The sequence below is a fragment of the Sorex fumeus genome, unplaced genomic scaffold (assembly GCF_029834395.1).
Source record: "Sorex fumeus unplaced genomic scaffold, SorFum_2.1 ptg000122l, whole genome shotgun sequence".
Taxonomy (NCBI): domain Eukaryota; kingdom Metazoa; phylum Chordata; class Mammalia; order Eulipotyphla; family Soricidae; genus Sorex; species Sorex fumeus.
Window position 1 is genome coordinate 7743542 of NW_026606179.1, and position 71670 is coordinate 7815211.

At 45.1% G+C, this 71670-nt stretch overlaps 2 protein-coding genes and 1 pseudogene across 2 annotated transcripts; 2 read left to right on the top strand and 1 right to left on the bottom strand.

Annotated features, from left to right (window-relative positions):
• Positions 1 to 6017: 6017 nt before the first annotated feature.
• LOC130044458 (zinc finger protein 383-like) lies at positions 6018 to 12538 on the top strand. The gene is made up of 6 exons (XM_056137196.1): positions 6018 to 6382; positions 6561 to 6687; positions 7176 to 7289; positions 10179 to 10418; positions 10683 to 12071; positions 12523 to 12538. The coding sequence occupies exons 1-5, from the start codon at positions 6341 to 6343 to the stop codon at positions 12032 to 12034; spliced, it is 1875 nt and encodes a 624-aa protein (XP_055993171.1). The 5' UTR covers positions 6018 to 6340; the 3' UTR covers positions 12035 to 12071; positions 12523 to 12538.
• Positions 12539 to 24561: 12023 nt separating this feature from the next.
• On the top strand, positions 24562 to 36274 carry LOC130044460 (zinc finger imprinted 2-like). Its single transcript, XM_056137197.1, has 6 exons — positions 24562 to 24943; positions 27476 to 27579; positions 28590 to 28637; positions 29885 to 30011; positions 33072 to 33164; positions 35397 to 36274. Exons 1-6 carry the CDS (start codon positions 24562 to 24564, stop codon positions 36272 to 36274), a joined length of 1632 nt encoding a protein of 543 aa, XP_055993172.1.
• A 4355-nt stretch (positions 36275 to 40629) lies between these two features.
• LOC130044461 (olfactory receptor 10AG1-like) lies at positions 40630 to 49530 on the bottom strand (annotated as a pseudogene).
• Between the last annotated feature and the right edge of the window lie 22140 nt (positions 49531 to 71670).

Sequence of the window (71670 nt, forward strand, 5' to 3'; positions counted from 1 at the left end):
TGGAGGGCAGGGGCACCACCACGGCAAGGAGAAACCTTCAGGCCAGAGGAGGTAAGAAATGAAGCCAGTGGTGGGCTGGGGCAGGGAGACCCTGTTAGTCCTTGGAGATGGTCATCCTCAGGGCCCATAAAAGCAGCTGCTGCCCTGACTGCTGACCGACCCCAGGTCTCCTGCAGGCAGCTTGGCTGCTGGCCTGGTTATCCTGGTGGTCAAGGAACTTACTCTTTCCAGGAAGTTGCCGTGATGGTCGGGAGGTTCCCGTGGCCACACCCGTGTGGCACCCAGCCAGCATCAGCCACCTTTCCTGTCCCTGATAAAGCCTCCCAGGCCTGGCTGCCCAGCATGCTGCCCACCAGGGTCCAGTGTGGGAAGGGCTATTGGCCATGCCAAATTTTTTTTTATAATTAAAAAAATTTTATTAGTGAGACACCATGAGGTGCAGTTGTAGACTTACAAATTTTTGTGCTTGGGTTTCAATTATACAATCATCAAATACCCATCCCTCCACCAGTGCCCATTTCCCACCACCACGAATCCCAGTATCCCTCCTATCCCCCAACCCCCCATCCCACCCTGCCTCTGTGACAGGGCACACCATTTTGTTCTCTCTCTCCTTTTGGATGCCGTGGTGGCAATGCCAAATTTTAAAATAGAGAAACAGCTTCCTGTGGGAGTGTCAACAATCACCATGTCAGCCAATGCAGAAGAAAAATGTCCCAGATCCTGACCCTCCCAGCCTGTTGACCCCATATAGGCCTGGGAGCAAGAAACAAGGCAGCAGCAGAGTGGAGAAAGTGTCTGTTTCTCTCTCTGTGTCTATATGTTAGTGTCTGTGAGTCTATGTGTGTCTGAGAGTTTGTGTGTGTCTGTGTGTTTGTGTGTCTGTGAGCATATCTGAGTGTGTCTGTATGTGTTTGTGTGTCTGTGAATGTGTCTGAGTACATGTGTCTATGAGTATCTGTGTGTGTAAGTCTCTCTGTGTTTTTGTGTTTGTGTGTTTATGTGTCTGAGTGTGTGTTTGAGTGTGTCTGAGTGTGTCTGAGTATGTGAGTGTGTGTCTTTGTGTTTGTGTGTCTGAGTGTGTGTGTGTGAGTGTGTCTGATTATGTGTGTCTGTGTTTCTCTGTGTTTGAGTACATGTGTCTGTGTGTCTGTGTGTGTCTGGGTGTATGTGAGTGTGTCTGAGAGTATGTCTGATTATGTGTGTCTGAGTGTGTTTGTGTCTGTGTGTCTCTGTGTTTGTGTGTCTGAGATTGTGTGTCTGTGAGTGTGTCTGTGTGTTTGTGTGTGTCTGTGAGTATGTCTGGGTGTATGCTTGTGAGTGTGTGTTTGTGTCTGTGTGTCTGAGTATATGTATTTTGAGTGTGTTTGAGTGTGTGTATATGTGTCTAAGTATATGTATATTGAGTGTGTTTGAGTGTGTGTGTGTATGTGTCTGTGTGTCTGTGTGTGTATGTGTGTGTCTGTGCAGGAGGCTTTGGGGAGGGCTCTGGAGCTTGTGGACTCACTGCTCCTCTTCCCTCTGGGCTCTCAGGGATTCCAGGCACTTCGGCTTCCTGTTCTGTCTTAACATCTCCCTTCAGGGCCTGTGTGCAGGCCCCATCTGCTTCAGTCATGGCGCCTCTGAGGGCTGAGCCAAAGCTGTGCCCCAGCCCAGGATTTTCCATCATGCCCCTGAATTGTCTTTATGCATGTGGACCCTGGTGGTTGCAGACACTGCTGTGGACTGCCTCTTCCTGAGAGGCGACAGTTTACTGGTTTTGCTTCTAGTCCACAGCCTGGCACTGTGGCCCTAACTCACCACTGATCAACAGCCCTTCTTCTTCCTGCTCTGACCTGTATCAGTGCTGTGTGTGTGCCTGTATGCCAGATGTGGTGGTGTGTACATGGGCTGGCATGTGCATAGGATGACATATACATGGGACTATGTGTGCACGGGACAGTGTGTACATGAAAGTGTGTATATGGGACTATGTGTCTATGAGATGATGTATATATGGGACTGTGTGTGCATGGAAGGGTTTGTACATGGGACTATATATACATGGGACTGTATGTACATGGGACAGCATGTGTGCATTAACCCTTGCACACATGTACACAAACAGACATGTGTGAGTGACAGCAAGAGGTGCCTGAGTCCGGGTGGCAGTTCCCCCTCCTGTACTCAGGCAGCCTCCATTGGTGGTCTGGGGGCATCAAGCAGAGCCCAGAAAGAGCCCAGTGGGATTCCGACTCGGAGTACACAGTGGTATGGATGCATGTAAGCATTTAACTCCATGACTTAATCATTGCTTAAACACATGTGAGTTAATGTGTTTTTTTTGTTTATAGAAGTTCATTTGGTGTTTCTATAAATTGATTGATGATGAGCTTAAGTAGGTACAGAAGCAGTAGTGAAGGTGCTGAAGAACTAGTACAAGGACTGAGATGCATGTTTTGCCGGTTTGATCCCCAGCACTGCATGGTCCCCTGAGTGCAGCCAGATGTGGCCCTGGCAGTCCCTGGGACAAGCCAAAAGCCCCAGTAGCCCCTCACTGATGTTTGCTGGAGGGAAGCCCCAGCCTCCTGAGCACCACTGGGGACGCCCAAGAAAGAGCCCAACAGAAAGCTCAGAGTGGTGTGAAATCTGTTAAGGGGTTTCACTGCTCAGACATCCACCTGGTGGAAACTGATGGGCCTTGTCTGCAGATTCTTCCTGGCCACTGTGTGTGGATTTGGTGTCAGAGTGAAAAGGCCAGTGTTGGTGCCAGCTGCGTTCGAAATAGGGTGGCAGGTTTCAGCCAAGGAGCTGATTGAGCTGAAATGCAGACAAAGGTGAGAGACAGGAAGATGGAGGGAGAGAAGCCGGGACGAGCAGGAGCAGCAGCCAGCTTTACATGGCCTCTGTATGGAACACTCCTCTGGGGAAAGTGTTGGAACTGAGACACGGCCTGCGGGACTACGCTCCAACCCCACAGGATCTGACTGTCAGACTTGTCCTCAAGGCTTCTTCTTCCGCAGCACTGCCCTCTCCGGACCCCACTCAAACACCCAAGAGGGGCAGGATCCCCGCCGCACCGCTGCCGGCCTGGATGAAGGTAACCCACCGGACCCTCCCTGGACCCGACACCCTGAGCACTGCAATTCGGGGTGGAGGTAGGGGGGTCACATCATCTGCCACATTCCCTGCCCACCACAGACCCTCAGGTGATTAGGTGCCCCTTGCCTCCCCCAGTCCCCTACTTAATATAGTCACCCACATCTTCCATATCCTGAGAGTGATGATTGTCCTGGGCTGCTGCCCTTTTTTCTGCCTCCTCTTTCCCAATTCCTCTTCCAGGCTGTCCCTCTGTTACTCCTTCCACATTACCCCCAGCCCCTCCCCTTCTTCATTTTCTTCAGAACAATCACTCACTAGCTGACAGCATTCCATCTGTTCATGCTTTCTTCTCTACTAGACCAGTCTGCCAGAGCAGGAGCCTTGCCTGTCATTTACTGTGTGATTTCCCCTTGCACCTGACACCCTCTGCAACAGGGAATGAATGAGAGACACCATATACACCCACCTGACGGGAGAGAGAGGAGCTGATGTAGTCCTCAATGCTTCAGTGCTTTGTCCCTGGAACTACATCCCCTTTCTGCCGACACCCTCCCTTTCTCTCTGCCTGCCCCTTTCTTTTTCCCAGCACTTTAGCTGGAGCTGCTCCCAGCTCTTCAACCAGCTATGCCCTTGATTAATCAGAATATGCACTGCCCAGGACCACAGTGAGGGCATGCAACTCAGCCGTGGCCAATGAGCCTTTGTTCTGAGACTTAGGCTTCATGATCACCATGCAGGAAGGAGGTCCTACTGTCCATCTTGTGGGGGGGGGGGTGTGTTGGGCAGAAGGACCTGGGAACCCCACTTTGCACCTTCGAGCCTCCTGAGCGCCACACCCACCAGCTTCTGCTTGGGATCCCTGTTGACAAAAACATCTTGTGATACTAGCAAAAGCCTCAGGGAGGCTCTTTTTATTGGAAAATAACTTAAAAATCACAGGAGCAGTGCAAAGATCACCCAGGTTCAACAATTGTTGACACGTCTGTTTGCATGTTCTCATAGATATGGGATGATATATGATAAAATTAACATGTAAATTATGAAACAGAATATTAGTAATATCTAAGTTAATGTCTTTTGGAGCTGATAATAAATACAGTACGTAAACAACAGTGCATTCTCTCCAACTCCCCTGTTACATTCCTCACTCCTCCAGCCAGTCTGGTCTCCTTGGAAAGGCTATGCTCACCTCTGTCTCTGAAACTCGAGCTCCCACACCTCCTTTTCCTGCCACCCCCTTTCCACTCTGCTGCTGTGTAGGTGCCACTGTTCAGTTGGCACCCCTTCTTCAGCCCATGCTCCCATGCACTTAGTTTTCATCTCTTTAATCTCAAAAAATTCTTCAACCTTTTATTGAGGGCACTGACTTTTTTGTTTTTGTTTTTGAGCCAAACCCGCCAATGCCCAGGGTTTACTCCTGGACCTATATTCAGGAATCTCTTCTGGTGGTCTCAGGGGACCATACGGGGTGCCGGGAATTGAACCCAAGTTGGCTACATGCAAGGTAAGCGCCCTCCCTGCAGTTCTATCGCTCTAGCCTGGCACTGACTTTTTTTTTTTTTTTTGCTTTTTTTGGTTACACCCGGCAATGCTCAGAGGTTATTCTTGGCTCTGTGCTCAGGAATTACTCCTGGAAGTGCTTGGGGGACCGTATGGGATGCCGAGGATCGAACCCAGATTGGCCACATGCAAAGCAAATGCCCTGCCCTACCTGCTGTACTATCATCCCAGCACTGACATTTTTAAAGACTAGAGTCACATCCTGCCTAATTTGGGGGTCCTTTAAGGCTGTTTTTACATGAGTGTTGGCCTAATGCCATCCAGGATGTGGCCAATCAAGATTCTTACCCATGTTCTCCAATGACTTATTGTATGCCTACACTCATTGCCCCACATCATTAAGGAAAAAAAAAACATGTCATGAAACTAACATAAGAGCAGGGGGGATTCTGATTGGCCCATGTGGAGTCTTTGTTCACCACTGAGTCAGTGATTCGCCAGGGATAGCTCATGCTATGAGATCATATGCCAGGAAAGGAGGAAGCAGGCCTGTGACTGGCTGACTTGGGTCACATGACATGGAAATCTGGAAAACTGGTCTCAGATCGCTCTGGCTTGGGTCCATACCACACAAGGATTGATTGAACCGTAGAACAAACACTTTTCTACAGTTCAATCAGATGATGCTGAGGTTCTCAGTCCTGGCATACACCTTACCACCAGCATGTGCTGGTATCTGGAGTGAGATTGTCCTGGGAAAACTAGGGGTGAGCCTGGCATCTAAGGAATAGGGACCAGAGATGCAATCAGCCTCTGCCCTGCCGGGGACAGCACCCCACAACCCCCAATGAAGTCACATTCGGAAGTAGGAGGTTACATTTCCCTGGGGAAACTCGGACTGACTGCTGGGTTCAAATCCTACTGGCTTCCAGCAGTGATAGCAGTGTGGTCTGGGGCCAGTTCCTGAACGCCCCTGAGCTGCAGTGTCCACAACTGCCTATGAAGGGTATGTGATTTGCACATGCGCCTCCTTCTGTAAGTGACTGGCACAGTCACTTTGCAACACAAAGGCTGGAACGCCCCATTCATTCAGAACTTTATGTATACTTCTACTCCTGACTCTCCAAGCCCCACTTCCTCTGCCTGTGCTTCCTTATGTTCAATGGAGAAAAACATGAAGAACTAGCTCTGAGGGATTAAGGAAACCCTCCCCACCATTCATGCCCAGGAACTACCTACTAGCTAGAATACTGGTCTTACTAAGCCTTCTGTGTGCTGACACTTTGCCCTGGAAAGGACATACTCATTTCTGGGGAGAAGCACACACCTTCAGAACTAACTGAGGCAGAAGTGAAAAGAGTAACTAAGTTTCTCAAGCACCATCACCATGAGGGACCCAGCCCTGGGATTACCCTCATATTTGGCACACACTCCCTCCCACTCAGACATTTATGCCCATTTTATTGATGTGAAACTGGAGGAAGGGGACGATTTCTTCCTCCTGCCTGATTGGAATCAAGCCTGGATGGGCTTATTCCTAGGCCCCAACTCTGTCTACCCAGTGGCTGACATTCTCTCCTTTGTATCTTTTCTCTCCCTTAAGCTGTCCCATGTTCTTCGGCTTTCACTTGCACAAGGATGACTCTGGCTCAGCTTGGCCATCTCCTCCTCATCCTTTGAGACTCAGCCGACACTGCCTTCTTCTCTCCAGGCTTTTCTGTGAAAAGGCTCGTGCTCTTGACCATGCTCTGCTTCTCTAATGCTTGTTATGGCCTTCCCACCCAGCCAGCGAAGGAGTCAGGTTTGACTGCTATCCTGTGAGCCAAACACAGCTGCTGCTTCAGAACAAGCCAGGGGTAGGGGGTCTGGATCTTTGTATAAGTCCTTGAGGATCTCCTGTGGCACTGATGGAAGGCAGGTTCCTTTCTTGGTGCTCTGTGCCAGCTCCTGGATGAACAAGAAGCGGGTTGGCTTTACAGGAACCAGTGGTGTTCAAGGATGTGGCAGTGGATTTCACCCCCAAGGAGTGGCAGCTGCTGGAGCCAGCACAGAAGGCCCTGTACAAAGATGTGATGCTGGAGAACTACAGGAACCTGGGCTCCCTGGGTGAGGACAGGCTCCCTAGGGCAGGCAGGCGTCCACACAGCTTCCTGGCACTCCTCAAAGTCTCCAAAGCTTTGAGAGATAATAGAGTCCTGCCCTAGGACTGCACACGAGCACGCTGGTGTTAATGATGTTGGCTTGCTTTGGAAGCTACTTCTGCTGGTCTCAAGATAGTGGCCAGCCCTAAGAAGTGCAAGACTTTCCAATTCTGCAACAGATGCTGTTGAAGGTGTTCACGTAGCCCTGTTCCCCCTAATAGTATACCCTTCCTTCTGGTTGGATCTGGCTTCAATAGCATGATCAATTGGCTGATTCCCCTCTGCAGGGATGGGCCCTTCTCCTTAACAATGGTGGGAGGGAGGTGCTGGACAGAGTGGAGGCTCAGAGGCAGCTCTGGGGGCCTTTGTATCGCACTGTGGTTTTTGCCAGTCTACGTCTGGCACCACAGGATTTCTCCAGCTGGAGAGAACTAACACTTCTTCCTGGGGTAGGGTATCTGTTCTACAAACCAAAGCTGATCACCAGGCTGGAGAAAGGAGATGAGCCCTACAATCAGGAGCACCAGGGTCCCGGAGCCCCACAACAAGGACATGCAGGAGTTGGCAGTGGTGAGTAGGTCCCCCTGTGTCTCCATGGAAAACCCTTCCCAACCCACCCATGGAGGCACTGCACACTCAGTGATGGCTATTTCTTGTAGTCTCGCTCTGCCACTCCTCCCGCCAGATCCTCCCATGCCCCCTTCCTCTTATTACTGACTGTGCTTGCTGCTTCCATGCATCCCATGACCACTTTGTCTGCATGCATCCGTGTCTTTATGGTCAAAAGGAATTTATTTACATAGTGCTCGGTGCAGCCTGGTTTAGGATCATCTCCAGTTCCTGCTTCTGTTGTCCTCCTATGGCCACAGAGCATTTCCCAGTAGCACTGTGGGAAATCCTTAGCAAACAAGAGAACCAGAGAGATTTTTAAAAAAATTTTATTGAATCACTGTGAGATAGTTATAAGCTTTCATTATTTGGGTTACAATCACACAATGATCAGACACCCATCCCTCCACCAGTGCACGTTCCCCACCACCAATATCCCCGGTATACCCCCCCTTTCCCACCCTCCCTCTGCCTCCATGGCAGACATAATTCCCCATAATATCTCTCTACTTTTGGGCATTATGGTTTGCAATACAGACCCGGAGAGGTTATCATGTTTGGTCCTTATCTACTTTCTGCACACCTCCCATCCTGACTGATTCCTCCAGCCATCTTTTTCTTAGTGATCCCTTCTCTATTCCAGCTGCCTTCTCCCCTTTCTTTGCTCATGAGGCAGGCTTCCAGCTATGGAGCAATCTATCTGTCATGTGTATCTACTGTCCTTAGGTGTCAGCTTCATGTTATGTTGTTTTATACTCCATAAATGAGTGCATTCCTTCTATGTCTGTCCCTCTCTTTCTGACTCATTTCACTTAGCATGATACTCTCCATGTCTATCTATTTATAAGCAAAGTTCATGACTTCATCTCTCCTGACAGCTGCATAGTATTCCATTTTATAGATGTACCCAAGTTTCTTTAACCAGTCATCTGTTCTAGGGCACTTGGGTTGTTTACAGATTTTGGCTATTGTGAACAGTGCTGCAATGAACATATAGGTACAGATGTCATTTCTACTGTGCTTTTTTGTATCCTCGAGATATAGTCCCAGAAGTGGTATTTCAGGGTCATATGGAAGGTCAATTTTTAGTTTTTGAAGGACTGTCCATATTGTTTTCCAGAAAGGCTGGACTAGTGGGAATTCCCACCAACAGTGGAAGAGTGTCCCTTTTTTTCCACATCCACACCAGCACTGGTTGCTTTTGTTCTTTTGAATATGTGCCAGTCAGAGAGAATTTTTCAAAATGGTACAGAGGATTCTCAAGAGTGTCGTTTTGTTCTACTGTATATTGTAGCATGGATGAGAAGGGGGGGAAAAGCCCAGAGGCATTACTGACACACAACCAAATGGCTTAGTTTCCTGATAGTTGTTTCACTTAAAAGTCAGTTTCCAGGGTCAGGGAGAGAGCACGGGTTAAGGCTCACTCATGCCTGGCTGCAATATGGTCTCCCAGAGAGGAGTCCGAGGGTGCTCAGGGCAACTTTCATTATGGTGACTGCGAAGTGGGAGCTACCCCGATGCCTGTGAAAAATGGAACCCTTCAGTGCACTCTGGGATAGCTGAACAATGGGCAAAGCGGCTGAATTCTTTATCGCTGCACACAGCAATGCCATAATTGTATAGTGCAGTGAAGAAGCCAGTTGCAAAAGTGCCCTAAGTTCATGTATATGCACTGGGCAGCAGCAAGCCAAGGCCCCCAGCACCATTTGAAGGTGAGCTGTGGTTTCCCTTGGGGACAGATAACAAGAAGGAAATATAACAGTGGTGCAGGACCAGTCGATTCTGAGATGTTGTTTCCTGATCATGATTATTACGGCATTTGTTTTAAAAAAATTGTTTGTTCTACTTATATACAGATAGCATCATATTTTCATGAAAAGGGAACTTAACATGAATTTCTTCTTGATAATGCAGCCCTACCACATGAAGTGCTGGGACTATGAGGAGTGATAGCTAATACATTATTAGTATTGAACATTCCACATCACATCCTCCTTGATAGCTATCAACTCTTGCTTTATTTCTGGCACACATATTTAATGTATCTTTATTTTATTATTATTTTTTAATAAATCATTTTTTTTCCTTTTTGGGTCACACCTGGCGATGCACAGGGGTTACTCCTGGCTCTGCACTCAGGAGTCACTCCTGGCAGTGCTCAGGGGACAATATGGGATGCTGGGAATCAAACCCGGATCGGCGGCGTGCAAGGCAAACGCCCCACCTGCTGTGCTATCTCTCCAGCCCCTTTAATGTATCTTTAAACCTTTACTCTGACACATTATGTTTCTTCAGTTATTTCCCACTGATTCTTTTTAGTTGTTTAATTTTGAGCCATACCTATGATGCTCAGGGCTTACTCCTGACTCTGTACTCAGGGATTAATCCTGGAGGTGCTTGGGGACCTTATGTGGTGCTGGGGATCAAACCCAGGTTGGCCGCATGCAGGCAAATGTCCTACCTGCTCTACTATGTTGCTGCCTCCTCATCAATTCTTTTACTCTCTTTATTTGTATTTCATTTGATTTAGTTTCACACACACACACACACACACACTCTCACATACACACACATTCGCTAGTATTGAGGTAGTTGGCATACATGTTTGTGTGAATTGGAGGTAGATGATGTGATGATTTATGTATGTACGTATTGGAATTGATTGCCACAATAAGACTATCACCTCCCCTTCCCTCACATAATTGCTTGCCCCTTGCTTTGGGAGTTCTAATCATGATGTGTACTTAGGATTTGTTTACATTTGGAAGGTACCTTCTAAAACACATCAGCAAAAACAGGTTTAAGGAAGGTTTTTAAAAAGCTATTTATATTCTGAATTTCTTCCAGGCAAGAAGAAGAGGAGTTCAGGGGTGGCAACTCCCAAGTCAGGCACTTCCAAAAACTCATCTCTGAAGAAGGGGAAGCAAATGACCCAGAGATGTATTAAGATGAAAAAGGCTCCAGACAGTGAGGACAGGCTGCCACAGGGACGCGGGAAATCCTGCCCAAGGCAGGCCAGAGGCTCTGCCAAGAAGAAGGGCCCCGGCAAGAAAAATCAGGAGCTGGGGGCCAGACAAAGGGGCGCAAGTTGGTCAGCCACGGGCTCAGGCAAGAACAGTCTCCTAGAAAAGGGAACTCAGGCATCGAGGGCCAGGCCAGGAAGTATGAATCATCTAGTCACAAACTTAGGCAAAAATATTCTCCTTGAAAAGAAAATTCAGGAGCATGGGGCTGGGCAAGGAGGCACAAGTCATCTAGCCACAAATTTAGGTAAAAAGATTCTCCCTGAAAAGAAAATTCAGGAGCCTGGGACCGGGCAAGGAGGTACGAGTCATCTAGCCACAAATTTAGGTAAAAAGATTCTCCCTGAAAAGAAAATTCAGGAGCCTGGGGCCGGGCAAGGAGGTACGAGTCATCTAGCCACAAATTTAGGGAAAAAGATTCTCCCTGAAAAAAAAATTCAGGAGTGCGGGGCAGGGCGAGGAGTTGCAAGTGGACCTGCCACAGACTTGGGCAAAAAGAATCTCCTTGAAAAGAAAATTCAGAGGCCTGGGCCTGAGGGAGGCAGTTCGAGTCTGCCAGGCACAGAGTCAGGTAAGAAGGGTCTCCTTGAAAAGAAAATTCAGGCATCTGAATCGGGTCACTCAGGCACAACTGAGGCACCACAGGATCCTGTTGGGGAGACAGCTGCAAAGCCTGGCACTTCGGAGAAAACACACAAGTCCAAGACAACAAAGCGCCAGTGCCCGAAGGGCAGCAAGGGCAAGGCCCAGTTCACGTGCAAGGAGTGTGGGAAGAGCTTCAAGCAGACGCTGCACCTGGTGGAGCATGAGCGCATCCACACGGGGGAGAAGCCGCACACGTGCGACCAGTGCGGCAAATCGTTCCGCCACAGCTATTACTTCACCACGCACTACAGGATCCACACGGGCGAGCGGCCCTACAAGTGCAAGGAGTGTGGGAAGGCCTTTAACAGCAGCTCCACACTCCACAGCCACTACCGCACGCACACAGGCGAGAAGCCCTTCCGCTGCCCTGAGTGCGGGAAGACCTTCAAACAGAGCACCAAGCTGACACGCCACCGGCGCGTGCACACAGGCGAGAAGCCCTACCAGTGCGACGAGTGCGACAAGTGCTTCAGCCGCAGCTCGTCCCTGAAGGAGCACAAGAGGATCCACACAGGGGAGAAGCCCTATGTGTGCAACGAGTGCGGGAAGGCCTTCCGCTGCAACTCGCACCTGTTCGAGCACCTCCGGATCCACCAGGAGGAGAACTGCCATCGCTGCAAGAAGTGTGGCAAGCGCTGCCGGAGCGCCTTCCAACTGCGCAAGCACAAGAAGCTGCACAAGCCCGTGGCCCGTGCTGAGTGCACCGAGTGTGGGAGAACCTTCACCAGGAAGTCTACGCTCATCAAGCATCAAAAGAGCCACCGGAAGGAGTATTCGTACCACTGCGAGGACTGCGGGAAGGCCTTTCTGTGCAAGTCCAGTGTCCAGCGGCACCAGCGCATGCATGCCGGGGAGATGCCCTACGTGTGCCCGGAGTGTGGGAAAGCCTTCACTGATGGCTCCACGCTCACCAACCACCGCAAAATCCACTCCGTCAAGAGACGCTACGAGTGCATCATCTGTGGCAGTGTCTTTAGGAGGTTCTGCGCCCTGAAACTCCACCGAAACACAGCACACCACACTGAGAAACAGTGAGCCTGGGGTGCTCACACCTGCACTGCCATGAGCCAAAGTGGGAATGTCTGCTTCCTTCATCTTCTGTCATGTGTGTCTGCTGGACTGTCTACAACTGCCCACGCCTACCACATGGAGAAGTGTCCCAGGAGATTCTTGGTTGCTTGACTTGGTGCTGCTTCTGTTTTCAAAGGCACCAAGATCCCCCCGCATAGATGCTCCCAGTCCACATGTTAGCCGTGGAGCTCTGGGGAATTGAATCTGTAGCTAAGTTCAGGTTTAGTTTTTGTTTTTCAGTTTTGATAGTTACTTCCTGTATGTGGCTATTTAAAAGAAAACAAAAAAAAAAGCCCCCGTTGATCGTCGATTTGCTCGAGCGGGCCCAGTAACGTCTCCATTGGAGACTTTGTTGTTACTGTGTCTGGCATATCGAATACTCTCGGTAGCTTGCCGGGCTCTCTGATACAAATCCATAAAAAATTAAATAAAAAAAAACACTATTTTTCCAGCCATACTAGTCACTTCTCAGTACCTCATGGCTGCAATATTGGACAGCTCCGTTAGAGACTTTTCCACCGCTGAAAAAATATTCTGTTTAGTACTGACTGACAGCTTTTAAGTTGCCAGAATTATCACACCATGTCAGCCCCCAGAAAGTGCAGGTGTAAGGTACCACTGTGAGAAGCCAAATGTAGCATATTCTAAATGGCTTCCAAAGTATGCTGGACACTGAAAGCCTGTGGAATAGGAGCTATCATTCCTGTTTTGTACGTGTAGGCTCATGAGAGTTTTTCATTAAATGATTAGTTATTTCAAAATTTTGCATGTAAAATGAGACTGTTACTATTTTTATATTCTACTCATAATCTCAAGATTCAGCCACTCATAAAGGGTAAGTGTATTTTTTTATACAGCTGCTTTCATGTCTTCCAAACTGCTCTCTGAGTCCAGAAGTGTGGCTCCACCTTTGGTGCAGTTGACAGAGGGCAGTCCAGGTCAAAGGTGGAAAAACTACAGCTAAACCCAGCCTGTTTTTTCAAATAATATTTTTATTAGAATATAGCGCTATCCATTTGTTTGGTTGTGATTGTGCTTTCAGTAGCAAAGTTAAGTAGTTACAGCAGAGACTGGGTGGTACACAGAGCCTTGACTGTTCACTGTGAGACCCTGGACACATCTGATATCCTACTTGTGGGCCTATCCAAAGAAAATGAAGACATTAATACAAAGGTTACAGCCACCCGCAACATTTATTGATAGTTCATTGGATAAAGAAGCTATTCTACATATATACAAACAATGAATAGTATCCAGCTACAGAAAGGTGCAAGTTTGTCATTTACCATTAAATGAAAGATCTCAAAAGGATTATAGGAAGCAAAATAGAATTTTTTATCTTTCTCCAGAGGAAGACAAGTATGGGATGATCTCACCCATGCATGCAGTATAAAGATATAAAATTGATGAATGACAAAACCAAAACCGAACTGGTGGGCACTGCCAATAAAACTAAAATTACCTGAGGAGAAGAGGGTGATGAGCAGGACAGAGAGTGGAGGGACGAGATGGAGGACAGTGAGCTTTGCTTGCTTTAGAAAAGTATTTACTTAGCCATACTCAAAACCGCTAAACTGAAATGAAGAAGGTGGGAGTATGAGAATGGGCAGAAAAAGGAGAAAATAATTCTGGGACTTTTGTGATGATGCGCAATATAAAAGATATTTTGTATTGCAGTTCAGCCTATATATATATATATATATATATATATATATATGGACATACATGCATACTTGAAAGGCACCACTTGTCCTGCTTACTTGCACATGCTTATTCTCTTAGCCTTCAAAAGTACTGGCCGTGACACCCCCCTCCCTGTGATATCACTAAGCAATTGGGGGGTGTGCCCCCTCTTTGCCAGATCTTTGTTCTGTGCCTAGGGACCTGGGCAACCTGGTAGTAACTGATACTACCTCCTTGAGCTGGAGGTAGTATCACTTGCCCTGGAAGCAGCTTGGAGGCTGATACAGACCATTTCCCTGAGTCCTTCCTGAGCTCCAGAATGGTTCCGTCCCCTCCTGTCCAGCCCTGTGAACACTGAGGAAGCACAGACAAAAAGCAAGCATGCAGAGTGCAAGGACAAGAACCACCCAGGACTCTGCTCTCAGGGATACATCTTTGCTTTTGCAGTCCCATCTTAAGAATTATCTTAAGAGAAGGGCTGGAGGAATAGGAAGGTGTGGTAGGCCCTTGTTTGGGAGACATTTGTATTTGGAGATGGAGAGGTGAGGGGGAAGAGAAGGCCTGAGATACCAAATTCTTTTTGGTTGCCAACAACAGAAACCCAACTCACATGAGTTAAAGGCATGTACTGGCTCACATCCTGGGAAGTTTTCTTGCCTGAAATTGTCTTTGCAGTCAAATGCTTTCCGTCAGCTTTGATTTTAGAGGCTGGAGCAGAGAATTGGAGGCAGGCACAGCTATGTTGCACTCCCTCATCTCTGTGCCTTTGCCTCATCGTTCTCTCGGCATGCAGAGCACTCTTCATAATGGGTACACCTATCAGCAGCCCCAGTATTGAGGCCTTGGGCTGAGCTTCCTTGCGGATTCTGAATCATTCCTAATAAAGCATCCCAAATGAGCAGTTATAATCTGGTGAAGGAGTTGGGAGATCTTACTTTCTTTTCCTCCTTTGAGCCATTACAGTGAGAATTGTCATAGTTGGACATTGTTGAAGAGAACATCAACCAGGGAGAATGGACATGAGGGAAGATAGAAGCATTAGTTCTGAGGAAGGCTGACATACTACAGGAGAAGTAGCTGGGGTAGCAGTAGGTTGGCACTTGCAGGATGGAAAGAAGTACAAGACTTCTAAGATAAGTATGGAAATATGGGACCAGTATTGCTAAGAATCATATTAACAATATTAAAAATATGGAACCAGTATAGTTAAGAATTAAATGGAGAGGATCAAGGAGAGGCAGTTATGTTGGATGACTCTCTGGGGTCCAAGCAGAAAAGACTGGGATGGGGCAGATTGGACAATAGGAATTGAGAGTTCATTTGCTTCTGGAGTTGAGTTGGACTAAAGAACTAAAGTTGAACTGACTGTTGGCAAAAACTGAGAGTTCATTAAAGTTGCATGTGGTTAATTGAATTTTTGTGTCTTGGCTGTTTTTTTACTGGAGGGAGAGGGCATTGGGTTATACTCAGTGGTACCTCAGTATTATATCTGGTGGTGGTCAGCAGACCTTATTTGGTACCAGGGATCAAACCAAGTAAGGAGTGGGTGGTCTGTGTGTGCAAAGGGTGACACATTTTAGGTTGTATCTGTGGGAGTTTGTGAGAGTGAAATGAAAGTGTATGAGTGTGTAGGAGTGAGAGTGTATATAAGTGTAAGTGTGTGAGAATGTGAATGAGAGTGTATTAATGGAAGTGTGTGAATAAGAGTGTGTGTGAGACTTTCCTGGTTGGCAAGCCCACTGATGGTGTTGTGTGATGCCTTCGGACACAAGTTATGTGAATCTGCCACAGCCCCACCCCCAGGCATGCCCACTGATGTTGGGGCACGTGAGAGCTCACATGATGTATGGCCACATGTGCTTCAGACCACACCACTCCCATATCCCATTCAGAATCCCCACTGAGAAGCAAGTGCATGTGCACTCTCAGGAGAACAAGAAGGAGCTTCTTCTGGCAAGGCTGGGGCTTGTCTGGGAGGGCTAAGAAGTAACAAGTGTGTGTGAACCCCTGAGTGACGTTCTGAGCGGCATCAGTCTTTGTCGTCTGTGGGGCAGGCAAAGAAACCTATAAAGGTGGTAAGGGAGAGTGGGGCAGTTATGGGGCACATTTAAGGGCACAGCAATTCTCCTTTATTTCGCCCCTCCTTAGTCCCCCAGCACCCCCATGTTTCACTATTATCCCACACAAGCCGTCCCTTTCTCGGCCACTAGGCCAAACCCTTGGCAAACATGCAGCACACTAGGGCGCACATGTCCAATAGGCACCGCTGCCTGAGGGCACAAGTTATGTGAGTGTGCCATAGCCCGAACCCACAGGCACACACACTGATTTTGCAGCATGAAGCCCACTGAGGCATAGGCACACCCTGCCTCGGGGTACAAGATACATAGCTGCTAGGAGCCCCAGCCCCATGAACCAAGAGCTAGGAGAAGGGTCTGCGGGGGTGAGGTACTAGGGCTAGGGGCCAGGTGTCTGGGCCCTGAGCAAGAACCAGCAAAGTCTTGGTGATGTGGGGTGGGGCTACATGCTGGGTTCCATCACAACTGTCAACTGTTAAGTGTCCACAAGCTAGAACTCAACTGCCAACCGAAACACATTTGTTTCAGCGAGATTTTTCAAGGTTTTACTCACATACCAAAATGCACTTATACAAGGAACTCAGCGCTGAGGGCACTCATATAAGAGATTCAGCGCTGGGGGTTCATAAAGCCTAAAAGACTTGGGACCTCAAGCATCTGTGTAGCAGGCATTATATACTCTTTTTTAGGTTACAAAAAGAGAATACATCTTGTCCTTTCACATGGCAGTTACATTCCCATCTAAGAGCAAAGCAGATGTACATAAGCAAAATGGAGCGGTTAAAACATCATGACTTAGCTAAACATCTGTAGGGGTCCGAAGCCCTTTCATGGATGAGAAAGTGCTTGAAAATGACTTAGCTAAACATTTGTAGTGATGAGTCAGTGGCCTTGAGTCTGGCCTTGGGTCTGGCCTGTTTCTTCTCTCTGTATGTCTGTGGGTGGTCAAGGAGGGACTATTTCAAGATGGAGTTACTTTTGTCTCTCATCAACATCATCATCTTATTATCTTTGTCGATTTATCACTAATGTGATTTGCCTTTCAGGGCCATATCACAGGATAAGGGTGCCCAGAAAAATTGGGGGGCGGGTGCTGTTGCAGGTGAGTGGGGCTGTGTGTGTGTGTGTGTGTGTGTGTGCGCGCGCGCGCGCCTGTGTAAATGGACCTGTGTGTGTAGATGTGTGGGGAACCATGTATGTCTGTATATATGTGTGTGTGTGTGTATGGGTATGTGAGAGAGAGCATGGGTATGTGAGAGAGAGTATGGGTATGTGAGAGAGTTGTCAGCCAGCCAGCAGCCTGCGGCGGGGGGTGGGGGGGGATGGGGGGGGAGGTTGCGGGAACCCTAACTCAAGTAGCCCTCTCTTGCCCCCTAGTGGAGAAAGGATGGGGTGCAGCAGCAGCAGAGGGAAGGGTGTGTCTGAAGTCCCAAGGCAGCTCTGGGGAAGCAGCAGGCCCTTCAGGAGGGGTCTGAAGCCCTTTCATGGATGAGAAGGTGCTTGAAAAGCTACTTTTGAGCTTTCAGTGAATCTTCAGCCTAGTCCATCCTGGGGATCCCAGGGAGCAGTTCCAGTGCTCCTAGTTTGTGCCTCTGCAGCTGGGTGTGCACATACGCTGTGGGGGTGTGGGCACCGTGTCCATGTATGTGGTGAGAGCCCAGGAGGCCTGGGGGTACTTAGGTCAGTGTAGGGTGATGGTTGCATGTGCTGCGCTGGGATTCTAAGCACAGTGGATGTTTTTGGCCGGGGTGGGGGGCCTGCTGGGTTGGGGGAATTCCCTGCTGAGTGGCACTGGCGGAATCCTCCTGCCCCCTAGAGGAGAGAGACTGGGGAGGACAGAGAAACTGGGCACTTGACATGAGGGGAGGAGGGGATCTCTCCAGGATTCCCTGAGAACTCTATGGGAGAGTTCTTGGGGTGTGCTAGGGGGGACAAAGGATATTGAGGAAGCTCCAGCAGTTGAAGAGACCATGAGGGGCTAGGGAGCATTATTATGGGAAAATAAATGTTGTAGAAGCTCTGCAGGTAAAAGTGAAGGAGCAGTTCGTATGTCAGCAGATGGGTTTTTGGGGTCCTCAGAGGACGCATATGAAAATTATCAGGTAGGAAGGGCACTAGGAACAGAGACTTTGAGTAGATGGATGGTAGTGCTGGTGGGAGGGGACTGGGAGAAAGCTGGGGTTCATCTGCTAGGGGCAGCCTTCAGGAGTTGAAGCTGGAGGTAGTCCCCTGTGTCACAGTCAAAGGAGACTTGTGTCCAGGTATTGTTCCAGTGGTGTGTGCTGTGTGGGGAGGGATCTTCATATCGGGGAACCTGCCAGTCTCAGCCAGTGCATGTCTTGGAGTTTCCCTGAATGGGTGTGTTCAAATGTTCATGTCATGTCTTTGTGCCCAGTATCCTTGTTTATCCTAAAATGTTTTTTTCCGTGTTGAGGTGTGGGGGTGGGGTGGGGGGCAAGGGGGTGGGGAGTTACGTGCCTGGGTGTTGCTGAGTGTGTGGGTATGTTCCTGAACATTGTGTATTTGTGATTCGATTTGTGGCTCTCAGTGTTTTTAAGGTCAGCAAGGAGAAAAGGACTCTGAGCCTCTGATGGTGATCTCTGAACTGGTCACTCTAGCCCAGGGCTTGCTGTAGGGTTAATTCCCACAAACAGCAAATCTTACCCACTCTTCCAACTCATGGGATGTGACTGACAAAAATTTCAAGTGTTCAGTGTGACTTTGTGAAAGTATATGTTGTAACATGATAACCACCTTTAAGTCTGTTAACATTTTCTTCACCTACACAATTATTATTGTTCAACAAGTATTTGTGATGAGAATACTGAATACTGGGAGGGGCTCACTTAACATTGCCGTGTGGTTGGTGACCCTGCCATCCCAGCAACCCCACTATCCATGCCCATATCCAGGCCCTTGTCACTTTGCACAAAACTCTGTGAACTGCGAATGCGCATGGCCATATACACTATTTCTTACAAATCCATACACAGAAACAGCTCAAAACCTGCACAGACTGGACAGAGACAATACAAGGGTTAAGGATCTTGTATTTGAACAACCTCAGTTCCATCCTTAGTACCACATAGACTGCCCCAAACTCCATCCTCATAAATTACCCCGGAACACAGAGCCATGAGCAGTTCTGAGCACTGCTGTGCGTGGCCCAACCCCCCACTCTCCACAAAAGCCTACAGATACTCATGGCAAGTGAGAGACTGGAGTTCAATTCCCAACGCTACCCACCTTTCAAAACTCCCAAGACCAGCAGCTGTAGTCCCACCTATTACATAGAAGTCAACCACACTCACATCTACACAATGGAGTACTATGTAGCTGTTAGAAAAGATGAAGTCATGAAATTTATATACAAATGGTACAACATGGAAAGTATCATGCTAAGCGAAATGAGTCAGAGAGGGATAGACATAGAAAGATTGCATTCATCTGGGGAATATAAAGTAACAAAATATGAGATTAATACCCAAGAATAGCTGAGATCAGCACCAGGAGGATTACTCCATAGCTTAGAGGCCAGCCGGGCATTCTAGGGGAAAGGGCAGCTCAGATAGAGAAGGGAGCACCAAATAAAGGATGTTTGGAGGATCCTCCCAGGAGGGGAGATGCATGTTGTAAGTAGATTATGGATTGAACTTGTTTGCCACTCAAAGCCTCTTTTGCAGACCACAACACCCCAAAGGAGAGAGAACACAAGGGATTGCCCTGCCACAGAGGCAGGGTGGGATGGGAGGGTTGGGGGTGGGAGGGATACTATCCATGGTGGTGGAAAATGGGCACTGGTGGAGGGATGGGTATTTGATCATTGTATAATCGAAACCCAAGCACAAAAAATTGTAAATCTACAACTGTACCTCATGGTGTTTCACTAATAAAAAAAATTGTTAGGGGAAAAAATTTCTTAACTTTACAATGTCTTAAAACAAACTTGAGGTCTATTCTTCAAAGATATAACTCTAAGTCTGTTAAAATAAAGTTATTCTTTGAGAAGCATGAAAATCTAAAAAGAACGTTGGTATTTGTTACACTGGCATTTGTGACAATCATTTCTAAAAAGACTTCTAAAATTTTACTATTTTACTGCTAACATTTATGCTATTTACCTTTAGTATCTACTCTTTAGATGTTCTTAAAACACAAGAATTGCTTCTCCTACTTTTTATTTCTTCAGTGAAACAAAAGATGCTTTTGTATATTATTAGTTTTTTCATTTTATTTCCCAGGTTTCTTGTTTATTGGAAGCCAATGTCCAATTATTTGAATTAAATATTATAAGCAGCTGTGTTAAAAAAAAATCAACCACACTCACCACACAGACACCACAAATACACAAATACACATACACCCGACATCACACAATCAACACCACACCCCACACTTTCTCACACACCATTTCTCACACATTCATGCACTGTCACACTCTCACAAACCCCACTTTCACGCCCACTCTCACACACAACCCGCTCCCTCCCCCATCACAGGCGAGCAGCTGGTGCCTGCGATATTTTGAGTGAATTAAAAGAGCTTCCAGCGGGGTGACTGAGGCGGCTGCAGAGGCCGCATACTACCACCCTGTGTTCACCCTCAAGCACACGTGTCCGTCCACGTGTCCGTTGACACGTGCCACGAATTTCCGTTGCGGCGCAGGCGCAGACCATCCTGTCCCTACTGCGCATGCGCCTCACCTCACAGCCCGCAGCCAAGATTGCTCAGTCAGCGGCGGACTTCGAGCAGTGAGGTGCGTGTTGGTAAGTGTCTAGTGGCGGTGTGGCGGCCCTGAGGGTGCGATGGCCCCCATATGCCATGGGGGGTCCCAGAAACTGGAGGGGCTGCGCGGATGCTCGCCTGAGGGGAGGGGTAGGCGGTTTGTGGGGTACGGCGATTTGGTTTGTGTCCCCACATTTCCTGCCTGCGCTGTCTCCTCACTCTCTGACGGCCGTGCTATTCCCTCCGAGTGGCATGGATGGGCCTGCAGCGCTCTGTCCCGAGCCAGGGAATCCCCGCCGCCGAGGCCCGCCCTTTCATGGGAGCCATCTTGTCCCAGGGCCGTCAGCCTCTCTCTGGAGTCAGTCACCTCACTCTCTCACCCACCTTCGACCGTCTCCCCTCCACTGCCCCGGAAAGGTCATCCCCCCACTTGATCCCCTATGGTCACCTGTTCTCTCGGCTAGAGGATAGTTACCCCTTCTCTCAGCCCCAGGAAGGGCGACCCTCTGTCTCTCCTGGCCAAACTACCCTCCCCCCCACCTTCGTCCCGGGGTGGGTGCTCTGCCCTCCAAATTCCTGGTCTTGAGGCCCCTGTACCCCCATCCCTGGACGGCGGCTCGACAGAAACCATCCACCTCTGCCCGGTTCTATGTTTCAGGGAATATTTATAACAGGTAGAAGGAGGGGTTTGAAATGTCTGTATTCTTTATTTTCTGAAAAGAAGGAGGTCAGCTTTGGTACTAACAGGAGGAGACCTTGAGAAAAGGAGTGTTAAATCTCAGGATATCTAGGATGATGTTGGGGGATAATGAAGATGAATTATTCTCTGTGCATTTCTTTAATTTTTCTTTATTGTTATTTTTTTGCTTTTTGAATCACATGTTGATGCTTAGGGGTTACTACTGGCTATGCACTCAGGAATTACTCCTGGTGGTGCTCAGGGGACCATATGGGTGCGGGAGATCAAACTGGGTTCGCTGCATGCAAGGCAAATGCCTTACCTACTGTACTATATCACTTGGGGTCCTGTGCATTTCTTTTTAAAATATAATTGTAATAGGTCTTAGATGCCTCTCACTGTCTTGAAATTAAAGGGGGAGAAGGAAGAAAAGGCTGTGTTTGTGTTCGTGTGGGAGAGATGGTTTCTATTTGTCCCTTTTTTTCCCAAAACAAAGTTGTAGTGTAAACCTTAAATATATAAAATGTAAACCATCCTTCGTGCAATAATGTTTTCAAATAAGAAATTGGGAATTGGGGATAGCACAGCGATAGCACAGCGGGTAGGACGTTTGCCTTGCACGCGGCCGACCTGGGTTCGATTTCCAGAATCCCATATGGTCCCCTGAGCACCGCCAGGAGTAATTCCTGAGTGCATGAACCAGGAGTAACCCCTGTGCATTGCCAGGTGTGACCCAAAAAGAAAAAAAAAGAAATTGGGGATTGTAAGTGTTGTGATTCAGTGAGGGGTGGAGGGAGTAAAAAAGAGAAGCTAAGACATGTACTTAAAATGAGACCCAAGCATTCCAGAAAAATGTGATTGGTAATAGCTTTCTTGAGTAGGGAAAAGCTTCTAGAAAAGCAGGTCTAGGATTATCCAGAAAGGGCTTTAAGGTATCCTGGGTGGCCAGTGGAGAGGGTGGGAGGAGGAAGCTGAGACAGAAGCCTGAAGTACTAAGGCAATAGAGAGAGCAAAGCAAGGCAGAGCAGAGGTCAGCACATCAGAGAAGGAATGGAATAGGATAAGGAGAAATAAAGATATGGTGGAACCATGGCCTTTACAGATTAGGCAACCTCATAGTCAAAAGGAACAGAGCTACCTGGGTTGATAGCTTGGATTAGATAGAAAGTAGCACTGTTTCACACTGCTTTGTAGAAACTTTTTTTGTAAAAGTAGTAAATTTACTACTGAAATGTAGAATTCAACTATACCCCCAAAATGAAGCTTACAGTACTTACAGGTTTTAATCTCACTTAATTAATTCTTTGGGACTTACAATTGTGGTGATGTGTAAGCAATACTTTCTCTTTGGCTTCATTTCATATTACCTTGTAACTTCATTGTTTAAAAAGTTGAATCAACATGAAAGACATCACAAAGCTATTTATGAATGTTTCAACACCCATCCCTTCACCAGTGTACATTTCCCACCACCAGTGTCCCCAGTTTTCCTCCCACCCACTCCTCCCAATCCCCTACCCTGTCTGCCTCTGTGGCAGACACCTTTTTTTTCTTGCTCTCTCGCTCCTTTTATGCATTATGGTTTGCAACTGGGTGGCAGCATTGGGCTGTGAACGTTACTGCCAGTGCATCTAGAGGTGCAGTGAGGTGGGGGTAGGTAGTCCATCTCAACCCTGAGAGATTCTGGAGATTTTAGTCACAAAACCTGTATACCTGAATTATCAGCAGATTAATATCTTGGGAGGTCTGTCCTGAGACAGTGGAGTGTGGCCAGGAGCATGGCAGTGATTTGGGATTGTGGGAACAGGCAACTGCTGGAGGCTCTGCTTGGGCAGACGTCAAGCTGACCCTCTCCCCTCCACTGTACTACATATGTACAGCCTTGCACCGGTCTGAGATGAATTGCAGCTTCTTATCTCTTTCAAGATTTATTTATGAGACTCTGGAGCAAGGCTGATAAATGAGCTTTTAAGGCTGAGCTGGAGGTGGTTTGTGGGTGTAGCTCCCACATGCTTAACTTTCGGCAGTTTAATTTCTTGGAAAACTTGGTTCTGAGTTGTTGGAATCTGGAAAAAGGCACAGCAGTGATTTTGGGAGTGCCAGTAAGCCCAGATAATCATCAGATTGCAGATCCACTCCCCCTGTGGATCCAGGTTGACCTGCCTACAACACTGCGCCCCCTGGGCCCCAGGATGACAGCATCAGTGGACCCAGCAAGGACCAGAACCGGGTCCAAGGCTGCTACAGTTTGTGGCTTGGGCAATCTGGTTGGCCTGCAGCCATCAGTCCAGCAGAAAGTGACCAGAGGGCACACGCCTCCATAGTATACTGCACCAGGGCATGGGCTGGTCCTGTGAGGAAATGGTAAATCGCTGCACCCCGTGGTGGGGACCCAGAGCTCATCCTCAACTCTGGGACCTCAACACCCACTCTCAGCAGTGGTGCCGAGTTGAACCTGAAGATCAGACCCCTTAAAACTCTACCGCAGCCTATAGTGCCCACAACTGTGGGAGCTCCCAGGCTGGCGGTTGAGCTGCATTCTCATCTGTCCAGCTCTGGTCGGCGCTCCGCGTCAGGCAACCAGCCGGTTTTGTTTAATGCACTCTCCCTGGTCCAGAATAACTAAGACGCACCCATGTTCATGCTCGCAGAAATTTTGTGGCCCCACCTGTTGTTTAGAGCGCTGAGTTGACATCCCCCTGGTGCTTGCTCTATGCTGCCGCCATCTTGAATTATTTTCCGCTGGGTCTTGTAACTCCATTTTTTTTGTCGTAATTTCCACACAACTGCTGTCTTCACCCAGTAACAGGAAGTATAAATGTGAACTGTGTGAGATGTGTTAAGTAGAATATAGGCAGCTGTGCAGTTTAGGAGATGTGGGACTGGTTTTGCTGAGATGATAACTGTGGGGTAAATCTAGCTCATTTATCTTTTGAAATGAAATTCTTCTGTGAATCATCAAATTAGCTCATTCTAGTGTGGGTTGGAGTTTAAACTTTTATTCATTTAAATATCATTTCTGAAATATTTCTAGGCTATGCCTATGGATTTGCTAAACCTGGGACTGAGATGCATCATCTCTATAGATGTGTGTATTTAGGATTTGTATGAAATGAGCCAACTTCCCTTGCTTAAGAGCACCTTCAGCACCCTGTCCAATCCTTGCTGTGCAAGCCATCTATTAGAATCTCTGTATAATCCTTACAGGTCCCAAGGTTTCTCTTTTCTTCATTTGATATCACTGTTTATCATTTTCCATTACAGTTTATTCTGGAGCAGTCTTCCTTTCAGAGTGTCTCCATCCTGCAAGACGCCAAGCTATAAAGATGCTGCACATAGATGAGGTTTTGACTATCTTAAGGAATCCCCAGTTCTTTTGTGCACAAGATGAAGAAGAGAATTCAGAAGCCACTTCCATAAGAAACCCAGAGGTTCTGAAAGTTTCTCGCCAGAACTTTTCTAAGCATTTTCAGTACCTGTCAGTGACAGGGCCTCATCAGTCTGTGAGCCAAATTCAGGAGCTCTGCCGGCTATGGCTGCAACCAGAAACCAACACCAAGGAACAGATGATAGAGCAACTGGTGATGGAGCAGTTTCTCAGCACCCTGCCTGAAGAGGTTCAGGTGTGGGTGAGATCAAAACTACCCAAGAACAGCAAGGAGGCAGGGACCCTGGTGGCTAATTTGATCCAAGCATGTGGGTTAAAAGGTGAGAGAAAGGAGGCAACTGGCTATTTGTGCTTAGAGAATTTTCTATGTGCCTGACTTAAAATTGGAGCTGCATAAAAATTTTTAAAGAATTTTATAAACCAGGGGCTGGAGTGATAGTACAATGGTAGGGTGTTTGCCTTGCTTGCGGCTGAACCAGGTTTGATTCCCAGCATCCCATATGGTTCCCCGAGCACCGCCAGGAGTAATTCCTGAGTGCACAGCCAGGATTAACCCCTGTGCATCGCTGGCTGTGACCCAAAAAGAAAAAACAATTATAAACCGGTTTGATCTTGTATGAGATGGAAGAAGTATGGGATTCAACTTTTAATGTTTATTATTTCTTGGAGAGAACCCCTTCTCGTTTGTTTTGTTTTCAAATTCCTCATTTTTAATCCATTATAAACCTTAGTATCAATGCCAAAAAAACACACAGTCTCTTACCCAAAAAAAAGTTATAAGATGTAGGAGTTATGAGGCCTGCATATACTCTGAACTGTACCTCCAGATGCCAAGAGGTATAGAAGTTATCTCTGCCAAAATTATACTGGTCTTAAAAACTTGAGTTACTAGATTGGAACTAATGGAATTTCAGTAATGAGGAATGAAAGCAATTCACTTCTCATAGTCCTTTGAATTAAAACAATACTGAAAACAGTATTGCTTGTACATATACATATATAGACACATATATACATATATAAGTACATATGCATATATGTATACACAAACAGTGGTGAGAACAATATGAATCCAAGGCCATAGTTCTCTCCAGAGGGAAGACTAGGATATAGACACTGTCCTCCCGTTGTTCATCGATTTGCTTAAGCGGGCCCAGTAACATCTCCATTGTGAGACTTCTTGTTACTGTGTTTGGCATATTGAATACTCTCAGTAGCTTGCCAGGCTCTCCAAGAGGGGCAGAGGAATCGAACTTGGCTCGGCCAGGCTGGCTGCGTGCAAGGCAAACGCCCTACTGCTGTGCTATAGCACAGTGGGTAAGGCGTTTGCCTTGCAAGCGACCAATATGGCCGACCCGAGGATATAGACAGAGAAAATAAATTTATACATTAGATTTAAATTATTGGAGATTGGATAGTGACTTCAAAGCCTTTAATTACCTTTGAAACACAAATATATTGAGACTAAGGAACTAGATGATTACGTTCAATTCCCTGGTACCACATAGCCCCTTGAGCATTGTTGGGATTGATCAAAAGCACTGCTTCAGGAATGCCACCTAAGTACTGCCAGGTAAGGCCAAAAAAAATCAAATATACAAATGAATAAAACTTAAACATGGGTCATGCATGGTTCAATGCCAATATTGTAAACTAAGGATTATGTTTAATCTCATATCGGAGCGATGGCACAGCGGTAGGGCGTTTGCCTTGCATGCAGCCAACATGGCCGACCCGAGTTCGATTCCTCCACCCCTCTCGGAGAGCCCGGCAAGCTACCGAGAGTATCTCGCCCGCACGGCAGAGCCTGGCAAGCTCCCCGTGACGTATTCGATATGCCAAACACAGTAACAACAAAGTCTCCAATGGAGACGTTACTGGGCCCACTCGAGCAAATCGATGAACAACGGGAGGACCTTTACTTTATGTTTAATCTAGTTCTAGTTCTGTGTATCTCTATTCCTTAAGAGAATTTAGAAAATGCTGATAGTGAATATGTTGAATACTTATATTCTACTATATTCCGGATGATTTATTTTTAGTAATTCACTTAATGATTTTGAAATAGGTATTGACTTTGTTCTGTAGAAAAGAGCCAGAGGCACGTGAGGTTGAGGATATTACCTCTGGTCCCACAATTGATAAATGACCTTCAGGCTTCAGAGCTGGGTGGCTGACTCCAGCAATTGTGCTTTCATTGAGGTATGCTGCCTCAGTGGTCATAAGGGATATTATTTAGAGAGGTTGAAAACTTGGTCAAAGTCTGAAAGATATTGAGCCTTTGATAGAGATAGACTCAAGTGGAAAATAAAGAGAATGCACTAGAATAGGGGAAAGAAATAAGCTAAGAAAGGTGCACTTGAAAAGAAACAGCAGGCAAGGAGGACTCTCAATTTTCTCTAGAAAAGGCGGTGGTTGTTGTCTAGATTAGTGAGTGAAAATAGATGTGTGAAAAGCTTAATACACACTCCCATTACTTAAAAATATCTTTTGTGCTTTAAAAACATAATATTTTTTTTATCTTTACAAGAGTTCTTGGAAGTATAGGTAATATCATGGTTTGCATTTTACAGTTGAAAACCTGAGGTTCCCTGGTGATACTGATTTAACAGCAAGGCTTGAAATCTCTGGTGAAATGGGAATTTCCACTTTATTTAGAAATCAGTTGGGAGGTCTTGAAATAATCAGAATTCTCTTCTGGGACTTTTTTATTTTGAGCTTGTCCTTTTATTAGGAAATGTAAGACTGCTACTACTTCTCCTGAAAGGCTGGGGAAGTATGGGGATGGCAGTCTACTCCATGTCTGTCTGCCACCAGACTGGACTCACCTTGTCATTCCTTTGTCTCTCTAGACTTCTCCATTCAGAACTCTGTCCTTGCAGAAAATGGGAGTACCAAAGAACATGAAAGGAAAATCACAGAGATGCCTGAAAATCTGTCACCTGCCAGATCCTCTGTGAGTCGACTCACTTCTAACTTGGTTTTTCAACATGGGGCTTTACCTACCTGATTCTTAGGACTTTCCAGTCTAGTTAAACCGTGTTCTCATTTCGGAGCCTTTTAATATCTGGCTCTTTATTTCAATCCCTTGCCTTGCTTTATTTTTTGGCATATTTAACACCATTCCATGTACTTATATGGACACTTCCCTGTCTTGAATGAATCACTTTTGGTTTGTTTAGCATTTCATTTTATCTCAACTCTTGGCTCCTATTATACTCATTGGCTACTTTGGCTTTCACTATTATTATGCTCATTTTCATATATGTAGCAAAGGGCAGTTACTATAGCAAGATGATACTCTTTTGTTTCTTACTGTTCTCATTTGAATTCATTTTGAAACCTAAAAGACAATTTTGAGAGACTTTAGAGATAGTACTCTGGGTAGGGGCTAGAGCGATAGCACAGCATGTAGGGGTTTGCCTTGCATGTGGCTGACCCGGGTTCGATTCCTCCGCCCCTCTTGGAGAGCCCGGCAAGCTACTGAGAGTATCCCGCTCGCATGGCAAAGTCTGGCAAGCTACCCATGACGTATTCAATGTGCCCAAAACAGTAACAACAAGTCTCACAATGGAGCCGTTGCTGGTACCTGCTTGAGCAAATCAGTGAACAGTGGGAGGATAGTGATACAATGCTACAGTACTACACTGGGTAAAGCTTTTGTTTGCATGTTGCCAATACAGGTTTGACCCCCCCAGCATCCTATATGGTCCTTTGAGAACCTCTAGGAATATTCCTGAGTACAGAGCCAGGATCAGTAACCCCTTAGAGTCATTATATGTGGCCCCCCAAATAAAAAAGACAATGGTGAAATTAATTGCCTCTGTGTCTCTTACAACTAGGAAAAAAACTTATGTGGGGAGACAGGAGGGAAGTCTGAAAGACTCCTTGATAAGGAAAGTGATGGGGAAAGAGGGTGAGAAACACTGTTCAGAAGACCTTTTAGGAATTATTTTCTGTCTACAGGGTTCATGTCAAGGATCCCAAGTAAAGATGGCCACAGAGAGAGACAAGGTAACATGAACAAAGAATTATAACTGAGTGGTTCTAACAAACTGAGGGGTGCAGGACTCATTTAAGGGATAGCTGTGTCTCAGGTTCAGCTGACTGTACCATTTGGGAATATGAGCCCTGGTCCCCAGACCTTATGATTTCCCTTCCCTCCTCACTATCTCTCACCCAAAAGGGGCTGGAAAGATAGTAAAGTGGGTAGGGCACTTGCCCTGCGTATTCAATTCCCAGCACCACATCTGGTTCCTTTATCAAGCTCACCAGGAGTGCTCCCTTGAGCAACACTGGTTGTTGCCAACAACAACAAACAACAAAACCCAATTAATAATTTGAAATTTTTGCATTTTAGGGCATTGGCAGCTAACAGGAATTATGAAAAAATAAATAAAACATCTATATAAGGCAAATAAACTCCTTGATTGGACAGCCAGTATACAAAAACTCTACTTAAAATGTTTATTAATCTGTATAATGTTTCCATAAAAAAACAAAATATGTATATTATTAAAATACTTTTCATAGTCTTTGAAGCTGGAGGTGTTTTTTGTTTTGTGCCTCTCTCATCCTCATAGGTGCCTAGGGCCTGGTTATTCCTGACTTGGGTGCCTCAGGAGTCCTTCCTCATGGTGCTTATGGAGGCCAGTGAAGTGCCAGGATTAAACCCAGTCTTCCCACATATTAAGTATGAGTTCAGCCTTTTGAGTGCTACTCACCCCTGTCCCCCCCTCCCCCCCCCACACACACCATATCTGGAAGTTCCCAGAACTTATTCCTGACTCTATTCAGGAATAAATCCTCGTGGTGCTTAGGGGACCACATGGGATGCTGGGGATCATCAAACCTAGTCAGTCATGTACAAGGAAAACATTACTCTCTTTACTATCTCCCTGGCCCCCAAGCATTGAGTGTCTATGTCTAATCCAACCTATGTTTACCAAAAGTATTGTAACCTCTAGATTTGATTACTTGGAGGTTTTCTGCCAAAGTGGTTTTCAACTTTATGTTTATTCCTTTTAATTTGTTTGTGGGGTGGGGAAGGAGTCTTGCCTGGCTTTTTCAGAGCTGACTCCTGACTCTTTGCTCATGATCTTTCCTAGCAGGGGTTCGGGGACTATATGTGGTATAAGGCAAGTACTTCCCCCACTATGCTATCTCTCTGGCCCCTATTCATTTTTTCAATTGGCCATTTTACCACCTTCCTGGGGAAATTTTTATACTTTGACCACTTAGAATTATTTCTGGTGTTTTAGGAGTTGGTGACTTTTGAGGATGTGACTGTGGACTTCAGCCCAGAGGAATTAAAATACCTTAGTGCTTCTCAAAGAAAACTCTACCGGGAGGTGATTCTGGAGAATTATAGGAACCTGGTCTTTGTAGGTGAGTCGGCCTTCTATCAGCGTAGTAGTTCCCATATTGGTAAGTCTGAACCAGATCAGAAACAACATCTTTATAGCCATCTTACTATTACAGTATAGCTAATATTTATCTATCATATGATCTGTGTCAATGGTCTCAGCACTTTGTATGTTTTATTTTCTTCATTCTTATATTTTTCTGTAATGGTGCTTTACCTTTCTTATTAATATTTACATTTTCTAGATGAAGAAACTCAGTCATGTCAAGGAAAATTAAAATAATTTCTCTAAAGTCACGGAATTCTCTTTTTTTCTATTTTTGCTTTAAATTTTTAAGTTTTGGGGGGCTTGAGTGATAGCACAGCGGGTATGGCATTTGCCTTGCACACACCTGACCCGGGTTCGATTCCCAGCATCCCATATGGTCCCCTGAGCACTGCCAGGAGTAATTCCTGAGTGCAGAGCCAGGAGTAACCCCTGTGCATAGCCGGGTGTGACCCAAAAAGCAAAAAAAAAAAAAAAACCCTAAAATTTTAAGTTTTCTTTTCATAAAGTTTGTTCACAATAATTGATTACATTCAGCATTTCAACACCAATCCCACCACCATTACACCTTCCCACCATCATTATTTCTAATTTTCCCACTGCCACTCAAGCCTGCCTGCCACAGTCAGATAAAGGTAAAGGTAAAGGCCCTCCCGTTGATCGTCGATTTGCTCGAGCGGGCTCAGTGACGTCTCCATTGGAGACTTTGTTGTTACTGTGTCTGGCATATCGAATACTCTCGGTAGCTTGCCGGGCTCTCCGAGAGGGGCAGAGGAATCGAACTCGGGTCGGCCATGTTGGCCGCTTGTAAGGCGAACGCCCTACCTGCTGTGCTATCGCTCCAGCCCTGTCAGATACTAGATAATTTATTTTGTATTGTTTGTTTTGAATAGCATGAGATGTCACGCAGCTGTGAAAGGAGCCACATGCTCCTGGAATTCTGAAATTTAAATAATTGGGGTTTGGAGACATCTCTCTAGCAAGCTAATCGGTTCTGAGATTCATTTGTGAGTCTCTGAATCATGGCCATTAGTGTGCTTACATGGCACTGGGAGGCAGTTCGTGGGTGTGACATCCAGGACCGCAAAAGGGCAGGGAGATGGGAAGGAGTAGCCTGTCCCCAGTCCCTTGAGACCTGGAGTTTTCAGTCACTGGTTACCCATGCTTGGTTTTTCAAAGTCCACAAATTCTAAAGTGACAGAGCTTAGTTTTGACCCTTGAGCTTGACTCCAAAATTGACTTCTTTAAACTCTGCTGTGCTTTTGAAGGGTTGCTCTTTCAGGACTGGGAACCATTGCAGGCTCCAAATGATGGTTTTGAGTTGGGGAAGAAATGGCTAAAATTTCTTAAAACTCCAGCCGCTTCGTTCAGAGATTATCAGTCTCTCTTCATATTGAGAGGCAGTGTTGTTTACCTTGCCCCACAAATGAAATGTTTTGTGCCAGTGCCAGAATCCTCTTTTCAGTGATGCTCAAGGTATCTAGAAGTCTCCTGGAAAAGTCAAAACTAAACACCATTCTGCTAGCAGAAAGCTGCTCCTCTTATTCTTGTTAAAGTCAGAGGCCAACCTGGGGAGATGGAAGCACCTTACTGCAAACCTACTCAAGGATGTGTAATTGGATTTATCATTTTTATTACTTGTAAGGCACAGTGGAGTGGTCTTCACATCATAACTCTTCTCAGTTACCTCACTGATAACCCATAAAAGAGGTAATAAACCAGTTTTATCTTTGCAGACCTCAGAGTGACCTGGTGATATTACTGCCTCCTTGTGAGCCCTTGACTGTATGTTTGGGGTCAGCAGAGATCGTTTGTATTGCCCAGGTCATTGTCTTCCCAAGTATGGACTGGGTGGAATTTATAGAAAATCATTGGACAGCATGAAATGATTGATTCTTCAGTTGGGGAAAAGAGAACTCTTCTAATATCTTCTTCCAGATCTTCTGATTACATCAAATACAGTCAGTTTGGTATCTAGCATGATTCTGTGTCTCCTTGAGCATTCATTTTAGTACAGAGAGAGCAGACATCAGGCCCAGAGCCTTAGAGAAACAGCTGAAGCTAGCTGGCACCAATATCTGTCATTTCTATTTTACTTATTGTGTTATGTAAAGATTAGTGCTTTCCTTCTTTTTTAAAAAATGATGGTAGTTTACATTTATATGGTCTGTATAAAGTGAATTTGAGTTAAAAACATATTGTCTAAAAACAATAAATATGCCAATACTAGTATTCCCAGTACATTGTTCACTAAAAAATTAATGAATGATACTACACTTTGGTCATATCTGTGTACCATTTGTAGTAGAATTTATTACTTGTTTATTTTATGATGCCAGGGAATCAACTCAAGACCTTACACATTCAAGGCGAGTGCTGAGAGTTTCTTTCTGGACTATTTAGTATTTGAACATAGGAGATGAGACACAAATATTCAGAACATAGAAATTTGGGGGATGCAGACATTTGAGACATAGGAATTTGGGGAGGAATATAGCAGGTAAGCATGTGATGAAATTTGGGAAGCACTTCATTGAAATTAAGGGAAGGAGTGAGGAAGTATTTTAAGACCAAGAGGAATGAAAAAGGAACATATTGTTCTCCCTTATCCAAAGCTACAGCATTGGGCTCCAGGTGCTGAGATAGTCACCCGCCAGTCACCAGTTTGCTTTCCAGTTTCACTGGAGCAGAGTTTTTTTCTACTTTGACTACTGGCGCCATTGACATTTGTACCAAGTCATCTTTGTTGTATAGTCATCTTATGGACAGTAGTCTACTTAGCAGCATCTCTGGCCTCCAGGACTAAATCCTGGAGGATGTTTTGACTGTCACAGTTCAGAGGAAGGAGCTCTGCAGTGTGTCACTCAAAATTCACCTCCAGATATTACCAAGGTCCCCAAGGGCAAAGATGTTGGAAAGAAAGTCTTCTTTTTCTTCAGTGTTAAATTGCAACTTTTTATCTCAGATTCTTTAGGAACTAGGTTGGGAGTCACTAAAAGGGATCAGAACCCAAGTTATGAGTGTTGTTCTTCCATAGGACACCAATTTCCAAAACCCGACATTATCTCACAGCTGGAAGAGGAGGAGTCATGTGTGATGGAAGGAAACAGTGATAAAATGATGTGCCAAGGTGAGTGGTGAAGGGGGCTGGGGGAGTGGTGGGGCAGAGGAGGAAGGGAAGGCGGTTCTGGAAAGACAGTCAGGAGCTATTAGGGCAAGGGCTGATTGGTGCTGTCTCCTCAGGCTCACGCAGCTTCACTTCCTCATGTGCTCAGGGTCCTCAGAACTTCCTTTCTATGCTTTGCAAGGTTCACTTCTGCAGCACGGGGTTTCTCTCCTGCCGATTCTATAGCAGCCAGTTTCTTTTTCTTAGTGTATTAAACACCACGTTCTCTTAACACCTTTCCTCCTCCTGCTACAAATCTCAGTTTTTACCTTCTGAAGTGAGGGGAGCAAAACTATGATTCTACTTTGGTTTCCATCCGCCTCAATTCTCCCTCAAACCAGCTTCTCAGAACTTTCGTTATAGTAGATACTTCCCACATGTACAAACAACACAAAATTTAGTTCCTCAGTTACACCAGCCACATCTGAGTGTTATGGCTTCTATACAGCAAAAACATAAATCATATACATTACACAGGGTGTTCCTTTGGGAAATACTGTTCTAGAAAGATCTCTTTAGCTTTTCTATTAAAAAAAAAACTGCTTGGAGGGTTGGAAGGATAGTACATAATCAACTTTGGTTCTATCCCTAGCACCACATTATGGATCCCCAAATGCTTCCAAGTGTGACCCAAAAGCAAAAAGCGGGATGTGGGGAGGAAGAGGGAGAGAGTGTGAGAGGGGAACTTTTCGTAGGCTAGCAGAGAGACCAGCTGTGAGGCTATTTAAGTCCAGGAAGGTAATAGTGAAAGAAGCTTGAGCAATGACTATTGGTCAGATTTGAGATATTCTCTGATAAGGGAACTGAAGGACCTGTAGCCATGAGGAAATGGAAAACACAAGCATTTCTGCTTGAGTCTTTTCTTACAATAATTTTCTAAAATATCTAATATACTCTGATAATATAGTAATCCATCTTCCTGAATTGATGTCTTGTGTCTTCTTTCTCATCTATGCTCTACTCATGTATTTTGTGAGTTGACGGAATGGTCACTGTGCTCATTGTTGTCTCTTCCAAACTATAATCTTATCCTTGATTTCTTTGGTTTTAATATTTTTTGCACCCATAGAGCTGCTTCTATAAGCCATAACTTTTTTGGGGGGCCACATCTGGCGATTATCAGGGGTTACTCCTAGCTCTGCACTTAAAATTAGTCCTGTCAAGGCTTGGGGGACCACATGGGATGCTGGTGATCCAGCCTGGTTTGGCCATGTGCAAGAAAATGACCTGTCTGCTGTAATATCACACAGGGCCAATAAGGCATAAACTTTTGATTAATTACTCTCTACACTCAAAATTCAATTTTTTAGCAAAACATTTAAATCCTACCCATTCCGTTCAAAATCTTTCACAGATATTCCAGGTAAAAAAACTATTGTTTCTAGATCTAGAACTGTGTATTTTCAGAGTTTTCGTCTTTGCTCAGGCTGTTTCTAAATAAATGTACCACCAAGTTTTTCACTGACTGAACCCAAATGCCGTCCCCTATCCTGTCTTTTTGTTCCTTAAATGGAATGATTTCTACCATTTTTTTCTCCTGTAATCGTTTATAGTTTTGTTAGCTGTTGACCACTGTTTTGCTTTGCTTAATGCTTTGCACAAAATAGGCATTTATAAGACCTCAACTAAATTAGTTGATGAGAGATTGAGGACTAAGAAAAATTGGAATAATTTTCTTTTATTCTGAGGAACAGGTGATTGACTTGTTTATTTCATTGTTGGCAAAATCAGTTTAAGAAACATGCCATTTTGTGCCTTTGTCTTTGGGATTCAGTAATTCTGTTACAGGTTCTGAAGAGTCAGAGGGACCAAATCCTATTTGACTCACATTATATAGAATTTCCTGAGTGGACGTGACTGTGGAATCCCTTTATGTCCACAGCTATTAGTTTTTCAGAATACCATTGAATTACGAAGTATGACCGGGAATATGTTAGTAAACCCCTGATCTAGCTTTCTCTAGTTTCCTCATCCACATCATCATCTCTCTGTGTCTCAGTTCTCTTGGATGGTTTCTTTTCTGCTTCTACCTCACTGTTCTTTGCTTACTGTTCTTTATTTCCAAACTTCACCAGTTCTCTCCTTAAGTTTCCTGAAAACTCCTAAAATTCAGTAAAATTTGCCCTGTTATTTTGGTCCGTTTTTCTCTATTATCTCAGAGCAAAAACAGTAGAAGAAATTCTACATTTCTTTTAGATTGGAAGAAAAGACCTGAAATCAAAGATCAAACTCTAGAGCCAAACCTGCCTGTAGAAATACCATCTTTGGGGGCAGGAATGGACAATTCAGAGGGAAATAACCATGGTTGTATCCACATAGAAGAGTCTCACACTGGTGATTCTTCAGAATCATATGTGGTCCTACCTCAAAGAAGAATCCTTAATGGTTCACATTTTTCTGAAGAGTCAGGAGGACCCCTAGGAAAAGATCCCCAGGAACACACTCCTGGAATTTTCACTGGTCCCCAACCAGTGAATGACAAGCTTTTGCCCCAGGTCGACAAACACCATGGATGTGCATTTTGTGAAAGAACCTTTAGTACTAGATCTGCCTGTGAGAAACATGAACAGGTCCATACTGGGAAAAAACCCTTTGAGTGTAAAAAATGTGGAGAAGCTTTCTACCTCATGCCACACCTTACCAGACACCAGAAGACTTGTTGCAGCCGGAAGTCCCTTGGAAGCAGTGCAGGAAAGCAAGCTAGTACCTGCGGCCATGTAAAAATTCTCAGGCAGAATTCCCAAGAACGTTTCCATCGTGGCAAAGCTCTTATTCAGGACATGCATCTTTTTCAACATCCCAGAGCCCCTGCAGCAACCAAAACCCTTTTACCTGGTTTTTCCCGCAACAAGACACATTTAATTCGCTATCAGAGGAAGAATGACTATTTTGGAAAGAGAGCTTGTCAGTGTTGTGACTGTGGCAGAACCTTCGGTCAGAATTCATATTTAGTACAGCATTATCGTATTCATGGTCAGGAGAAGCCTTACCAGTGTCAGCTGTGTGGAAAATGTTTCAGCCAACCTTCATACCTCACTCAACATTATCAATTCCATTTCTCAAGAGAAACATGATGAGAGAAATTAATGCTAAAAACCTCCATTCAGAGGACATACTTTTTTCAGTATCTTAGACTTTATTTTTGGAGAGACACTCTGAATGTTCTGAATGTGAGAAGGCTCTTCCACCAGCACTTTCTGAACCTAATACTACTGTTATATTTTAACATCTGGAAAATTCTTCACAATGTGATCAAAAAACATCTGCAGATGTGTAGAACAATCTTTGCCGGTGGAGATTCAGCACGTGTATCAGTAATCACAGTGGCCAAAATGCCTAACAAAAAATAATTTTGTCGCTAAATAAGCTAATAATTTTGTTGGAAAGAAGCTACTAGATGTTGCCTTTCTGTTTTGTGATAGTTCACAAATAGAGAACTTGGGTTTTGACATCCTGACCAAAATATTCATGTGACTGTAGCTGGAGCGATAGTACAGTGGGTAAGGCATTTGTTTTGCACGCAGCTGACCCAGGTTCAATCCCTGGCATCCCATATGGTCCCCTGGCACCACCAGGAGTAATTCCTAAGCATCACTAGGAGTGACCCAATGAGAAAAAAAATTCATGTACTGAGTTAGGTTCCAGATAAGCTTTGTGTTTCTTGAGTTTTCAATAGATTAATTCACACATAATATCTCCACCACTTGGATTGTGTCAGCAAAGGGCATGATATCATTTTTAAGGTATATCTGTATTGATTATTTCACAAAGATGGTATATTGGTAATACATAATACCTGGTAATTTACAAAACTGGGCTGTATTATAGTCAAGATACCTAGTTTTTTTTCAGTTAAACAAAATTTGAGACTCTGGTCAGTTGATTTGACCTCAGTTAGAAGTGATGGAGCAGGAACCGAGCCTGTATTTTTTTACTCCTGCCTTCTCTCTGGAAGGAAAGAAACCGTAGACTGTTGTGTGCAAACACCTTTTCTTTAGTAATCACAACATTGTTTCACTTTAGATCAGATGATCACATTCATAGTATTAGCTTCAGAAAGTGCTCTTAGGGTAAGCCATTTATCTTGAAATTGGGGATTAGAAACCCTTTTTGAGATCCTAATTCAGGGACTCCTTGATGGGCTGTTAGTTGAGGACCTTAAGCATCTTCTCTCCTACCTTAAGTAGGTGTATCTGACTTGACTGACTTTGTTCTGATGGTTTTCGTGAAGTTTCAGATGGCCACAGGGACACTGTGGACAGTGAATTGTCTGCCACTTGAGGGCAGTTTGGCATACAGGGAGTATGTAGAAGCCACAGCCTCCTGTTTTGCAAGCTAAGCTTGACTTGCTGGCTTTCAGCTGTTGCTTTTTTCACTGTTGTCCTGGGCCCTGGGCTTTCTGCTCACTTGTCTTTCCCCTACCACTCCCTAAAGGCCGACAGATAGGTACTGCTCTTATAGACTGGTTAATGTTAACTTGAAAATACACATTTTAAGCTCTGTGAGTATGTAAATAATAGCCTTTGAGGATTAGAACGTGACATTTACTTTTCTTTGGATATTTTAATTTTTCTCTCATCTATCCTTGCTCCTAAAAGGCACATAAAATTTTCCTTTGTGTAGCTCTGTATAGAATTTTAAATAAATACATTTTAATTAAATTGAATCATGTCATTTATACTCCTCTTAGCAGCTTTGAGGGCTGTGCTTTTCCAGTTTATCATGAATAGTTGCCCTTATCCATAAATATACACCCAAATTTCTTTTTTTCAGCACTGGCTAGCACTTGGTTGCCTCTTCCTGCTTTATTTCACTAACATCTAGGGTTGGAAACTGGAACCGCTTTTAATCTTTTCTTATGTGTACACTCCAGTTCCTCTCCCTATTCTCTTGGGTTTAACGTTTCCATGATCAGTGTGCTCCAAAGTCTTTGCATAGGTTCCTATTTCCTAAGAGGAAATTCGGGACTTAAAGATAGATGTTTTTTCCCAAAAGGAGAGAGAGAACTAAAGGGAATACCCTGCCACAGAGGCAGGGTGGGATCATGGGACCTGTGGTGGTGGAAAATGGGCACTGGTGGAGGGATGGGTATTTGATCATTGTATAATTAAAATCTATGCACAAAAATTTGTAAATCTCCAAAGGTACCTCATGGTGTTTCACTAATAAAAATTAAAAAAAATAAAAACTGCACATATTCAAAGTACACAAGATGGCATAAAAATTAACACAGATATTTAGAGTATAATTTCATAATCACAAATTCTAATGTACTCAAATTTCTTACATCAGTTTAAAACAATAAAGTTAAAAAAAGTAAAATTATTTTAAGGTTATTTTAAGGTTTCGGGAATGCTGTAGCCTCATCTAGCAAGCTCTTGAAAGTTGTGCTGACCTTTTCTCTAGGCAGAAATCAGACTACCTAGTTTTCTCCCACAGCCCTGTTTTCCTTAAAGAATTTGTATAATGATCTATCTTAGGAAGTAGCCTCACTGAAGTCAGACTTGAAATGTCAGAACCTAAGTTTTATCATAGTTTTAGTAGATGTGTATGCTCACTAAAAAAGTAATATTGAGCATATATAGTGATAAAACTTTTGGAAAGCAACCAAGCCTAAAAAAGTTTCCATTAGTCCTGAACAACAGAAAGTAGCTTGGGAATGTAGTGGTACTCAGAATTAGAAAGAACCTGAGCTAGAGCGATAGTAGGATAGTTGACTTGCATGCAACTGACCAAGATTTAATGCCTAGCATCCCATGTGTTCCCCCAAGCACCACCAGAAGTAATTCATGAGTGCAGAGCCAGAAGCAATGCCTGAGCATCTCTGAGTGTGAGACAAAAAAAAAAGAAAGAAAAGTCCTTTGACAGAGGAGGAAACTTAGGGGCTTTGGAGCAAGATCACCTGAGGCCTAATCTCAGACCCTCCACAGAAGCTGCTTAAACCTCCTTTTGTAGGAAGTGGGAAAATAGGCCCTCCCAGGAACCTCCTAGAGACTTGCACTCCTTATGCGAAACCACTGACAGTGTCTTGCATTTCGCAGGCACTTAGGAACCTGTAGCTCCTGGGATGAAATATTTTGTTTCCCTCTATTTTCATTTACTTTTAAAATATTCTTAGTGAAATTTATAAACCACAGAATTGTAAACCAGAATTACACCTCAAAGCACACTGCACTTTTTCATTGGATGGTAGTCTAGAAAATATTTTTCTATGTGAGATTTTCCAAATATGCATAACAAACTTGAAGTTTTCTCCTCACCTACCCTGTAGTGCAATTTTTAAATGGCTTCGTATGAAGGGTTAGCAACTCTAAGGTTTTGTAGTCACAGTTGTTTTCTTAGGATAGATTTCCAAAAATAGCCTCCTAGGTGAGATGTGATAAACATCTCTGGCTCTCACAAGATACTCCTGACTTGGTTTCTGGAGATTGGAAGTCATTTGCAGCCAAGAGACAGTTGAGGGTGTGAAGCTGGCAAAAGACCATCCTCCCTCCTGGCTCACTTAGCCAGTTCCATGCACGCTGGGTTCACTACTCTGAGCAGGAACACAAATCACACTCGGCATAGCTGGGATGGGCACATGTCTTTGCCACACCTGTTACAGTTCAGCATTTGAATGACTACCAACCTTGACATTTGAGCCTTGACATTCTAAGCGGGTCACAGTGAGAATCACATAAATGGGGGGAAATGAGGGAGCCCGCACATTTGGAAGAAAAAAGATTAAGAAACACTGCCATAAACCAATTTTTTAAATTGTGTATTTCATAAACCCAAAATGAGTTGCTTGCTAATGAATTTTCTCTATATGCTTTGAACTGCTCTTTGTATAAGAGATACTTTGCCATTAAGGTCTTCATGTAGTTCTTAGTGACTTGCATGAGCTCATATCTTCTTTTGGTAATTTCTGCATTTCAGAAGGATTTCTTTTTTCACTTTGATTTTCACTTAATATTTGGCTCAATAAGGATAATTTCTGTTTTATAGATGGATAGTAAAGCTGGCAGGTACACGGGGGAAGGAGGGGCATGGGTTGTCTTGGGACATAGTAAAACCAAGGTGGAATTTAAAGAGCAGTTAAAAATCCCTAAAGCAGCTAAAAGCATTTGGGTCAGGCCCACTTTGTGAACACAGGAACTGCTGTCTGATCAAACTCTCTAACTGGCATCATCACAGACCTGGAGAAGGCTGGACTGCCCTCCAAAGAGAAGCTCCAGCAGGAACAAAGGGTTGTGATAAGAACATGAAGGTGGACACCAAATGATTCAAACTCTTCTCCTTGGCAATGCCAGAGCACTAGACTCTTATCTAGTAGAAAGTCCCACATGGGGGCAACTTGGAAGAAAATCTTTAAGATAACTCTGCAAAGACAAGAGTCCTCATCTCCGTTCCAGGAGTCAGCCCACATTGCCGCCTGAGACATGTACTCTCAGCTCTCACCACCTCTGGAGAAGTCTGTGTTCTCTTGAACACAGAGTTCTGTTTCCTTCCTCATAATCTGTAAATAAAGCTGTTTTACTTAACTATTCATCTCCTCCTGAATTCTTTTCTATCAGGGAAGGTGACATACCCAAAAAGCCTGGGTAAGATCTAGGACTGACTCACTGAGGTCCAAGAGGTAGTATAGCAGGTAAGGTGCTTGCCTTGCACGGTTGATCCAAGTTTGATCCCTGGCACCCTGATGATCTGCCGAGCCTGCCAGGAGTGATACCTGAGTGCAGAACCAGGAGTAAACACTGAGCATCACTGGGTGTGACCTAAAACTTTAACCTGAGTCCAAGTTTCTCCAGAAATCAGGTGGCAGATCTTTCCTACACTGCGCAGAGCAAGTGGACTTAAGGTACAGATTGGTGGCTTCCTCGTGAGGATGTTGAGGCATGAGATCTGGACTGTGCAAGGACTCATAGCTGACTCACCATAGATCTCGATTTTCCCAGCCACTTCTTGGGCAACGAGGTTGCCAGAGAGGGAAGCGGCCGACACCCGTCTTGAGGCTGCACTCTCCCCTCCTCGCATCACATAAGTCACCTGCAAAGGCTGCATGCTCCCCTCCCCGCATCACATAAGTCACCTGCAACGGTAGGACTTTGTTCCTCCTCCCTCTGTTCCCCAAGGAGAGAATATGCCAAGAGCACCATTGACATTTGGCTTGGTATTCCTATAATTTAAAAATCATTGCAAAAAAATAGAATTTATGAAACTAGTTGCCTCGGGGAGTAGTGAAGATCCTAGTTTTCATGCTACTTCTGTGTCTTTTCACCCTCTGACTTATTTCCTGTTTAAAGGCATACGCTGTTTTCACAGTTGTCATCATTCCACCACATTTTATTTTTCCAGTCAGTCTTCCACCTCTTACAGCCACCATCTTGTCTAATAGTTCCACTGTGAACATGTATGCATTCTTTATCCACTTGAAAATATGACTTCAGATTGTTCATCAACATATTTAACTCGTTGAAATAGACAATATTCATTCCAATTTAAGTTTTTTCCCTTAAGATACATAAGAGAACTACTTGGTCAGAGAGGTAAGTTGCTGCAACGTTTTCCATTCAGACGGTCCTGCTCCTTTGGAAATGGTGCACCACTTTTCCCAGCTACCTGGAACTTTTCCGTTCCTCACATACATCCTCATTGGCATCGTATGTTAAAAATATTTTTCATCTTTGATAATAGAGAAACTTCTTTTAACTGCATTTTATTTTCTAGTTTTGTTTTTGGTTCCACCTGGTGGTGCACGGGGATCACTCCTGGTGGGCTCAAAGGACCATGTGTGGTGTTGGGCATTGAACTCGAATTAGAGGTGTGCAGAGCAGGTGCCTTACCTGCTGTACTATCTCTCCAGCCCCTAATTCCATTTGAGTTTTAAGGATATTGAATTATTTCCTCTAAGTTTGTTATCTCATCGTATTTACTGCTTGCATTGTCTGCATGGCTTTGCCACTTTGGTATCTTCCTACCAATTTGAACAATCTGATAATCTTAGAAGTTTGGCTTTTTGCTTGAATTATTTTTTGAACAATGTTTCAACTTTTCAGTACAGCTCTTTATTTCCCCTCCATGCCTATAAACTCTGATTTCCTTTAAACATCATTGTGTTATGTCCTGTTTTTATTACTCCATTTGAAAATGTTTAAATCATTCTTGACTTTACATCTCTGTGTTTTGTAAAAAGAGCATCCAGTTGTATCCTGTTGTTAATCCACCATCAATTATTAGTAAATTATATAATCATAGTGTATTATTTTATAATATATTATCTTATATCTGTACCATCTAATTTCACTGACTTGACACAAATTTACTATAGACATACTATTTTAAGACTTTATGACTTTGCTTTTTCCCATCTGGAAAAGCTCACATTCTCTCTTTTTTTTAATTGATCTTTTTACTCATTTATTTATTTTTTGCTTTTTGGGCCTTACTCAGCGATGCTCAGGGGTTACTCCTGGCTCATGCACTCAGGAATTGCTCCTGGCGGTGCTCAGGGGCCATATGGGATGCTGGGAATTGAACCTGTGTCAGCCATGTTGATTGCGTGCAAGGCAAACGCCCGACCCACTGCGCTATCACTCCAGCCCCACTCTTTTATTATTTTTTATAAATTTATTTATTGAATCACCATGAGAACAGTTACAAAACTCTCGGGTTGAAGTCTCGGTCATACAATGATCAAACACCCATCCCTTCACCAGTGTACATTTTCCACCACAAAGAACCCCAGTATACCCCCTATTCCCCCCTGCCCCTTCCTGTGTGGCAGATAATTTCCACATTACTCTCCCTCTCTACTTTGATTACATTCAATATTTCAACACCAGTCCCACAATTATTACTTGGAATTTTTCCCAAACACTCAGACCTGCTAAAAAGGCAACATTAGACAATTTGCTTTTTGTGCTGATTATGAATAGTATATGATTATGAATAGCATACGATAGTGGCCGCACGAACTTGGAATTTTTAAATTTATAATTAACTTTCACCTTGAAAAAGACTAGAAGGGACAGTGGAGGCTATTTTCTCTTCATCAAGGGATACATACAACAGGAAGAAATCACACTCTTAAATGTATACGCACCTAATGAGGGAACAGCTAAATATTTAAAACAACTGCTATCAGATTTTGGGCTGGAGCGATAGCACAGCGGTAGGGCATTTGCCTTACAAGCAGCCAACATGGCCGACCCAAGTTCGATTCCTCCGCCCCTCTCTGAGAGCCCGGCAAGCTACCGAGAGTATCTCGCCCGCACGGCAGAGCCTGGCAAGCTACCCGTGACGTATTCGATATGCCAAACACAGTAACAACAAGTCTCATGATGGAGACGTTACTGGGCCCGCTTGAGCAAATTGATGAACAATGGGAGGACCGTGACCATGACTGCTAACAGATTTTAAGGAGGACATTGCAAGCAACACAATAGTACTTGGAGACTTCAACATCGCCCTATCACCTCTCGACAGATCAACAAGAACAAAACCCAGCAAGGAATCATTGGCTTTGAAAGAAGAAATAGAAGAGAGAGGGCTTACAGACCTATACAGGGCTTTACACCCCAAAAGGAAAGAATACACATTCTTCTCCAGTGTACACAGAACATTTTCCAAAACAGACCATGTGCTAGAACACAAAACATACCTCAACAGAATCAGGAAGATAGAAATAGTATCAGCCATCTTTTCAGACCATGATGCACTGAGGATAGAAGTGAATCACACACAGACACGGAGAACCAAATCAAACACCTGGAAATTAAACAACTCAATGCTGAACAACGAGTGGGTCAGGAAGGAAGTCAAGGACGAAATCAAAAGATACCTGGAAACAAATGAGAATGAAGACACGAGCTACCAGAACCTATGGGATGCAGCGAAAGCCGTATTACGGGGAAAATTTATAGCTCTGCAAGCATATCTTAGGTCTGTCGAAACGATGCACATAAACAACTTGACCTCACAGCTCAAGACCTTAGAAAAGGATCAACAGAAAGAGCCTAAATCATGCAGAAGGAAAGTAAAGTAAAGGCCCTCCCGTTGATCGTTGATTTGCTCGAGCGGGCCCAGTAACGTCTCCATTGGAGACTTTGTTGTTACTGTGTCTGGCATATCGAATACTCTTGGTAGCTTGCCGGGCTCTCCGAGAGGGGCGGAGGAATCGAACTCGGGTCGGCCATGTTGGCTGCGTGCAAGGCAGACGCCCTACCCGCTGTGCTATTGCTCTAGCTCCGGCAGAAGGAAAGAGATAATAAAACTTAGAGCAGAAATCAATGACACGGAAACCAAAGAAACAATCTGAAAGATAAATGAAACCAAGAGCTGGTTCTTCGAGAAAATAAACAAGATAGATAAACCACTAGCAACACTCACAAAGAAACAGAGAGAGAGAACCCTAATAAACCGAATCAGAAATGAGAAGGGGGATATGACAACAGAAATCAAAGAAATCCAAAAGATCATCAGAAACTACTTTGGAAGTCTGTATGCCACGAAACAAGAGAACCTAGAAGAAATGGACAAATTCCTGGACTCCTATAATCTCCCAAAGCTGAATCAAGAAGATCTGGAGTACCTGAATAGACCTATTAACATCAACGAAATAGAAACTGCAATCAGAAGTCTTCCCAAAAACAAAAGCCCAGGTCCAGATGGATTCACTAGCGAATTTTTCCAAACTTTTTTTTGGGGGGGTCACACCTGGCGATGCACAGGGGTTACTCCTGGCTCTGCACTCAGGAGTTACTCCTGGCGGTGCTCAGGGGACCATATGGGATGCTGAGAATCGAACCTGGGTCGGCCGCGTGCAAGGCAAACGCCCTACCCACTGTGCTATCTCTCCAGCCCCTTTCCAAACATTTAAAGAGGACCTTCTCAAGCTTTTCCAGGAAATTGAAAAAACGGAAACTCTCCCAAACAGTTTCTATGAAGCCCATATCTCTCTAATACCAAAAGGAAACAAAGACAACACGAGAAAAGAAAACTACGGGCCGATATCCCTGATGAACATGGATGCGAAGATTCTTAACAAAATTCTAGCAAATAGAATTCAACTACTCATCAAAAAGATCATACACCATGACCAAGTAGGATTCATCCCGGGGATGCAAGGCTGGTTTAACACTCAGAAATCAATCAACATAATCCACCATATCAACAAAAGAAAAGCTAAAAATCATATGATCATATCAATAGATGCAGAGAAAGCATTTGACAAGATCCAGCACCCATTTATGATGAAAACCCTAGCCAAAATGGGGATAGAGGGGACTTTCCTCAATATAGTTAAAGCCATCTACCACAAGCCTACAGCAAGCATCATCCTCAATGGCGAAAAACTGAGAGCCTTCCCTCTAAGATCAGGGACGAGGCAGGGATGTCCACTCTCTCCACTGCTGTTCAATATAGTACTGGAAGTACTTGCAATAGCGATTAGGCAAGAAAAAGATATTAGGGGCATCCAGGTAGGAAAGGAAGAAATCAAGCTCTCACTATTCACAGATGATATGATACTATACTTAGAGAATCCTAAAACCTCTACCAAGAAACTTCTAGAAACAATAGGCTTGTATAGTAAAGTGGCAGGCTATAAAATCAATACCCAAAAGTCCATGGCTTTCCTATATGCAAATAGTGAAAGAGAAGAAAGTGACATGAAGAAAACAATCCCATTTACAATTGTGCCCCAGAAAATCAAGTACCTAGGAATTACCTTAACTAAGGAAGTAAAGGATCTGTACAAAGAAAACTACAAAACGCTACTTCAGGAAATAAAAGAGGATACGAGGAAATGGAAAAATATCCCCTGTTCATGGATCTGGAGAATTAACATTGTCAAAATGGCAATACTTTCCAAAGCACTGTATAAATTCAACGCAATCCCTATTAGGATACCCATGACATTCTTCAAAGAAGTGGAGCAAACACTCCTGAAATTTATATGGAACAATAAGCCCCCATGAATAGCTAAAGCAATTCTTGGGAAAAAGAAAATGGGAGGAATCAACCTCCCTAACTTCAAACTCTACTACAAGGCAGTAATAATTAAAACAGCATGGTACTGGAACAAAGGCAGAGCTGTAGACCAATGGAACAGGGTTGAATATACTGACATCTTCCCCCCAAGAATACGAGCATCTAATCTTTGATAAGGGGGCAAGAAAAGTGAAGTGGAGCAGGGACAGTCTCTTTAACAAATTATGCTGGCAAAACTGGACGGCTACATGCAAAAAAATGGGCTCAAATCTCTGCCTAACTCCATGTACAAAAGTAAGATCTAAGTGGATTAAAGACCTCAACATCAGACCGGAATCTATAAGGTACATTGACGAAAAAGTTGGCAAACCCTCCATGACATAAAAGCTAATGGTGTCTTCAAAGATGTCACACCGCTGGCCAAGCAAGTGAAAACAGAGATAGACAAATGGGACTGTCTTAAACTAAAAAGCTTCTGCACCTCAAAAGAAACAGTGACCAAAATACAAAGACAGTCTACAGAATGGGAAAGGATATTTGCCAACTACACATCTGATAAGGTGTTAATTTCAAGGATATACAAATTACTGGTTGAACTCCACAAAAAGAAAACATTCAACCCCATAAAAAAATGGGGAGATGAAATGAATAGAAACTTTCACAAATAAGAAATCCGAATGGCTAAAAGGCACATGAGAAAATGTTCCACATCATTAATCATCAGGGAGATGCAGATCAAAACCACAATGAGATATCACTTCACACCATAGAGACTGGGCCATATCCACAAGAACAAAAGCAACTGGTGCTGGCACGGATGTGGTGAGAAAGGGACACTCCTTCACTGTTGGTGGGAATGCCGACTGGTTCAGCCCTTTTGGAAAACAGTATGGACGATTCTCAAAAAATTAGAAATTGAGCTCCCATTTGATCCAGCAATACCACTCCTGGGAATATATCCCAGAGAGGCAAAAAAAGTATAGTCGAAGTGACATCTTCAATTTTCTGTTTATTGCAGCACTCTTTACAATAGCCAGAGTCAGGAAAAAACCTGAGTGCCCGAGAACAGATGACTGGTTAAAGAAACTTTGGTACATTTACACAATGGAGTACTATGTAGCTGTTAGAAAAGACGAAGTCACAAAATTTACATACAAGTGGTACTACATGGAAAGTATCATGTTAAGCGAAATGACTCAGAAAGAAAGGGATAGACATAGAAAGATTGCATTCATCTGGGGAACATAAAGTAACAAAATAGGAAACTAACACCCAAGAATGGCCGAGATTAGTACCAGGAATTTTACTCCATGATTTGGAGGCCAACCACACATACTAAGGGAAAAGGGAGCTCAGATAAAGAGGGGAACACCAAATAAAGGTGTTGGGAGGATCCTCCCAGGATGGGAGAAGCATGCGGAAAGTAGACTATAGACTAAACATGATTGTCACCCATTGCCTCTTTTGCAGACCACAACACCCAATAAGAGAGAGAGAACAAAAGGGAATGCCCTGCCACAGAGCCAGGGTGGGATGGGGGGATGGGGGGTGGGAGGGATACTGGGATCCGTGGTGGTGGGAAATGGGCACCGGTGGAGGGATGGGTGTTTGATTACTGTATAATGGAAACGCAAGCACAAAAATGTGTAAGTCTGCAACTGTACCTCATGATCTCACTATTAAAAAATTTTTAATTAAAAAAAGCAAAAAAAATATAATTAAGTTTGGTGAGATTTCTGCCAAAAGCCGCTGGGTTCTGAGGTTTATTTATGTGTCTCTGGGATCGTGACCATTGAGGAGCTAAATAAGTAGCCAGAGGGGCCATTCCTGGGTGGCATCTCAGGGTCTCATCGTGGTGGGGGAGGAGAAGGACCGACTTCACCACTATTCCGTGAGGCCCTGCGAAGCTCACATTCTCTAGAGCACAGAAATCACTCTCTTTCCACTCACAGTTCTCTCAGTAACTTTCTTTCAATAGAATGATTTCACTTTATTAATAAAATGAAATAAAACGTATGGCCTTATATTCAACAAGTTTTTATAATGTGCTTTTAAGTGTAGATCTATATTTGTGGAGAAAGGGCTGCTTGGAAAGTCAACACTGGTCTTGTTTCTTTCTGGAACAGTCATAGCTGCTTGTGATGACGGGCTTGCATTTGGGACGGACTTGGAGTGGGGAACATGTACTACTAAATCCTAAAAGCCTGTTGAAAGGGCATGAAAACCTCACATGACTTTGGAGTCCCCAAAGGGATGGACTCCAGGCTATGGAATGGGGTGGACCCCCTCAAATAGTTTACCCCCCAGCACATGTGGCAGTGCTGGCCGCATCATGGTTGTGGCTCTGTCTTCTCCTGCCATCCATGACTCTTACCTGACTTTATGCTCCACTGAGTCTGACGCAGGAGCTCCCAGGGAGCTCTGCCTGTCCCTGCCTGGGTGTGGGGAATTTCGTGGGGCTGCCTGGTCTAGGGGTAGAGCTTCCACAGTATCATTTCATGTTCTGGTTCCTCATGCTGCAGATGAGTGGGTTGAGTGTATTGGTGAGGACCAAGTAGAAGACAGCACCAGGTGGCCCTCCAGTGGGGACCTGCGGGCTTTGGGCTGCATGTAGGCCAAGCTGCTGGTGCTGTAGAACAGGAGCACGGTGGCCAGGTGGTATGAGCAGGTGGAGAAGGCTTCACAGCGGCTGGTAACAGAGCAGATGCACAGCACTGTGGCCAGGATGTGAGCATTAGGAGAGGCCGGTGAGGGTGAAGCTGCTCGTGATCATGCAGCCATTGGCCACAAAGCCCATGGCCCTATGGGCATTGGCCTGCCTCACGAGTGGGCAGATGTCACAGAAATGGTTGATGACATTAGGTTTGCAGAACGGCAGAAAGAAGGTGTTGGCTGTGTGGAGAGCAGAGAAGAGAATCCCGCTGCCCGAGGCTGCCTCTACCAGCCAGACGCAGCCCGAGTACTCATGACCACTCCGTACATCAGGGACTTGTAGATGGCCAGACAATGGTCATAAGCCATGGATGTGAGAAGGAAGCACTCGGTGGACCCCAGGCAGATGAAGGCAAAGAACTGGGTGGCGCAGGTGGGGAGGGAAGTCTCCCCTGAGCCTAGCACAGTGGCTAGCAAGGTGCTGGGTAGTGAGTGGATGTGGAGAGAGGTCCACTACAGACAGTCTCTTGAGGAGGTACATGGGTGTGTGCAGGCTGGTGTCCAGTGTCACGGTAACCAGGATGGACACATTGCCCAGCAGGGCCACCAGGTAGACGAGAATGAAGGTGGTGGCACTAAGCAATTACAGCTCAGGCACAGCTGAGAAGCTGCAGAGGAAGATGCACACGACCATGAGGTTGGCCATGTCCATCAGGCAAGGAGGCAGCAAAGTGGTGGCCGCGGTACTTGACAAGCAGGGGCCAGTGAGCAGAGTGGGGAACTGGACCCAGAGCACAGACACTTCCCCCAAATCTGGGACATTACTGCCTATGGTGGCCTGGCTGGGGCCATCTGTGGAGACCGATTGTGTCCAGACACTCAGATGCTTTTCAAGAGAACTCGTGGTTTCAGGTTTTAAAAAGTAATTGCACTGATATCTTCTAGGGCTTCCGAAGCAGTGCTTGGAGGCCTGGGGATCACCCCCAGCACTTCTGAATCTCGAGGTCCAGCCCAGCTTGGGGGACCATGGGGTGTGGGGACCAATCGAAGATTGGAGAGCAGCGTGACATGTGCCTGCCCCTGCCCTAGCTCACTCCCCTGTTTATTTGATTTGAGGGAAGAGAATCTCAGCTGTACCTCGGTGCCTTGGAGTCACATCTCTGGAACCTGGGTTTCTTCATGTGAAACCAGGGCAGTGAGAGAGTTTAGTGGGGGCACTGCTTTGGGAGCAGGAGTCCAGGGTTCAATCTTGCATGTCACATGGTCTCCCCAGCATCCACAGGGGGTGAACACTGAGCCAGGACTAGTTCAGCTAAAGCAAACTAAAATGTATGGTTAGGTGACCAGTCAGTACAGGGCTTAGGGCACCTGCCCTGCACGCAGCTGACCTGGGTTGGATCCTGGCACCACATTGTCCCCAGCCCTGTCGAGAGTGAATCCTGAGCACCACTGGGTGTGGCCCCACCTTATCCTTCAAATAAACTTTTAAAATCTCTTGCAAGCTGTAAAACTCCGTGAAGTGTTTTAAGGGGATCTCCATTGTTTACTCTGGAGCCAGGATTATTCTTGGTGATGCATGGCAGGCCATGCAGGCAGTCCTAAGCCACTCCTGTGCCCTTCTAACTTGTATGAGTCATCCATGCATACAGTATCATATGTCAGACAGGGCCATGTCCTCACATGCACCCGTGCACACCAGCAGAGGAGGCGACCAGAAACGCTGGTGCCATCACAGGCAGCAGCTGAGAGATCTGCATGGGCAGAACTGGGCTCTGGGCTTGTCACAGGGCCATGTAAACCCCATTTCTTCCCTGCAGGCATCCAGGTAACAATATTCTGATCTCAGCCATGGAATCCTCAGCAGATTGAAGGTTAGTCCTCACACATACTTACGCATCCCAGGGGTCTGGTGCTACCTTGGGCATCTTAGTTCTGCCGAACTGGGACCCCTCCTAGAAAGGCCCAACTGTTCCAGAACATCCTACAATATGGAAGGAGTGTATGTTGCCACCCCATGTTGGTGGATTTTATCTTGTGTTTTCCTTTCCCCTACTGTGACAGGCAGTTGTGTTCATAGCTCCCATTCTTCTGCAACATTTTTTTCATTTTTTATAATTTTATTTATTGAATCACCATGAGAGCAACTACAAAGCTTTCGGGTCTAAGTCTCGGTCATACAATGAAACACCCATACCTTCACCAGTGCCCATTCTCCACCACCAAAAACCCCAGTATACCCCCGTCCCACACCCTTCCCCTACCTGTGGGGCAGATGATTTCCACATTACTCTCCCTCTACTTTGATCACGTTCAATATTTCGACACCAGACCCACCATTATTGTTTGAGATTTTACCCCAACACTCAGATCTGCTGAAAAGGCAACTGTAGACAATTTGTGTTCTATTGCTGGTTATGAATAACACATGATGTCGCGTGGCTGCAGTAGGGCCATGTGATTTTGAAATTCCAAAATTTTAACACTTAAATCTGGAGGTATTCTGCCAAAAGACACTGGGTTTTGAGATTTATTCCTGAGTCTCTGGGACCATGGCCATTGAGCAGCTTGATCAGGAGCCTGAGAGGCCGTTTGTGGCCTATGACTTGGGGTCTCATTGGGGTGGGGAGGACAGGCCTGGCTCCACCCCCATCTCGTGAGGCCCAACAATTTTCATCACTGCGGGCCCAAGCCTGACTGTCCAATGGTCGCTGGAGGATGATGGCCACTGAGCCACCAGGGGGAAGCAGGCGGAGGGACAACACCTTTTCTCCCCTGGGGTGGCCTGGCGACAGTAACCTACTGCGGGGTCTGGACTCATTTCTGCCAAAAGCCGCTGGGTTTTGAGATTTGTTTCTGAGTCTCTGGGATCATGGCCATTAAGCAGCTTGATCAGGAGCCAGAGAGGCCATTCGTGGGCAATGACTTGGGGTCTCATTGGAGTGGGGAAGACAGGCCCAGCTCCAACCCCATCCCATGAGGCCCAACAAGTTTCATCACTGCGGGCCCAGACCTGACTGTCAATGGCCTCTGGAGGATGACAGCCACTGAGCCACCATGGGGGAGTAGGTGGAGGGACAACACCCTTTCCCCCCTGGGGTGACCTGGAGACAGTAACCTACTGCGGGGTCTGGACGCATTTCTGCCAAAAGCCGCTGGGTTTCAAGATTTGTTTCTGAGTCTCTGGGATCAAGGTCGTTAAGCAGCTTGATCAGGAGCCAGAGAGGCCATTTGTGGGCAATGACTCGGGGTCTCATTGGGGTGGGGAGGACAAGCCCGGCTCCCCCCAATCCCGTGAGGCCCAACAAGTTTCATCACTGCAGGCCCAAGACTGATTGTCCAATGGCCTCTGGAGGATGACAGCCACCGAGCTGCCAAGGGGGAGCAGGTGGAGTAACAACACCCTTTCCTCCCTGGGGTTGCCTGGCGACAGTAACGTACTGCAGGGTCTGGACACATTTCTGCCAAAAGCCGCTGGGTTTTGAGATTTCTTTCTGAGTCTCTGGGATCATGGCCATTAAGCAGCTTGATCAGGAGCCAAAGAGGCTGTTCGTGGGCAATGACTTGGGATCTTGTTGGGGTGAGGAGGACAGGACCGGCTCCACCCCCATCCCATGAGGTCCTGAGTGTCTCGTCACTGGGGGCCCAAATCTGAATGTCCAGTGGCCTCTGAAGGATGGTTTCGAGAAAAGCGGCTGGGTTTTGAGATTTGTTTCTGAGTCTCTGGGATCGTGGCCATTAAGCAGTTCAATCAGGAACCAGAGAGGCCATGCCTCCAATTATATAGCTCAGCCGGAGGTGGTTTGTGGGTCTGTTTCCCACATACCTAACTTTTGGCCGTTTACTTTCTTGGTAAACTCTGCCTATAAAACTTTCTTGATGCACTTGCCTCACAGGTACAGATTGACCTGCTGGCGGCACCATACCCCCCAACATTTTTTTAAAAAAATTTTTTCTTTATTGAATTGCCGTGAGATACAGTTTGAGATACAAAGCTTTCATGTTTGAGTTTCGGTCATACAGTGATCAAACACCCATCCCTTCACCATTGTACATTTTCCATCACCAAAAACCCAGTATCCCCCCCCATCACAACTCTTCCCCGACCTGTGTGTCAGACGGTTTCCACAATACCCTCTCTCTACTTTGATCACATTCAATATTTCGATCCCAGTCCCACCACTTTAACTTGGAATTTTCCTGCCACCATTCATACCTGCCCAAAAGGAAATGCTAGAAAATTTATTTTGTACTGCTTGTTATGAATAGCATAAGATGCCATGGCCACATGCTCCTGGAATTCTAAAATTTTAGGTAAGTAGGGTCTGGAGAGATCTCTGCAGTGAGCTGCTCGTTTCGGAGATTCTTTTGTGTGTCTCTGGATCATGGCCATTAAAGAGCCTATTAAATTGTAGCCGGAGGCAGTTTGTGGGTGTCATCTCATGGTCCCATCGGGGCAGGGGGATGAGAGGGACCGGATCATCCCCTATCCCATGAGCCTGGCCTTTGCCATTACTGCTCCTGTGTACCTGAGCTTTTCACTGGGTTCTGGGAGATGGCGGCTGCCAGGATTCCTAGGGGCAGGTTTGCTCCTGTCTGAAATAGCCCAGTGAACTCAGTCTGGTGCAAAGTCTGCAGGCATCTCTGCAGTGAGCTGCTCGGTTCTGAGATTCTTTTGTGTGTCTAAAATTTTTTTCTTTGGAGAAAATTTTCATTATTTTTTCATACTTCTTTTTTTTCTTTTTTATTTGATTTTTGTTGACTCTGGCAAGATTTATTTATTGCTTGTTTGTTTTTTGTTTTTTATTTTGTTCTTTTTTATTTTTATTAGTGAAACACCATGAGGTACAGTTGTAGATGTACAAATTTTTGTGCTTGGGTTTTAGTTATAGAATGAGTACCCATCCCTCCACCAGTGCCCATTCTCCACCTCCAATGCTCCCAGTATCTCTCATCCACCTCCCCCCATCTCTGTGGCAGGGTATTCCCTTTCGTTTTCTCTCTCCTTTTGGGTGCTGTGGTTTGCAAAAGAGGCATTGAGTGGCAATCATGTTCGGTCTATAGTCTACTTTCAGCATGCATCTCTCATCCCAGGAGGATCCTCCCAGCACACTTTATTTGGAGATCCCTTCTCTATCTGAGCTGCCCTTTCCCCTAGCATGTACGGCTGGCCTCCAAGCCATGGAGTGAACCTCCTGGTACTTATCTCGGCTATTCTTTGGAATTAGTCTCCTATTTTGTTACTTTATATTCCCCAGATGAATGCAATATTTCTTTGTCTGTTCCTCTCTTTCTGACTCATTTCACTTAGCATGATACTTTCCATGTAGTACCACCTGTATGTAAATTTCATGACTTCATCTTTTCTAACAGCTGCATAGTACTGTATTGTGTAGATGTACCAAAGTTTCTTCAGCCAGTCATCTGTTCTCAGGCACTCGGGTTTTTTCCAGATTTTGGCTATTGTGAATAGATCAGCAATGAACATAGAAGTGCAAATGTCATTTCGACTGCACTTTTTTGCCTCTCCGAGATATATTCCCAGGAGTGGTATTGCTCGGTCAAATGGGAGCTCAATTTCTAATTTTTTTGAGAATAGTCCATACTGTTTTCCAAAAGGGCTGAACCAGTCGGCATTCCCACCAGCAAGGAAGGAGGGTCCCTTTCTCGCCACATCTACTCCAATACTAGTTGCTTTTGTTCTTTTAGATGTGGGCCAGTCTCTGTGGTGTGAGATGATATCTCATTGTGGTTTTGATCTGTATCTCCCTGATGATGAGTGATGAAGAGCATTTTCTCATGTTCCTTTTAGCCATTCGGATTTCTTCTTTGGAAAAGTTTCTGTTCATTTCATTACCCCATTTTTTGACGGGGTTAGATGTTTTCTTCTTGTAGAGTTCAACCAGTGCTTTGTATATCCTTGATATCAACCCTTTGTCAGATGGGTATGGGTAAATATCCTTTCCTATTCTGTAGATTGTCTTTGTATTCTGGTCACTGTATCTTTTGAGGTGCAGAAGCTTCTTAATTTAAGATAGTGCCATTTTTTTTTATCTCTGTTTCCACTTGGTTGGTCAGTGGAGTGTCATCTTTGAAGATTCCGTTAGACTCTGGCAAGATTTAATTCTCCCTGATGTTCTCTGATAGGTCCTGGCTGATACATGTAATCTTGATCCCTGTTTTTTTTTTCTTTTTGGGTCACACCCGACGATGCTCAGGGGTTACTCCTGGCTCATGCACTCAGGAATCACTCCTGGCAGTGCTCGGGGGACCATATGGGATGCTGGGAATCGAACCTGTGTTGCCATGTTGGCTGCGTCCAAGGCAAATACCCTACCTGCTGTGCTATCGCTTCAGCCCCGATCCCTGTGTTTTGGTCCTGCCAAGTCACCTCACATGAGTTCCACTCACATCCAAAACAGAAAATGCTCTGTGGAGCTGCAGGTTCTGAACTGAAGAAAAAAGACATTTTTGTTGTGTCCAGTGAGGGGATTGCAGTGTCCCGCAGCTAGGTTCTTGGTGACAACAACACTGCAAATACATGTGCACCAAATCTTTTCTGCTAAACATTTGCCTTTTGGCCAATTGTGTGTTTGTCAGTCTTGTAGATTTGTGCTCATCTGATGGTCCAAAAATGATCCCTTTCTGGATTTAACTTCACCATCACGATCATCCTGTTATTCGTCAATTGCCTCGAGCAGGCCCCAGTAATGTCTCCTTCGTCCTAGCCCTGAGATTTTTTAAAGTTCCATATTCAAGGCTCTTTCAGAGTTAGGAGAATGAAACCCATCATTGTTACTGGTGTTTGGCATATTGGGTATGCCACGGGGAGTTTGCCAGACTCTGCCGTGTGGGCAGGTTACATTCAGTAGCCTGCCAGTTTGTCCAATGTAGGAATGAGATAATAAGATGTTGCTTCCGGGAGCTGGGTTTTATAGTCTCTAGGTCTTGGCCATTGATGGGATTACACGGCGCCAGGGGGCCAGTTGGTGGGTGTGACCCCTGCCTACTGGAATTTGGAGGATCTGGGTGGAGGATGCTCAGCCCCGATCCAAGCAGGCTTGGAGATCTCAGCTCCGGGACCCGCATGCCTTTGTCCCTCTGCCAGTACCTTAATGCGTGTGGAGAGTGGTCTCAGCATGGTGGTGGCTGGTTCTGGAGGTCTTCGGCTGCCGGAGACCTGGTCGGGGTGGGGAGGAAAACTCAACCCGCTCCTTCCAAGGGGCCCCGGTGAGGACAGCCAGGTGCGGGGGCAGGAGACTGCGCTGATTTAACTTACATTTCTATAATTAGAGGGAGGGAGAACCTTCTCTTTTTCTTTTAAGCTATTTATTCTCACTCTCCTGTGTACATGAAATATTTCCTACCAAAGTTTGATTTTCCTTTTGATTTTTTGAGGGTCATGAATCTTTTCGTATTTCATATTCATGTTTTTGGGTGTTTTTTTCATGATTTCTCAAAAAATTTTATTTTTATTCTTTTAACGAATCACCATGAGATACAGTTGCAGACTTACAGACTTTCATGGCTACGTTTCAATCATACAATGATCGAGTACCCATCCTTCCACCAGTGCCCATTTTCCACCACCAATGTTCTCAGTATCCCTCCCGCCACCTCCACTCCAGCCCCGCACACCCCCCTCCCACCTCTGTGGCAGACTCATTCCCTTTTACTCTCTCTCTCCTTTTGAGTATTATGATTGCAGTATAAGTAGTTAGTGAACATCATATTTGGTCTGTAGACTACTTTCAGCATGCATCATACATCCCGAGCGAGCCCTCCAAGCATCATTCTCTTAGTGGTCCCTTTTCTATCCCAGTTGCCATTTCCCCAACATGTGAGGCCAGCTACCAAGCTGTGGAGTGATCCTCCTGGCTCTTAACTCTGTTATCCTTGGGTGTTAGTTTCCCATTCTGCTACTTTGTATTCCACAAATGAGTGCAGCATTTCTGTGTCTGTCCCCCCTCCCTGTCTCATTTCACTTAGCATGATACTCTTCATGTTGATCTACTTAAATGCAAATTTCATGATTTCATCTTTTCTAATAGCTGCATAGCTCTATTTTTAGCATCTTTTCTAATAGCTCCATTGTGTACATGTAACAACGTTTAACGTCTAACCAGTCATCTGTTGTGGGCACTTGGGTTATTTCCAGATTCTGGAAATAAATAGTGCTACAATAAACATACAAGTTATATGCTGTTTTTGAATAGCTTCTCCTGTGTTATGTTGAAGTGTTTTGTTGTCGCTACTATTGCATTGCTGTTGCTTTGTGGGAATTGGACAAGCTGAACAAACAAGTTGTCTAGAAGATGTCTGTGCCTACATTCTAATCCTGTTCAGAGAGAAGCTGGTGGGATGAGACAGAGACCGTAAGAGACTGTGAGAGATAGTGAGAGATAGTGAGACATAGTGAGACACAGTGAAAGACCATGAACTTCTTCCTATAATGATAGAAGACAATAAAAATGTGGACCCAACGATGTTTTCAAGAAGTACTTATGAACCAAAAGAGATAGTAGGGAAATTCCTAGGCCACTAATTTGAGGAAAGCTCACTTTATCGTGGTAGGGATGATATGAGACAATTGCTTTGTTTTTCATTTTGTTTTGGTGTGGTTTTTTGGGGCACCATACCAAGCAATCACTCATACTCTCATACTCAGGGATCACTCCTGGCAGGGCTCTGGGGACCACATAGGATGCCATATGGGAAACTGGAGATATAACTCAGGCCAGTTGCTTGCAAGTCAGATGCCCTATCCATTGTACTATCACTCTGGCACCAGGAGCTAATTATCTTTGTACCCAGATACAATTCCCTTCATTCTCATAGGTGCATTAGTCTGAATGGTTCTTACTGAAAATGCTGCCAATGTCCCTCAGTGGGCGGGGAGGTGGACAGTTGTGTATACATGCATATGGAAAGGATTTGTGCATACATATGTGAGGTGAATGGTGCATGTGGGTCCACGTTCAGATAGTAAAATATGAAGCAGTTTTAAGAACAAAGAAAAGAGACTTGACAAGTATGTGTCTGTTAGGAGCTGATGACTTTTCTAGGTACTGGAATGCTTCAGAAAAAAACACAGACATTGCACGACTGAAATCTGATCATGAACAACTTTGTAACTATGTATCTTAATGACTCAGTTAAAAATTTTTTTGAAAAGAGAAAAAGAACACAGAGACATGGACATTGAAGAAATAAATTCTGATTGCCACATGTAAGAAAATGAAATAGGAACTCTATCTTCACCATTCACAAAAGTAAATTCAAAGTGGATTAAAGAGATCGATTAAACCAGGCTCTATTAAGTACGCTAAGGGAACGATGGGTAGAACACTCCAGGAAATGGGCCTCAGAGAGGTCCTCAAGGAAATGACCACATTGGACCTGAATGTGGTCTCTGGCACCCCACATGGTCTCTCAAGCCTGCCACCAGGAAATACATATCAAAACAACAATAAAATATCTCATGCCGTCGGAGTAGCACATACCAAAAACTCTGGAAACAGTGTTGGCAGGGTTGTGGTGAGAGAGGAACCCTCAGCCACTGCTGGTGGGGATGTTATCTGGGTTATCCTCTCATGGAAAGTTATATGCAGTCTTTAATATATGCGTTAAATAAAATATAACATATGTAATATATTTGATATATACTCTAATATATGTATATATATGTGTGTATATTTATATATTTCTTTAATAAGGAGATTTCTCAAAAATGTTAGAATAGAACACCCGTAAGACCTAGTGAAACAACCTTTTGGCCATTTATCTCCAAATCACAGCCATTCATTTGAAAGAATATATGCATACCTGTGTTCATTGAATTTTTGACAGACCTAGAGCCTGGGGAAAGAGCAGTGAACTAGGGGGTCCTGGGGGAAGAGCAGATTTGGGACCCGAGGATCAAGGTTCCACTGCACCCTGTTCAGTGTGATGTACAGGGATACACATGAGTGGACTCTGACTAGAGCTACGCATCTGGGGGAGCTGCTGGCATATAGACCCCAAGAAAAGCCACAGGGCTAGAGGTCTTCCCTCAGGAACTGGCCCTCATAAGCTCTGCAACGACTTGGACAGAGGCCAGTGACCGACAGACACAAAAACACACACAAACCCAAGGGGCCAACTCCAGTCAACTTCCCCAGGGGACCACCTTCATCTGCTCACACAATTTGGAAATGCCATCAGCCTCAAATCAATTGAGCTCAATCAGCACAACACATTACTCATTATTTCATGGTGAAGAAAAGCCTCATTACTGTGCATTGCTTGGGTGCTCCCCATGGACAAGAACTTGGCTTGGGCACTGGGTGCCTGAGAGAGAAGAACCAATCCATGGCACAGGCAGAGTGGACCCTGCCTCACCCCGATCATCGCTGGAGACCACGCCTGGAGCTCGTTAGAACAGTGGAGCCCAGGCAGGCCTGAGAATTGCATGAGAACTTTCTAAGAAAGTTCTTGGCTAATGCAGAGCTCATTAGCTAAGAAGTTGAGTGTCTGGCAAGCACATTCTTCCTTCCCCAGGGTATCAGAAAAGATTGCACAGCACAGTTCAGAGTGGCTGACTAGCTGTGTGCATCCCAGTTTCAAGAGAAGCAACTTTCGCGTCACAAAGTGGGCATTTTGGGTTTGAACTTTTGTTCTCCTCTGCATCTTCAGTGCAAAGAAAATGTGCCCTCTCTCCCTCTCTTCCTCCCTTTTTCTCTCCCTCCCTCCCTCTCCCCCCCTCCTGCCTATGTAGCACAACTCACTGGCACCACCATCCTTTACATGGCCCATCATTAAGTGCCACGACTCTGCCTTGTGGAATATTTATGATATTACACTCAAGATGCCAACTCAGCACACAGCCTCAGTGACCAATCACCAAATGGCATGCAGGTTTAAGCTGCTATACAAGTTGTCTGAATCCTCATAGATGGAATGATATGAACAGAGAACTAAGATACAGAAAGCAGGGCCTGGAGAGGTGGATTAAAGGGCTGGGCATACACTTTGCATGTTGGTTCGATACATGAGCACTGACTCAGGAGTGGCCCCTGAGCACTTCTGGCTGTGACCTCAAAATAAAACAAAAGCAGAAAAGGAAAGCAGATTGGTGATTGCTTGGGATTAGAGCGGGGAGGGGCAAGAACTTACAGTAAAGGGCCTCAAGGGAATTTGGGGGTTGCTAGAAATATCCTAATACGGTATTATGGTAACGATTGCACTGTTTCCTTGATCTACTGAAAGCCATTGAGTCATAGTTACAATGGGTGAATTACCTGTGTAACAAATCTGTTTAAAAAATAATCACTGCAGCTTTATTCAACATACACAGCGGGAAACACAGCCCACAAGTCCATCAGTAAGAGATGAAAAAAATTAAGGTTCACTGATACACGATGATCACGATCATGACCATCCTGTTGTTCATCGATTGCCTCGAGCAGGCCCCAGTAACGTCTCCTTCGTCCTAGCCCTGAGATATTTTAAAAAGTGCCATATTCAAGGCTCTTTCAGGGTTAGGAGAATGAGACCCATCATTGTTACTGGTATTTGGCATATTGGGTACGCCACGGGGAATTTGCCAGACTCTGCAAACATACAGTGAAATGTTTTTGTAATAAAAAAGGTGCAAATCATGAATATCGATGACAAAATGGATAAATCTTGCAAGCAGCACTGGGGAAAGGGGTACTAATGAAACTTTTTATTTTCTGGTAGTTTCCAAGCCAGGGCATCAGAGAGAACTCTCTGCCGGACCAGAGCTTCCTAACGTCAGTAACTACTCAAGGTGCAGTTAGAATTGACGCATGTATCAGCCTGCAATTAGGGAACACAGATCCTGCTGGAAAACCTAAGACAGGCCCCCAGAAAGGACAAAGTCAGGTTCTTCATGGCCAAAAAGAAAAATGAAGTCAGAGGATAAAGACTGATTCTTTGGGGGTGTGGTGCCATCAGCAGGTCAACCTGTACCTGTGAGGCGGTGCATCAGCAGCCTGATGGTGCCTTCAGACTTCCTGATACCCCAAAATTGCCGCTGTTAACTTTGGCTGGACCCCAACCACTTGGGGCCAATTTTAGCAAGAAATTAACCGGCCAAAAGTTAGGTGTGTGCGATTCACACACAACAAACCACCTCCAGCTCAGCTATACAAGTTAATTTATTGACCTTATCTCAGAGACCCATAAATCTCGAAAGAGATCAAAAGCCGCAGTTAGGGCCAGCTGAGAGCCCTAACTACAGAGCATATGCCAATAGTCTATTTCTCTGGAAAGGATGGATACAAGGGCCATGATCCAGAGACACACAAAAGAATCTCTGAACCAAGCAGCTCTCTGCAGAGATCCCTCCGGACTTTAAGTCAGGCAGACTTCACCAGGGTGCATCAGAAGGGGGCAGTTGTTGTCCCTCCATCTGACCCCTAAAAACCCCTGCAGCTGCCAACTTCCAGAATCCAATGAGAAGTGCGGATACACGGGTTCAGTGTTGGCAAACTCCAAGCCTCAAGGGATAGGGGATGGGCTGGTCCTTCTCATCCCCCTCACCACCGAACCCTGGAGGTCACACCCAAAAACTGCCTCTGGCTGCTACTTAAGCTCCTTACCGGCCATGATCTAGAGACATGCAAAAGAATCTCCAAACTGAGCAGCTTGCTGCAGAGATTTCTCCATACCCTAATTATCTAAAATTTTAGAATTCTAGGAGCACACAGTTGTTCTTGTGCGACATCTTATGCTATTCATAACAAACAATACAAAAGAGAGTATGGGGGAGATTGTCTCCATAGAGGCAGGGGGAGGGTTGGAAAGAGGGGGAAACTGGGGACCTTGGTGGTGGAAGATGGTGGAGGGTTGGGTTATCAATCATTGTATACTGAAACTCAAATAGGAAAGCTTTGTAACTGTATCTCACAGTGATTAAACAATAATAATCACTTGTATCACTTGTCATCCTGTTGCTCATCTATTTGCTCTAGTGGACACTAGTAACATCTCCATTCGTCCTTGTAGCATGCTAATGTAGCCCAATGGCGTCTGCTCATTCCAGGAACACAAAGAGCATCAAACCGTTCGCTCAGGGTTTTGATGAAGAAGTCTGACCATCTCATAGGTGAGTGGCCACGAGTTCTTTTGACGTCTTGTGGAATCCAGTTGGTAACAGCTCTAGTCCAGCAGTCTTGTCTAAATCACATTATGTGTCCAGCTCCGTTGATTTTTGATGACTTGGCAAATGAGACAGCGTCCCTGATCCTTGATTGTCGACAGAGGAGGATGGAACTCCAGATTCCTTCTCTCACCTTAGTGAAACGTGATATTCCAAGCATAACTCTTTTGATTTCTCTTTGGGATACCCGAATAGCATTCTCATCCTGTTTTCATAGGGCCCAGGTCTCTGAAGCATATGTTAGTGCAGGAAGAATGGAGGAGTCGAAAAGATGTGCCCAGAGCCAGAAGTTCTTCAACTTCTTAACCACTTCTTCGACGCTCTTGAAGGCGTTCCATGCCACTCTCTTCCTCCTGCACAGTTCAGGGCCAGGTCGTTAGTCATGTTGATTTCTCGACCTAGGTACACATAGCTGCTGCATTCAGAGATGTTGTTCCTTTGAGAACAAATGGTACATCAGGAACTAGTCTGTTTCTCATAAACATTGTCTTCATGAGATTCAACTGCAGTCTGACCTTTCCAGTCTCACAGTCGAAGTCCGGCCAGCATTCATGCCGCTTGGCTGATATTTGGTGTTATTAGAACGATGTCATCAGCAAAGCAGAGGTGGTATAGTTGCCAACCATCTATCTTCACCCCCGTTCCTTCCCATTCCAGTTGTTGCATGACGTTCTCGAGGGTGGCACTAAAGAGTTTCGATGAAATCGTATCGCCCCGTTGATCCCCTCTCTTTACGTTGATGATTACTTCCTTGTAGAATGGTGAGATCCTGGTGGTGAATCTGTAATACAGCTCACAGAGGATCCTGATGTACTGAGTTTGAATGCCCTGTTTGGCTAGGGCTTCGAAGACTGCTTCAATCTTAACAGAATCAAAGGCCTTCTTTAAATCAGTGAACATTAGTCAGAGCAGCATTGTGAACTCTTGTGAAACCTCAACGAGCTTGGTTACTGTGTGGATATGGTCAGTTGTGCTGAATCCTTTCAGATCCGGTTTGCTCGCATGGTTGTCCTTCGTCTAGTGTTCTGCCAATCCTATTCAGGATGACACGAGTGAATAACTTGTAGATGATGGACAACAGGCAGATCAGGTGATAGTTGCCGATGTCGTGGATGTCTCCCTTTTTGTACAACAGAACAGTCCTGCTGGTTTTTCATTGGGACAGAACCTTACATTCAGACAGGTAGCATGTGAAGAGCCAAGCTAGTGTATTGACAAGTACTGGCAGCAGATTCTTCAGGTATTTGGATCTGACCTTTTCTTGATCAGGTGCTGTGTGCTTCTTCGCCTACAAAATGGCATGTTGGGATTTCGGAAGGGAGAATGCTGGGAATATATCCATCCTGTGGAATTTGGTATGTGGGCAGTTGGACATGGCTGTTGAAGAGATCCGAGTCGAAGTCGTGGATAACCTTTTCCATTGCCCTTACAGAAGATATGATAGATCCATCAAGACATTGTAGGGCTGTCATCTTGGTCTTGTAGTTTGCCAAGTACTGGCAGGCATTGCGGATACTTTTCCTGGTTTCTGCCGCATCGGCCAACACTGCTGCTCTCTCTCTTTGAGGTCTTCCTTTATCACTTCTCTGCACAGCTTTGCGAGCTCAGACCTTAGCTTGTGATTGCCTGAGGCTGGCGCCAAACCACGTTGGCAAATGAGCTCAAGAGTTTCCGAAGACAGGCGTCTTTTGTGGCTTTCTCTCTCTTGGCGTTCCTCGCACAATCATGAGGGTGCTGAATCAGTCGATCGTATTCTTTGTTGATGTTGTCAATGACGGCATCTTCCCATATTGCCACAATAGTGCCAAAGAGCTCCCAGTTGGTGGTCATTCTGAGAGTTTTCTTCTTAACTTTGCAGCCCTTTCTCTCAGTTCCGTGAAGTAGAATTTTGCACCACGGAGACCGTGGTCTGATCCTGTTTAGAATTTTGGGACAACAGCAACATCTGTCAGGCAAAACCGTCAATTGAATATGATGTGATCAATTTCGTTGTGGAACTGTCCACCGGCAGACTCCCATGTCCAACGTTTAAAATTTGGCCTTCTGGAATTGTGAGTTACCATGAATAGTCTTGGTCGACGTGATGAACTCTGACAGTCTCTCACACTGTTTGTTCCATTCTAGGCCGTGGATCCCAATGTGGAATTCTTTAGGCAACCTTGTCGGTCTTATCTTGGCATTAAAATCACCGACAATGACCTTGAAGAAGGCGTGGTCTTCTTTAGAGAACTTCTCCAGCTCCATGTAGAACTTCTCAATTTCTTTGTCTCTTCGGATGTTGGTGCATAGATGACGAAGATAGAAATTGCTGGCATTGAGCCACATTTATTCAAGCGTAATCGTATTCGGGTTGCTAGGCATTCAAATGAATCAATGCTCACAGCCAAGTTCGTGTTGACAAGGACACCGACACCACCAATGCCTCTATTGTCGCATGTTCCGAGGAACAGTTCTCCTCCAGTGTCGAAAATGGCGTGATGTGATCAGTACCTTCTCATCTCGGTCAGACCAGTGATGTCGTACTTGATCTTCTGCGCTTGCACCATCAGGTCCTCGATGGATGCTTCCAATGCCAGCATACGTGCATTGAAAGTGCAGACAGTCATTTTAGTCCTTCTTCGTTTTGGCAGCCTAGTTAGGCCCTGAGATTTTATCAGCCTCTACTTGCTCATCCTTCTTAACGATGCCATATTGGGGGCTCTTTCGGGGTCAGGGGAATAAAAACCATTGTTTTTACTGTTTTTGGCATATCGAATACACCACGGGTAGCTTGCCAGGCTCTGTTATGTGAGTGGGATACTCTCGGAAGCTTGCTGGGCTCTCCGAGAAGAATGGAGGCTTTTAGGGTGACCTCTAATCGCCCTTACAGATGTTCCCATGGATCACATCATATTTGAAGCCCATCAAGTACAGTGCAGTAATTATGGGTATTAAGTGTCTTATGATGTGTCCTGCAGCCGCTTTGTGGAAAGCAAAGGTCTGGAAAGTGGCCTGGAGCATGGCAGCGGCTGGGTAGTAGAGGTAATGGAGGTCAGCCGATGAGGTATTTATCGCAAAGCTGTGCAGAGAAGTGTTAAAGGAAGACCTCAAAGTGAGAAGAGCAGCAGAGTTGGCCAATGCAGCAGACCCAGAAAAAGTATTCAGAACGCTCACCTGTCCTTCGCCAACTACAAGACCAAGATGACTGCCCTCTGATGTCCTGATGGATCTATCACATCTTCCAGAAGGGCAATGGAGAAGATTATCCACGACTTCTACTCGGATCTCTTTGATAGCCATGTCTACTTGCCCACATACCAAATTCTCAGGATGGATATGTCATTCCCAATGTTCTCCCTTCCGAAATCTGACATGCCATTTCATTGGTAAAGAAGTGTACAGCACCCGGTCCAGACAAGATCAGTCTTGAACACTTGAAGAATCTGCTGCCAGTACTCATCTATACACTGACTCGGCTCTTCACATGCTACCTGTCTGAATGTAAGGATCCGTCCCGATGGAGAACCAGCAGGACCATTCTGTTATACAAGAAGGGAGACATACATGACATCAGCACCTATTGCCTGATCTGCCTGTTGTCCATCACCTACAAGTTACTCACTTGACTCATCCTGAATAGAATAGACAGAACACTAGATGAAGGACAACCATGCGAGCAAACCAGGTTTCGAAAAGGACTCAGCATGATCGACCATAACCAACCAGTGACCAAGCTCATTAAGGTTTTGCAAGAGTTCAAGATGTCACTCTGTCTCACGTTCATCGATTTAAAGAAGGCATTTGATTCTGTTGATATTGAAGCAGTCATCAAAGCCCTAGGTCAAACAGGGCATTCAAACTCAGTACATCAGAATCCTCTGTGAGCTGTATTACAGATTACCACCAGGATCTCACCATTCTACAAGGAAGTGATCATCAACGTAAAGAGAGGGTTTCGATGGGGTGATACCATTTCACCGAAACTCTTCAGTGCCACCCTCGAGAACATCATGCGACGACTGGAATGGGAAGGAATGGGAGTGAAGATAGATGGTCAGCCACCACACCACCTTCGCTTCACTGATGACATCATTCTAATAACACCAAACATTATCCAAGCAGCACAAATGCTGATTGACTTCGACTGTGAGTGTGGAAAGGTCGGATTGCAGCTGAATCTCACTAAAACGATGTTCATGAAAAATGAACTAGTTCCTGACATTCCATTTGCTCTCAATGGAAAGAATGTCTCCAATGCAGCAGTTATGTGTACTTGGGTCAAGAACTCAACTTGAAGAACTACTTGGTGCCAGAGCTGCGCAGGAGGAAGAGAGTGGTGTGGAATGCCTTCAAGAGCATTAAAGAAGTTGTTAAGAGGACGAAGAAACTCTGACTCCAGGCACATGTTTTCAACTCCACCGTTCTTCCTGTATAACATATGCCTCAGACACCTAGGCCCTACGAAAACAGGACGAGAACGCTATTCGGGTATCCCAAAGAGGAATCGAAAGAGCTATACTTGGAATACCACATTTCACTCAAGTGAGAGAAAGAATCCGGAGTTCCAACTTCCATCAATGATCAAAAATCAGGGATGCTATCTCGTTTGCCAAGGCATCAAAAATCAGATGGGCCAGATACATAATGCGATTTAGAGACGACTGCTGGACTAGAGCTGTTACCAACTGGATTCCACAGGACGTCAAAAGGACGTGTGGCCGCCCACCTACGAGATGGTCAGACTTCTTAGTCAAAACCCTGAACAAATGGTTTGAGGCTCTTCTTGTTCCTGGAGCGAGCAGATGCCATTAGGCTACACTAGCAAGCGACAGGGTTGAATGGAAACGTTACTGGCGCCCACTCAAGCAAATAGAAGATTAACATAATGACAAGTGATACAAGTGAAGCAAACACCTGTTGGATGAAGAAGGAAGCGCTGTTAACAACGTCCTTCAGACACAACTCTGCATTCCAATGAGAGAAACTGAGTTCTGTCATTCAAACTGTCTTCTGAGTCAGTTTTAGCCAGCTGTCTTCTGCACCACTGTGTGTTTCAACAGAGGGGTAATTGGCTCTGCTATGACGGATGTAACAGGAGTGAGCAGTTTCAGTGGAGTGTTGAATGCAGCAAGCATATTAATGCTATTTCCCACTTCCTCAGGGAGCAGGAACAAGATCATGTTCTGCACTGCCTTCCCTGAACCTGGCACTGTTGCTGACAGATGATTCCCCGACACAAGTGTCTTAGAGATTAAAAGGGCTGCAAACACTTTATGTCTGGAGTTCAGAATTCTAATACTTTTCTGGGTTTGCTGTGATGTGATTTTGAACAGATCTTCAAGTCTCCTGTCCCCGTGCCTGGCTGTCCTCACTGGGGCCCCTTGGAGGGGAGCGGGTTGAGCTTTCCTCCCCGCCCTGACCAGGGCTCCGGAAGCCAAAGACCTCCAGGACCAGCCACCACCATGCTGAGACCACTCTCTGCATACCTGAAGGTACCGGCAGAGGAACAAAGGCAAGCGGGTCCCAGGGCTGAGATCTCCAAGCCTACTCGGATCAGGGCTGAGCATCCTCCACCCAGATCCTCCGAATTTCAGTAGGCGGGGGTCACACCCACCAACTGGCCCCCTGGTGCCGTGTAATCCATCAACGGCCAAGACTCAGAGACTATAAAACCCAGCTCCCGGAAGCGACATCTTATTATCTCATTCCTACTTTGCACAAATTGGCAGGCTACCGAATGTAACCTGCCCACGTGGCAGAGTCTGGCAAACTCCCCGTGGCGTACCCAATATGCCAAATACCAGTAACAATGATGGGTCTCATTCTCCTAAAGAGCCCTGAATATAGCACTTTCTTAAAAATCTCAGGGCTAGGATGAAGGAGACGTTACTGGGGCCTGCTCGAGGCAATCGACGAATAACAAACAGGATGGTCGTGATTCGTCGTCGTGATTCAAGAGGAATAAGGAGATCGTGAGACGTCCTTACTTAGGAAGGGTAACTCAGTCAAGGACTCATGGTACACACGTGGAGGGGAAGGACACAAAGTTCAGGGGCAGAACCAGGGGAAGGAGCAAGAAAAGTGAAAGGGAAGAAAAAGGAGAAGGTGACTGAGGAGTTCTTCAGGAAGGAGAGCTCTGCCAGCAACTTCAAAGTTTGTTTGGTCACCATGAGCTGATACCAGATGTCAACTGCAGTGCTGCATGAGATGCCAGAAGCAGACTAGGGAAAGGCTTGTCTGAGTGGCAGAGTGCACCACTGGACCAGCCCAGGTGTAGGGGGCACCCATAGTCAGCCCCACCCCAATGGTGGCATTATGAGCCTCCGTCTCCATCACCAGTTTCTTATTTGAAGCTCAGTGTCCTAAAAATACCACTGGGGTTGTATGTCTCTGATGAGACAATTGGGACACTAAATGATGTTTCCACCATGTGCTTAGAGGAATGTCAATGTTTTCTCTGTTTTGGGCACAGAGGGGTGGGTATTGGGCCACACCTACTAGTGCTCAGAGCTTACATATGGCTCTGCATTCAGGGATCTCTCCCTGCACTGCTCAGAGACTCCATTTGTGTTGTAGAGCATGGGAGATTAAAACAGCCACTTCTGTGCACATGCAAAGCAGCCACCATAAACCCTGTCTATAATTCTGCCCCAGGTATCAGATTGTTGTCATCCAATCCCCTTGACATTCATAACATTATTGTGAAAAATATACCTAGAATATAAATTCAGATACAAATTTATAATAAAAGTAGAGGATTTTTTTCATTTATTTTTGAAGGACCACACCGAGTGTGGTTCAGGGCTTACTCCTGGCTTTTTGCTCAGGGATCACTCCTGGTAGGCTTGGGGGCTCCCTCTGTACTATCTTTATACCATCATTCCTGTCACTGTGTGGAATATTTTTTAGAAGAGTGATTTGGCAATTCAATTTACAGCATTATCCTCAATTCCTATATATTTAATTTTCTGATTTTTTCAAGAGCCAAAAAATTAAAAATCTGATTTTATTGAATTTAGCAATTTCACATGGGCTGGAGCGATAGCACAGCGGGTAGGGCGTCTGCCTTGCACGCAGCCAACATGGCCGACCCGAGTTCGATTCCTCCGCCCCTCTCAGAGAGCCCGGCAAGCTACCGAGAGTATTCGATATGCCAGACACAGTAACAACAAAGTCTCCAATGGAGACGTTACTGGGCCCGCTCGAGCAAATCGATGATCAACGGGAGGGCCTTTACTTTACTTTTACTTTTTAGCAATTTCACAAGACCTTGAATTTATTATAACAGTTGAAACAGAAGCAAGAGCTGCTATCCAAGTTATCATGAGGTTGAATGATTATATGAGCACAGAGACTTAGTAATAACAATGAAAAGAATCAAGGTTATGATCTCTTGAATGAAACTAATCACAAAAATGTACAGCATCATTTTAGGAAACAGACAATGTCCCATAGATTTGGGAAAGGCAAGCGTTTCGTGTCTTAATATATTCAGGCCCATTGTTTTACCACTCTGTCTCACCAACTATTATTTGTCTCATTACAGATGGACATGCCCTAAGAGCTAGCTTGTTTGTTAGCTAGGGTCTAGGAGTTTGTCCTGCTGGGTTTATCCACAACAGAAGACATAAGTAATGTACTCTTCAGGGCTTTTCTGGCACTCTGGAGGATGGAGGATGTGCTCCTCATCATCTATCTCACACACAGTCACAGCAAGCTCAACAAGCTCATGTACTTCTTCCTGGGCAACCTCAGCTGCCTGGAGATGAACTACATATCTGTGACCATGCCCAGTCTGCTCGCAGGGCTGTGGGCGGGAAGATGCTCGGGCTTCACCTCAATGGGATTCTCTCATCATTTCTAAAACAGGGAGGAACACGTGCCTCAGACCCTCTTTCTAGAAGGACCCATGTGGGAATAGCTTCCACGGCCGAGGGGAAGGAGACTGGCCACAGCAAGAAACATGGCTCCAGATTCTTTCCTTGCCTGTTCTGTTCCAGCACCTGGTTTCAGCAGTGTTCCAAACCCAAAGGTTTGCCTGCCTGCACACTTCCAAGGCCCCTGTCACCCACCCTTCCCCAATCAATGGTGCTTAGGGCTCACTCCTGGCTCTGTGCTCAGGGATCACTTCTGGTGGGGCTTGGGGGACACTATGAGGTGTTGAGGATCAAACCCAGATCAGCTGTGTGTAAGACAAGACCTGGATGTCACCAAACTCTTACTTAATTGTTATAGTTTGGGTCACATGTTTACAATAATTGTTAATGCTTACGGTTTTGGTATGTGACAAGTCTCGACTTTTAATTTAGTTTAATTAATGAGCTTTTAAAAAATTTATTATATAAGATGGACTTCTTTTCTTTTCTTTTTTTTTTATTAGTGAAGCACCATGAGGTACAGTTGTAGATTTACAAATCTTTGTGCCTGAGTTTCGGTCATACAATGATCAAATACCCATCCCTCCACCAGTGCCCATTTCCCCCCACCCCCCGTCCCACCCTGCCTCTGTGGCAGGGCATTCCCCTTTGTTCTCTCTCTCCTTTTGGGTGCCGTGGTCTGCAAAAGAGGCACTGAGTGGCAATCATGTTCAGTCCATAGTCTACTTTCAACATGCATTTCCCCTCCTGGGAGGATCCTCCAAACACCCTTCATTTGGTGTTCCCTTCTCTATCTGAACTGCCCTTTCCCCTAGAATATCCGGCTGGCCTCTAAGTTATGGAGTAATCCTCCTGGTGTTGATCTCAGCTATTCTTAGGTATTGATCTCATATTTTGTTGCTTTATATCCCCCAGATGAATGCAATTTTTCTATGTCTATCCCTCTCTTTCTGACTCATTTCGCTTAGCATGATACTTTCCATATTGTACCACTTGTATGTAAATTTCATGACTTCATCTTTTCTAAGAGCTATGTAGTACTCCATTGTGTAGATGTACCAGAGTTTCTTTAACCAGTCATCTGTTCTTGGGCACTCAGGTTTCTTCCAGTTTCTGGCTATTGTAAACAGTGCTGCAATGAACAAACAAGTGCAGATGTCACTTCGACTACACATTTTTGCCTCTCTGGGGTATATTCCCAGGAGTGGTATCGCTGGGTCAAATGGGAGCTCAATTTCTAATTTTTTGAGAAACGAAGATGGACTTCTTTTTGTTTTATAGATTTTTTATTGAATCTCACTGTGAGATAGACCCTTCCAAAGGTGTTCATGATTAGATTTCATTCATACAGTATTCATCACCTATCCCTCCACCAGTGTACATTTCCCAGCACCAGTGTCCCCAGCTTCCCTCCCATCCCCCTTCCCCTCCAATTTGCCTCTATGGCAGGCACCTCTCTCTTTCTGTCTTTCTCTCTCTGAGGTGAATTTCTTAAGTGCACCTGCATGATGAATTTTAACACACATAGAAAGTACTTTGATAAATGTTTTTATAGAGAATGAATAGATGCAACAAAACCATGGAACATGGGATTGGGCAGAAAACAGTAAAGCAGCAGCTCCTTTACTAGGACCCCAGTTACAAACAGGAAGTTTATCCCCGAGTCCTCTGGACTTCCCCAAGTTCCTTCCCCTAAGGAGGAAATCTTGAAGGAGAGCTGGTGGTATTCTCATTTTTTTGTTTTTTGTTTTTGTTTGGGTGCCACACTGGGTAGTGCTCAAGATTACTCCTGGCTCTGCCCTCAGGGATCACTTCTGACTGACTTGGG

What these genes read in the sequence shown, in the direction of transcription:
- LOC130044458 (XM_056137196.1), top strand. Translation starts at nt 6,341, where the DNA reads ATGCTTGTTATGGCCTTCCCACCCAGCCAGCGAAGGAGTCAG. An exon ending in CAGGAACCTGGGCTCCCTGG is followed by an intron (nt 6,688 to 7,175) that starts GTGAGGACAGGC and finishes TTCCTGGGGTAG; the next exon opens with GGTATCTGTTCTACAAACCA. An exon ending in GGCCAGACAAAGGGGCGCAA is followed by an intron (nt 10,419 to 10,682) that starts GTTGGTCAGCCA and finishes CCACAAATTTAG; the next exon opens with GTAAAAAGATTCTCCCTGAA.
- LOC130044460 (XM_056137197.1), top strand. Translation starts at nt 24,562, where the DNA reads ATGCTGCACATAGATGAGGTTTTGACTATCTTAAGGAATCCCCAGTTC. An exon ending in CCAAGCATGTGGGTTAAAAG is followed by an intron (nt 24,944 to 27,475) that starts GTGAGAGAAAGG and finishes TTGTCTCTCTAG; the next exon opens with ACTTCTCCATTCAGAACTCT. An exon ending in TGGCCACAGAGAGAGACAAG is followed by an intron (nt 28,638 to 29,884) that starts GTAACATGAACA and finishes CTGGTGTTTTAG; the next exon opens with GAGTTGGTGACTTTTGAGGA.